Genomic DNA, 72,089 nt, shown 5'->3' on the forward strand with positions numbered 1-72,089 from the left:
ACCAAGATCCTTTGACATGAAAAGAAATGAGAGCATAAATCTACATAGTCTACAATCAATATTTTAAAAAATAGTCTTTGTTGATTCGTAAACACAGTACAATGCACTTATGCAGAAAACTATGTGGAGAGCTCATGACTTTGAATATGAATAAATAAATAGATAAATGCAGATATAAAAAAGTATCCTAGCATAGTATCATTATGATTCTTCCAAAGAAGTACAATTTCTCAGTGTTATGCCAATTTATGTAAGTTACCTTGTTCTAGAAAACACATTCTTATCATTCCACCCTTATACTGATATTTGGTAGTGTTTATTATAGAAAAGGTGTTTCCCTGGTGGCTCAGCTGGTAAAGAATCCTCCTGCAATGCAGGAGACCTGGGTTTGATCCCTGGGTTGGGAAGATCCCCTGGAGAAGGGAACGGCTGCTCACTCCAGTATTCTGGCCTGGAGAATTCCGTGGACTGTATAGTCCATAGAGTCACAAAGAGTTGGACATGACTGAGAAACTTTCACGTTAAAGGACACTCTGATGGCAGATCCCAGACAAATATTATACATGCAGATAAAAGATCATTAAAATTTAAAAAATCTCATTTAGAATATTTGAAGAATGTTTGATACTATGAAGTAAAAAACTTTTCTTTTTACTTATCATTGAGCTTTTGTATATACCATTTGTATGTATCATTGAGCTTTTATATACCACATTTGTATACAAAGAAAGCTTACCAAAGAGCTTTCTTTGTATACAAATGTGGTATACATCACAGAATTAAACTTAAATGGTTATAAAAATGAATTGTGCCACTTTATAATAATTATCAACTCTCAAAGCAAAGTTAAAATTAAATTATAGCATGAAAATTCATAAAAGTATGCATAAATGTTAACAAATGTAATTGATTTATAGAAATTATATGGTCTGATTTGAAGAGAAATTCTAAAATAATAATGATAATAAAGAACTTCTAGACCTTTCTTTGTTGGCTAGCACACCAAGAAATCCCCATTCAACAATGCAACACTTAATAAAATGTCCAAGATGGACACATGGCTTTATTTTTCCAGCTCTCTCAAAATGGCATTTGAAGTTTTCTATATTTTTTCCCGAAATGTTTAAGACGAAATCCCTTTTTAGTCCGCATCATTTCCTATTTTTTCCAACGACAGTAAAATCTGATTATTAGCAAAACAACAGAGTGCTTTCTGGCAACCAGCTGTCACAGAGTCATGCTGGGCACGCCACAACACAATTGAATTGTAACAAGTAAAGAGAATATCTTTAAAAACTTTTACTTTCATAATGACCTTAAGTGATATACAAAGCTAAATTTAGAAATACTACATGAACATTGATCTAGGATTGAAAAATCTCTGAAGAAAGGAATTGTTTGTTGGATTGAGTGAATAATAATAAAATGTTACTTTCAAATAACTATCCACTTCCTTTGCATGTGTATATTTTTTTCATATTGTTAAATAATCCATCCCTTGTTTTTAAATACTCTATAGTGCTGGAATAGGGCCCATCGTGCTGGAAACTGGGACAGCGAAAAATGAACTCAGCAGAAAGCTCACACGGCCCAGTCTCAGATTCCAGAAGACCTCTGGTTAAGAAACTTTGGACCACTGGACAAAACCCCAAGAGGGATTGTCAGAAGATCCTCTGACCAATCCTGAGGAAATCTGATACACTGATGGAAGCAACTTTGTCTTGGATGGAAAAAGAAGAACCGGGTATGCAGTAGTCTCCAATTTTGAGACCATAGAGGCTAAGCCTCTGCCACCAGGTCAACAAGCTACAACATGCAGTGCCAGTTCAACAAAGATATAAACTACAGCCGACCATGGAAAATATCATACACCCTTGGACACCGCTATAAAGACTCTGAGGCTTGAGACTAGCAATTGGGGGAGGCCCAATACCCCTCACTGTCCCAGTTCAGCAGGAAGTAGCCAGAAAGACCTTGATGCCCCTATTCCCAAAGAATTGGGCCTCCAATCTCTTGAGGGGGGAATGTTAGGTAGGTAGAATAGGGAAAAGGAGTCCAAAATGACGGTAGCTAAAAGACAAGGAAGGGAAAAGCCCGTGAAAATAGAATAAAAGAAGGTCCGAGGACCGGAGTGAGGACCTCAGGTAAAACAAACAAAACTCCTGGCTGGCCCAATTTATATAGGACAGGCCCAGGGAGAGATAAACATATAAATAGAAGAACCAAAGCCAGCTCTCTCTCTCTCTCTCTCCCGCGCACTGGGGCGCTCTTCTTGTGTCTTTGGATCGATGTGCCCTCACGCCTTGAAGATTGATTTTCCTGCTATCTTCTAAATAAAATAGAGCTGTAACATTGAGCTGTAACACTGATTTGTCTAAGAGCTATAACACGGTCCATTCGAGACCTGAGAGCTATAACATGGTCTATCCAAGACCTGAGAGCTGTGACACTCTGAGGGGGCTTTAATGTCCGTCACTCCAAATCTTTGTTGTGACAAGACAAAGAGCCGAGGAACATACACTCGCGTGACAGCTCTTTGCATCAGGTGAAAGTATTGCACCAGGGTAGTACATCCTAAAGTGTGCCTTGGTGGCATATTGATTATTTTGAATTAAAGTTACTTAAGAGGTAACCACGGAGAAGGCAATGGCAACCCACTCCAGTACTCTTGCCTGGAAAATCCCATGGACAAAGGAGCCTGGTAGGCTACAGTCCATGGGGTCGGACACGACTGAGCGACTTCACTTTCATAGTTATTTTCATGATTTAATATTAAAATATGGCTTCCAGAGATCTCTGTTTTGTCAAAATTGATCCTTAACTTCTGAAAAGAATTGCTTTTTTTTTTTTTTTGCAGTTATCCAATACAGGTTGTTGTACCTATATGAATTTCTCTTGGGTTGACCAAAAAGTTCATTCAGAATAATTTTTTGGTCAACCCAATATCTGTTGGGATTCTCTGTTGGATTTTTATATTGTTGCAAATGCAATCATTCTTAAAGGAAATGTTGGGATATCTTTGTAAGAATGCTTCTCTATGGTGACAAACTTGTTGATGTTTCCCTTTATTTCCAATCTGACTTTAAAGTCTCCAGCCTTATTAACCTCATGCTTTGGATGTTGTAATTGTTGTGAAAAAGACAGTAGAGGAAAAGACCACTATGCATAATTAAGGTAGATAATAATGGACAAATAAGTGCCTCCTATGAACTTTGAGTGTGCCAGCAAACATGTCATTCACCATTTAACTGATCCCTTATAGAACAAGATTCTAAAAGTGGAACTGATGTTAACTGAAAATGGGTGTTTAGATATAGATTTTGTGAAAATGATTCTTAAGCTCCAATTCTCTGCTAATTTCATGTTAATTCTTAGTATTTGTGCCAAACTGGGGATAATTTAAGTCTACCATTTATGAATGTTTGCCATAAAGCAAATACTAAGTAAGTTGGTCCAAACATTATGTATTGTGATTTTTTTTCATGATTCATTTTTTAAGGCTACTGTGCTATGTACACATATTTTGAATGAAATAACAAACATGGATAGGCATTTCATTTATACAGGCTGCCTTAATTCAAGATGTGATATCCATCCATGGTAAACATTTACATTGTTAAACAGGCCTTTCCCAACATTTGAGGGGCAAGGATAAGAATAAAATTGTATACTAGACATATACCATGTGTCTAAATATTTAAAAGGTATAAACTGAGGTATCAACTTTTTAATTTATTCAAACTTCATACTCTGTCAAATATACTTTTTTATCAAAAGAATTTCTGCAAAGCTATAATTTTTTATATGCTGAAAGTTGAGATATCAAAGAAAATTGAATTATTATTGCACATATTTGAATATTCTGTTTATGAACCAAGTATGTTTGATGGCTAATAATATAAATACATGTTATTTATTTTAGCACATTTCTGCTCTAATGATGTTGCTATTATCAACATTTTTACATTATTTTTGTGTATTGGCAGTCACTATCTAAAGCCTTAAAAGTATACCCATTGAAAACATTTTTATCAAGATGCAAATTAAATATAAAATATTAAAAGTAGTTTTTATGTTTTCAAGAAAGTATATTTTCCCAAAATATTAAATTTGTCTACTAACATAAAGGCAAGTGCAATTTTTCATTTTCATATATCAAATGTAATAAGTATTAAAATATTTAAATGTTTATTTTTTAAAATATATTTTAAAAACTGGTCTTTAAAAATTGAAATTTGTTAAATATTTTTGTTAAAACGTTCTAACATTCAGTGTTCATCTAGTTGTCCTTAAATAGTCCTGTAAATAGTCAGGACTATTAGGTACGTTACTTGACCACAGATACATAAATTTAAGGGTGATAGAAATTGTTTAATACTGCAAAAAGTTTATGATCATCATTGCAACTTTTGTGTATCCAAGGTAATCTCTGAGTGCCTTCAGAACCACAAACTGAAACACAAAGAGAATCCTAAAAATGGATGCTTTCAGTGCTACTGGAAAATCATCATGCAAAACTTACTGCTTTCATACTATGTGAGAGGAAGAATTTAGTTAATTCATTTTTCTACTTTCTCCATGTGTTGGCCTCCCAAATCACTTTGAAGCAGTGTCCATCTCCAGTGTTGGCAATGACACATCTCACAGATATTTAAGCACTGTGGACTTCCATTTTGAGGGTATAGGGCAAACGATGGGTTAAAGTGTTTCCCTGGCACTTAAATGGTGCTGGTCAGGAAGACAGTTGTTTAGGGTTCCAGGTATAGCTCAGGGGCTCCAACTGAGCTCTGCCTTCTGAGTGACATAGTCTCTTATGTTCCTTTTAATCTAAGTTTTTTTCTGTCTGTGATATGCAGAATTTTTTAAAGTATATCTCCCAAGGCAGGGCCTTTCCTGCCCAGTTTTCCAGAGCAGAATTTCATTTTTTCCCAAGTATGATGCAGAGGGCCTAAGAAATCAGCTTGGGAATTCAGCTAAAAGTCGTACCAATCAAGACATTTTAATGATGGAGAAGTTCAAACTCACCTCAACTTGGATTTATTAACATTTAAAGGAAGAAAAGATACTTTGCAGGGTACCTAGTCTATGATTTGCATTTATATAAAGTATAATTTGCATGTTTTGGAATTAAATGGGCTGTGTGTAGAACATGGCCATTTACAACTAATATTTGTAGTTCCATACTAGTCACCTTCCTGTTAGAGGTGACCTGACATGACCTTGAAAAAATTCTCCTGCAAGAATTCCATGTGCTTTGCAAACTATTTTGTAGACTCATGTTTTAAATTAATTATATATACTTAACATGATATTAATTACCTCTATGAATTATAATTCTGTCAAGGGCAACACATTTTTATATTTAAAACAAGTAAAAAGAGACAGAGATGCTATCTATCCAAATGGCAAAAGTCTGGCAACTGGTAACTTATAGTATGAACCTGCCAAATATGTCCTGCTGCGTTACCATGTGGCCACCTGCCAAATAGCTCTGCATTGCATCCTCAATAAGTTTAACAAGAGGAAGTGGAAAGGGACTCAACTATAGTGCTATGGTTCAATTAATAAGCATTTGTTCAGAAAATCTTAATGATTTAAATTGAATATCCTGTCCAGTAGAATGTGCAGGCTTACAGCTTGACAAGAACACAGCTAATTCTATTTAGATATTTTAAAATACCTATTTTAAGGACATCACTTATTTATTAATTACATGCTTAGGATTCATATTTTAGATAAAGGGCACATGAAGTACAAGTTATTGAGAGTTGAGTTAATAGGAAGTGGAGCATACGCATAAATTCCTCCTCTGTTCCATTATTTATGATTTGGGGTTTAAACAAAGTGAATTTCTCAGAAGTAATGCTTCCATCAGAGTCTAGTGCTCCCATTCTTAAGTCACTTACATGTAGGTATGTTTAAATGTCTGTAGTAAAACACATCACTCTTTTTGTTTTTCATATCCATAGGTTAAGAGAGTCCCTAAGTGAGGGGAATGAAAGCCTTATAGAATTGGGCATTTGGAGGAAAAAAAAAAAACAAGAGAAATCATATAAAATATCCAAGAGAAATACATAGGATGGGAGTGGGAGGGAGGCTTAAGAGGGAGGTGATTTATGTATGCTTGATTCATGTTGTTATGCAGCAGAAACTAACACAGCATTGTAAACTAATTATCTTTCAATTAGAAGTTAAAGAAAAATACATAGAACAATAGGAAAGTTTAACTTCGAATCATGGCATATTTATGGTGAAAGTTGCCTGGTTATTGTTCAGTTGCTAAGTTGTGTCCAACTCTTTGAGATCCCATGGACTGCAGTATGCCAGGCATCCCTGTCCTTCACTATCTCCCGAAGTTTGTTAAAACTCATGTTCACTGAGATGGTGATGCTATCCAACCATTTCATCCTCTGTTTCCCCCTTCTCCTTCTGTCCTCAATCTTTCCCAGCATCAGGGTCTTTTCCAATGAGCTGGCTCTTCAAGTCAGGTGACCAAAGTATTAGAGCTTCAACTTCAGCATAAGTGGCCAAGTACTTGAGTTTCAGCTTCAGCATCAGTCCTTTCAATAAAATATTCCGGACTGATTTCCTTTCAGATGTCTGGTTTGATCTCCTTGTTGTCCAAGGGACTGTCAAGAGTCTCCTCCAATACTACAGTTCAAAAGCATCAAAGGAGAAAAGGAAAGATACACCCTTTTGGAACTTTGAAAGCAGAGTTCCAAAAAATAGCAAAGAGAGATAAGAAAGCCTTCCTCAGTGATCAATGCAAAGAAATAGAGGAAAACAATAGAATGGGAAAGACTAGAAATCTCTTCAAGAAAATTAGAGATACCAAGGGAACATATAATGCAAAGATGGGCACAGTAAAGGACAGAATTGGTATGGTCCTAACAGAAGCAGAAGATATTAAGAAGTGGTGGCAAGAATACACAGAAGAACCATACAAAAAAGATCTTCATGACCCAGACAACCACAATGGTGTGATCTCTGGACTAAAGCCAGATATCCTGGAACATGAAGTCGAGTGGGCCTTAGGAAGCATCCCTACGAACAAAGCTAGTGGTGGTGATTGAATTCAATCACCAACTCCTGGAGCTTGCTCAAATTCATGTCCATTGTGTCAGTGATGCCATCCACCCATCTCATCCTCTGTCATCCCCTTCTCCTCCTCAGTCTTTCCCAGAACCAGGGTCTTTTCCAATGAGTCAGTTCTTTGCATCAGGTGGCCAAAGAATTGGTTTCAGCTTCAGCATTAGTCCTTCCGATGAATATTTAGGACTGATTTCCTTCAGGATGGACTGGTTGGATCTCCTTGCAGTCCAAGGGACTCTCAAAAGTTTTTCTCCAACACCACAGTTCAAAAGCATCAATTCTTCTGTGCTCAGCTTGCTTTATGGTCCAAATCTCCCATCCATACATGACTACTGGAAAAAACTAGCTTTGACTAGACAGACTTTCATCAGTAAAGTAATGTCTCTGCTTTTTAATATGTTGTCTAGGTTTGTCATAGCTTTTCTTCCAAGGAGCAAGCATCTTTTAATGTCACGGCTGCAGTCACCATCTGCAGTGATTCTGGATCCCAAGAAAATAAAGTCCATCACAGTTTCCATTGTCTCCCCATCTATTTGCCATGAAGTGATGGGACCAGATACCATGATCTTAGTTTTCTGAATGTTGAGTTTCAAGCCAGCTTTTTCACTCTCCTCTTTCACTTTCATCAAGAGGCTGTTCAGTTCCTTTTCACTTTCTGCCATAAAGGTGGTGTTATCTACATATCTGAAGCTACTGATATTTCTCCCAGCAATCCTGATTCCAACTTGTGTTTCATCCAGCCTGGCATTTCACATGATGTAGTCTGAATATAAATTAAATAAGCTAGTGACAATATACAGCCTTGAGGCACTCCTTTCCCAATTTGGAACCAGTCTGTTGTTCCATGTCTCGTTCTAACTGTTGCTTCCTGACCTGCATACAGATTTCTCAGGAGGTGGTCTGGTAGTCCCATCTTTTTCAGAATTTTCCAGTTTGTGGTAATCCACACAGTCAAAGGCTTTGGCATAGTCAGTAAAGCAGAAGTAGATGTTTTTCTGGAATTATCTTGCTTTTCGATGATTCAGTGGATGTTGGCATTTGATCTCTGGTTCCTCTGCCTTTTCTAAATCCAGCTTGAACATTTGGAAGTTCTCAGTTCATGTACTGTTGAAGCCTTACTTGGAGAATTTGAGCATTACTTTGGTAGCGTATGAGATTAGTGCAATTGTGTGGTGTTTTGAACAATTTTTGGCATTGCCTTTCTTTGGGATTGGAATGAAAACTATCCTCTTTCAGTCTTGTGGCTGCTACTAAGTATTACAAATTTGCTGGCATATTGAATGCAGCACTTTCAAGCATCATCTTTTAGGATTTGAAATAGCTCAGTTGGAATTTGTATTTGTATTGATGCTTCCTAAGGCCCACTTGACTTTGCATTCCAGGATGTCTGGCTCTTGGTGAGTGATCCCACCATCATGGTTTTCTGGGCCTTGAAGATCTTTTTTGTATAGTTCTTAAGTGTATTCTTGCCACCTCTTCTTTCATATCTTCTGCTTCTGTTAGGTCCATACCATTTATGTCCTTTATTGGGCCCATCTTTGTATGAAATGTTCCCTTGGTATCTCTAATGTTCTTGAAGAGATTTCTAGTCTTTCCCATTCCAATGTTTCCTCTATTCCTTTGCAATGATCACTTAGGAAGGCTTTCTTATCTCTCCTTGCTATTCTTTGGAACTCTGCATTCAGATGGATGTATCTTTCCTTTTCTCCTTTGCCTTTCACTTCTCTTCTTTTCTGAGCTATTTGTAAGGCCTCCTCATACAACCGTTTTGCCTTTTTGCATTTCTTTTTCTTGGGGATGATCTTGATCACTGCCTCCTACACAATGTCATGAATCTCTGTCCATAGTTCTTCAGGTACTTTGTCTATCAGATCTAATCCCTTGAATCTATTTGTCACTTCCACTGTATACTCATTAGGGATTTGATTTAGGTCATACCTGAATGGTCTGAACTTCCCTAATGGCTCAGACAGTAAAGCGTCTGTCTATAATGCGGGAGACCCAGGTTCAAGCCCTGGGATGGGAAGATCCCCTGGAGAAGGAAATGGCAATCCACTCCATACTATTGCCTGGAAAAGTGGTTTTCCTTACTTTTTTCAATTTAAGTCTGAATTTGGCAATTAGGAGTTCATGATCTGAGTCACAGTCAGCTCCCGGTCTTGTTTTTGCTGACTGTATAGAGCTTCTCCATCTTTGGCTGCAAAGAATATAATCAATCTGATTTCAGTGTTGACCATCTGGTGATGTCCATGTGTAGAGTTGTCTCTTGTGTTGCTGGAAGAGGGTGTTTGCTATGACCATTGCATTCTCTTGGCAAAATTCTGTTAGCCTTTGCTCTCCTTCATTTTGTACTCCAAGGCCAAACTTGCCTGTTATTCCAGGTATCTCTTGACTTCCTACTTTTGCATTCTAGTCCCCTATGATGAAAAGCACATTTTTTCTTGATGTTAGTTCGATAAGGTCTTGTAGGTCCTCATAGAACTGTTCAACTTCAATTTCTTCAGCATTATTGGTTGGGACATAGACTTGGGTTACTGTGATATTGAATAATTTGCTTTGGAAATGAACAGAGATCATTCTGTCATTTTTGAGAGTGCACCCAATACTGCATTTCAGACTCTTTTGGATTATGAGGGTTACTCTATTTCTTCTAAGGGATTCTTGCCCACTCTTGTAGATATAATTGTCATCTGAGTTAAATTTGCCCATTCCCATCCATTTTAGTTCACTGATTCCTAAAATGTTGATTTTCATGCTTGCCATCTCCTGTTTGACCACTTCCAATTTACCTTGATTCATGGACCTAATATTCCAGGTTTCTATGCAACATTATTCTTTACAATATTGAATTTTACTTCCACCACCAGTCACATATACACCTGGGCATTGTTTTCACTTTGGCTCAGCCTCTTCATTCTTTCTGGTACTTTTTCTCCAGTAGCATATTGGGCACCAACCTGGGGAGTTCACCTTTCAGTGGCATGTTTTTGCCTTTTCATACTATTCATGGGGTTCTCAAGCCAAGAATACTGAAGTGGTTTGCCATTCCCTTCTCCAGTGGACTATGTTTTGTTAGAACTCTCCACCATGATCCATCCGTCTTAGGAGGCCCTGCATGGCCTGGCTCATAGCTTCATTGAGTTAGTCAAGGCTGTAATCCAAGTGATCATTATGGTTAGTTTTTCTATGATTGAGGTTTCCATTCTGTCTGTCCTCAGGGAAGCCTCTTGATGGCAGGGACTGTCTGTGGGGGAATCTGGGTCTTGCTCTGATGGGCAGGGCCATACTCAGTAAATCTTTAATCCAATTTTCTAGTGGTTGGTGGGGCTGTGTTTCCTGCCTATATTTTGGCCTCAGGTAGGAGTAATGGCAGCCTTCAAAGACTTATGCCAGGACTGTTGTATTCAGTGCCCCGACCCCAAGGCCAGCCACTGTTGAGCCACACCTCTGCTGGAGACTCCTGGACCCTCACAGACACGTCTGGCTCAGTCTCTGGTCATGTCATTGCTCCTGTTTCCTGAGTTCTGGTGAACACAAGGTTTTGTTTGTGCCCTCCAAGAGTCTGTTTACCCAGTAGTGTGGAAGTTCTGTAATCACATCCCACTGGCCTTTAAAGTCAAATTCCCTGGGGGTTCTCAGTCCCTTTGTGGGATCCCCAGGTTGGGAAATCTGTTGTGGGCCCTAGAACTTGTGCAGCAGTGTGAGATCTTCTTGGTACAACTGCTCTCCAGTTTGTGGGTTGTCTGTTCAGTGACTCTGTGTTGGGGCTTACACGCCATAGCCCCCAGTTTGGCTGCAGCCAGAAGCCCTGCTCCTGGGGCATGCCACTGTTGACCGTGCCTCTGCAGGAGACACTCCGCTGCTCAAAGGCAGGTCTGGCTCAGTCTCTTGTGGAGTCCCTGGTTTCTGGTGCACACATGGTTTTGTCTGAGCCCTCTGAGTGTCTCTGGCGGGTACAGGGTTTTATTCTAAACATGATTTTGCCCCTCCAACCATCTTGTTGGGGCTTCTCCTTTTCCCTTGGATGTGGGGAATCTTTTTTTGGTGGGATCCACCATTCTCCTGTCAACGGTTGTTTAGTGGTTAGTTGCAATTTTTTTGGAGTTCTCACAGGAGAAGATGAGTGCATGCCCTTCTACTCTGCCAACTTGGGAAGCCATGAATAAATGTTTTCTAAGGGCAATTGAATTTACCCAGTGTATAGAAGTTGGAATTAAATTCAACAGACTGGTAAATTCTTTTGTTCCCAGACAATAGCCTTAGGGAGTAAATGGCTCAAATGGGAGAGAAGAGTAGGGCTTAGGAAGCACAGAGGAGTGGGTGTGCTGCCCCAGCTCTTTTTTTCTGCAGGCATTTACCCAGTTAAGGATATAGATAGAGGGATGAAGTCAATTTGGGCTCATCTTATGTATATTATCTCTAGCAAAATGTCACACACACGGCAGGCACCTGCATGGTGCTTCCATCTCTTTTAGTAGGAGCCTTAGGTGAATGTAGTTAATGGGGAGGTTTGGTATTAACTAAAACAACTTTTAGATTCATTTAAATATTTTCTGCTGTAATTTATTTATAACACCACATCTCTAGATTAGCAGCTAGAGATTGGTATTAACTTACTAGTATTTTTTGTAGGGTAACAGAGAGGGACAACAAGAGCAGCTATGTTTACATTTTCCTTTTTGTAAAAGTACTTCCATGATGAAATGATCAGATCTCAGTAAGTGCTCTTTCTATACTTGGATACCAACAAAAATTAATTCTTCATATGTGAAATATGAGCAATGATGTAGCCTCATAGGGTCTTGAGGGAATTAAACAAGACAGTATCTAATGTTAGCATAATTCCTGGCTCAAAGTTGCAGATTAATTAATGATTCATTATGGTTGCAATATATATATATGTCTTGTTAAGAATAAACAATAGCAAAAGCAATAGTGGGTACCCACATTCCTGTGATGCTTTATTGAGTTCTTTAGATAATGAAGGAAACATGCTTAGGATTCTCTATATGATCAACATTCTTAGGATTTTCAAATATGTGGGTAATTGAAATGTTTGTATTTGAACCAAACAAAGAATAGAACAAACAAGTATTGTGTATTTTAATAAAGTGTTATCTAATTGATTCCATACCAAAATAGTTGAAGACTAGATAATGGATTCAAATAGCCTAATCATATGATCATCTTGATAAATTTGCAGAAAGAGAAGTTGATAAAATTCACTGTCCATTTATGATAACAAAGTGGATATGGGGGAACATGTGTATGTGTGCTGCTCAATCATGTCCAACTCTTTGCAACCCCATGGACTATAGCTTGCCAGGCTCCTCTGTCCATGGATTTTTTTCAGGCAAGAATACTAGAGTGGCTTGTCGTTTCCTCCTCCAGGGGACCTTTCTGACCCAGGGATCAAACCCGTATCTCCTACATTGGCAAGTGGGTTATTTACCACTGTGCCACCTGGGAAGTCCACGGCAGTGGGGGGAGTATACCTCACGATAATAAAGGCCGCGTTTGACAATCTCACAACTAACATATTCAACCGTGAAAAGCTGAATACTTTACCTCTAAGATCAGGAACAAGGCAAGTATACCCATCCTTGCTATTTTCATTCAACATATTATTTGGAGCCCTAGCCACAGAAATCAGACAAGAAAAAGTGATAACAGACATCCAAATAGGGAAAGAAGTAAAACCATTGTCATTTATAGATGACATTATACTATATATATAAAACCTTAAAGACTCCACAAAAGAACTATTAGAGCTAATAAATGAGTTCAGTAAGTTGTAGGATATAAAATCAATAAATAGAAATCTGTTGCATTTATATACATGAAATATATATATGTATATATATATATATATATATATATATATATATATATATATAGTGGGATATTACTCAACAATGAAAAAGAAGGAAATCTTGTCATTTGTGACAGTGGGTAGACCTAGAGGGTATTATGCTAAGTGAACTAAGTCAGAAAGTAAAATACAGTATGATTTCATAGAATCTAAAAAACAAAGTAATGAACAAATAAAACAGAAAGAGACTCAAGTATAGAAAACAAGCTAGTGGTCACCAGACGGGTGAGAGTTGGTGGGTCTGGCAAATTGCTGAACGGGATTCAGAGGTACTCCAGTTACAAATAAGTCATAGGAATGTAATGTGCAGCATAGGAAATGTAAACAAAATATTGTAACAAACTTGCATGGTTACTGGACTTGTTATAGCAATCAATTCTTAATCTGCATAAGCATTAAACAGCTATGTGGTACTTGAAGCTAACAATATTATATGCCAACTATACCACAATAAACTTTTTTAAGAAAAAGAATTCAAAATGACTTTAAGGTGGAATTACATCTTTTTTTTTTACACTTTGGAATAAAAAAAAATTATTGAAATATAGTTGATTTGCAATGTTGTGTTAGTTTCAGGTATACAGCAAAGTGATTATTTTATATAAATATATGTATCTTCATTTTTAAATTCTCTTCCATTATAAGTTATTAGAAGATATTGAGTATAGTTCCCTGTTCTATATAGTGGATACTTATTGGTTATCTTGGTTATCTATTTCATTTTTAGTAGTCTGTATGTTTTAATCTCAAATTCTTAGTCTATCCCTCCCCCCATCTTTGGTAACCATAAGTTTGTTTTCTGTGTCTGTGGATCAATTTCTGTTTTGCAAATAAGTTTATTGGCGTCATTTTTCTTAGATTCCACTTACAGTCAATATTGTGTGTTTGTCTTTGTCTGGCTTCACTTAGTATGAAAGGTCCATCCATGTTGCTGAAAATGGCATTATTTCATTCTTTTCTATGGCTGAGTAGTATTGTATATATGTACCACGTCTTCTTTATCCATCTGTTGATGGACATTTAGGTTGCTTCCATATCTTGGCTTTTGTAAACAGTGCTGCTGTGGACATTGAGGTGCGTGTATCTTTATGGATTATGTTTTCCTCCTGATAAATGCCTAGGAGTGGGATGGTAGGATCACAAGGTAGCTCTATTTTTAATTTTTTTAAGGAAACTTCATACAGTGTTCTATAGTGGCAACATCGATTTACATTCCTCCCAACAGTATACAGGGGTTCCTTTAAAGTCACTGGTTGTTAGCTGAACCTGAAGTTCTTTAAAACATTTTCTACTTATCTTTGGAACTTGTAATATATAAATGATAATATATAAACTAGACATTTGAAATAAAAACTTAAATACAGTTAGTCTTTACTATGAACATGTACACAGAAAATCATTGCTGTGTAATTTCTGAAGCTAGGAAATTTTTGTATTGCATTTGCTATAGTGAGAAGGGCTCTGCGGTCAGCATCACAAGGCATGTATTGTCATGATCATTCTACATCTAATACGCTTACCAAACCTGGTTCATTTGCCCCAAGCACAGCAAGGCAAACCTGGAGGTTTATAGCAGATAAAGGAGTCATTCACAAGGCAGCTAAGCTAGGAGACCAAAAAACATCTCACATCTACCTCTCCAAAGGCCAGGGACTCAGGATGCTTATGGGATAAAGCTGGGGTGTAGGGAGCAAGACTGGCAAAAGGTAACTGGAGACAAGAAAAAAGGTGGGCAAGGAGACTTCTGTGTAGACCCGCAACTGAGCTCTGGCTCCTTCAAGGTACACTTGCTTGGAAAATGGCAGTGTTGGTGTGCTCTGAGGGTGGGCTTTTGGCCCTCTGAAGTCAAAAGTTCACCAAGTGGACAATTGCACGTGGACAGATGGAGGGCTCGTGGGCTTACCCAGTCTTAAACAGCTGGAGCTCCAGCAGGATGCTGCCAGCTCCAGGTTCTTAAAAAACAAGTTGGGCAAACGGCTTGGCACTTGGATAGTATGCCTGGAGAGCAAGTTTTTTATAAAAACAACCGAAGTGTGAGTGAGTGAAGGCAGGTTATAGGTGTAATGGATTTAACTGATGATTAACCTGGGCTTCAATACCAGGTAAGTTTCTTACTCTGAGACTCAGTATTCTTATGTTTAAAATGAAATCTGGTGCCTTTGTACTTTGCAGAATTAAATAAGATCATAGATGTGGAATGCTCTGAAAAAGGTGTCAAGTGTGGTAAAAAGGGGTTTACATGAGTGTTACTATGCTCTTGTTCAGCTCCTGCTATGCCAACTACTGTTGCAATGAAACCTAACTAGGCAGCATCATGGTTACCTAATTTTCAGGAACTGACTTCCCCAAACCTAACAAACATGACATGAAACACAATGCATATTGAGACCGTCTTGCTTTGCACCTCACTGAGAAGAGCATAATTTGGTCCACACACTAATTACTATCTTCCTCTTTACATATCAAAATTTGGCCCAGCCTATGAAGCCTGCGTGTTCCAACTGAAATTACCTCATTTTTCTCTGTTCTTTTCACAGGTGTTAGTGCAACTTGAGGACTAAATTATTTATCCTTTGCTTTGTATGCAAGCAAACTTCGGATCCTTAAGGGTAAAGTGTGTATTCAATGTATGATTTTACACCCAACAGAGTCTAGCAGAGTGCTTGGCCCCAAGTAGGCAGTGATGAGCAGGCATTTCTTTAATGGTGAGGATATGTTACAGGATTTGAAATCTCATCCAGCATACAATTTTTGTTAAGAGAGAGAGAAGCAAGGGAATGTTGGGGCAATTAGAAGATAGGAGATGAGCAAAAGATAAATTGAAAAAAATGGGTTTAACCAGTTTAAACAAGGACAGGGAACAATATTTTGTAATACCTATAAGGGAAAATAATCTGAAAAAAATGTATGTATGTAAAATTGAATCACTTTGCTGCATACCCAAAACTAACAGAGCATTGTAAATGAGGTATATGTCAATTAAAAAAAAGAGAGAGAAAAAACAAAACTAAATTTCAGATCAGAACAGTTGCTCAGTCATGTCTGACTCTTTGCGACCCCATGAACCGCAGCACGCCAGGCCTCCCTGTCCATCACCAACTCCTGGAGTTCACTCAGACTCATGTCCATCGAGTCAGTGATGCCATCCAGCCATCTCATCCTCTGTCGTCCCCTTCTCCTCCTGCCCCCAATCCCTCCCAGCATCAGAGTTTTTTCCAATAAGTCAACTCTTCGCATGAGGTGGCCAAAGTACTGGAGTTTCAGCTTTAGCATCATTCCTTCCAAAGAAATCCCAGGGCTGATCTCCTTCAGAATGGACTGGTTGGATCTCCTTGCAGTCCAAGGGACTCTCAAGAGTCTTCTCCAACACCACAGTTCAAAAGCATCAATTCTTCGGTGCTCAGCCTTCTTCACAGTCCAACTCTCACATCCATACATGACCACAGGAAAAACCATAGCCTTGACTAGATGGACCTTTGTTGGCTAAGTAATGTCTCCGCTTTTGAATATGCTATCTAGGTTGGTCATAACTTTCCTTCCAAGGAGTAAGCATCTTTTAATTTCATGGCTGCAGTCACCATCTACAATGATTTTGGAGCCCAGAAAAATAAAGTCTGACACTGTTTCTACTGTTTCCCCATCTATTTCCCATGAAGTGATGGGACCAGATGCCATGATCTTCGTTTTCTGAATGTTGAGTTTTAAGCCAATTTTTTCACTCTCCTCTTTCACCTTCATCAAGAGGCTTTTTAGTTTCTCTTCACTTTCTACCATAAGGGTGGTGTCATCTGCATATCTGAGGTTACTGATATTTCTCCTGGCAACCTTGATTCCAGCTTGTGTTTCTTCCAGCCCAGCGTTTCTCATGATGTACTCTGCATAGAAGTTAAATAAGCAGGGTGACAATATACAGCCTTGACATACTCCTTTTCCTATTTGGAACCAGTCTGTTGTTCCATGTCCAGTTGTAACTGTTGCTTCCTGACCTGCATACAAATTTCTCAAGAGGCAGAACAGGTGGTCTGGTATTCCCATCTCTTTCAGAATTTTCCACAGTTTATTGTGATCCACACAGTCAAAGGCTTTGGCATAGTCAATAAAGCAGAAATAGATGTTTTTCTGGAACTCTCTTGCTTTTTCCATGATCCAGTGGATGTTGGCAATTTGATCTCTGGTTCCTCTGCCTTTTCTAAAACCAGCTTGAACATCAGGAAGTTCTCGGTTCACATATTGCTGAAGCCTGGCTTGGAGAATTTTAAGCATTACTTTACTAGCGTGTGAGATGAGTGCAGTTGTGCAGTAGTTTGAGCATTCTTTGGCATTGCTTTTCTTTGGGATTGGAATGAAAACTGACCTTTTCCAGTCTTGTGGCCTCTGCTGAGTTTTCCAAATTTGCTGGCATATTGAGTGCAGCACTTTCACAGCATCACCTTTCAGGATTTGGAATAGCTCAACTGGAATTCTATCACCTCCACTAGCTTTGTTTGTAGTGATGCTTTCTAAGGCCCACTTGACTTCACATTCCAGGATGTCTGGCTCTGGGTCAGTGATCACACCATCATGGTTATCTGGGTCGTGAAGATCTTTTTTGTACAGTTCTTCTGTGTATTCTTGCCACCTCTTCTTAATATCTTCTGCTTCTCTTAGGTCCATGCCATTTCTGTCCTTTTTCGAACCCATCTTTGCATGAAATGTTACTTTGGTATCTCTGATTTCCTTGAAGAGATCTCTAGTCTTTCCCATTCTGTTGTTTTCCTCTATTTCTTTGCATTGATCGCTGAAGAAGGCTTTCTTATCTCTTCTTGCCATTCTTTTGAACTCTGCATTCAGATGTTTATATCTTTCCTTTTCTTCTTTGCTTTTCGTTTCTCTTCTTTTCACAACTATTTGTAAGGCCTCCGCAGACAGCCATTTTGCTTTTTTGCATTTGTTTTCCATGGGGATGGTCTTGATCCCTGTCTCCTGTACAATGCCACGAACCTCATTCCATAGTTCATCAGGCACTCTATCTATGAGATCTAGGCCCTTAAATCTATTTCTCACTTCCACTGTATAATCATAAGGGATTTGATTTAGGTCATACCTGAATGGTCTAGTGGTTTTCCCTACTTTCTTCAATTTAAGTCTGAATTTGGCCATAAGGAGTTCATGATCTGAGCCACAGTCAGCTCCTGGTCTTGTTTTGCTGACTGTATAGAGCTTCTCCATCTTTGGCTGCAAAGAATATAATCAATTTGATTTCAGTGTTGACCATCTGATGATATCCATGTATAGAGTCTTCTCTTGTGTTGTTGGAAGAGGGTGTTTGTTATGACCAGTGCATTTTCTTGGCAAAACTCTATTAGTCTTTGCCCTGCTTCATTCTGTACTCCAAGGCCAAATTTGCCTGTTACTCCAGGTGTTTCTTGACTTCCTACTTTTGCATTCCAGTCCCCTATAATGAAAAGGACATCTTTTTTGGGTGTTAGTTCTAAAAGGTCTTGTAGGTCTTCATAGAACCATTCAACTTCAGCTTCTTCAGCGTTACTGGTTGGGGCATACACTTAGATTACTGTGGTATTGAATGGTTTGCTTGGAAACGAACAGAGATCATTCTATTGTTTTTTGAGATTGCATCCAAGTACTGCATTTCGGACTCTTTTGTTGACCATGATGGCCACTCCATTTCTTCTAAGGGATTCCTGCCCTCAGTAGTAGATATAATGGTCATCAGAGTTAAATTCACCCATTCTAGTCCATTTGAGTTCGCTGATTCCTAGAATGTCGACATTCACTCTTGCCATCTCTTGTTTGACCACTTCCAATTTGCCTTGATTCATGGACCTGACATTCCAGGTTCCTATGCAGTATTGCTCTTTACAGCATCGGACCTTGTTTCTATCACAAGTCACATCCACAGCTGGGTATTGTTTTTGCTTTGGCTCCATGCCTTCATTCTTTCTGGAGTTATTTCTCCACTGATCTCCAGTAGCATATTGGGCACCTACTGACCTGGGGAGTTTCTCTTTCAGTATCCTATCACCTTTCCTTTTCATACTGTTTTTGGGGTTCTCAAGGCAAGAATACTGAAGTGGTTTGCCATTCCCTTCTCCAGTGGACCACATTCTGTCAGATCTCTCCACCATGACCCGCCCATCTTGGGTTGTCCCACAGGCATGGCTTAGTTTCATTGAGTTAGACAAGGCTGTGGTCCTAGTGTGATTAGATTGACTAGTTTTCTGTGAGTATGGTTTCAGTGTGTCTGCCCTCTGATGCCCTCTTGTAACACCTACCGTCTTACTTGGGTTTCTCTTACCTTGGGTGTGGGTATCTCTTCACAGCTGCTCCAGCAAAGCGCAGCCAATGCTCCTTACCTTGGACGAGGGGTATCTCCTCACCACCGCCCTTCCTGACCTTCAAGGTGGGAATGCTCCTCTAGGTCCTCCTGTGCCCTGCGCAGCCACAGCTAAACTAAGTTTAGACATGATGAATATGAGAGAACTGAAATGAAGGATTAATTCAAACCTGCAGGTCAAATTCAAAGATCTGTAACAGATTTTTTTTTTAAAACCAGGAAAGAACATATACTTTTATTAAACTACAATTTAAATCAGTTGTACAACAATCAAGTATCAAAGATGCAGTAAGATATGTGAAAAGAATGAAGAGAAGGGAACTATTATTTCACGTGCATATTATGTGTCAGCATCTGGAAAAATGCTTTATATAAACTCCAATTTAAGAGAAAGGATGTGGTTTTCCGTTAAGCTATAGATAATGCAAGGGTGAAAGCAACTCTAGGGATGATATTTGGATTAAGGAAGATGGTGCATTTCTGGGATTTAAAAGTTTTGTGGTGTTTTTCCTCCCTCCATATTAGGAGTTATAATACAGGACAAAATATCTGCCATTGCTTATTAAAAGAAAGCCTCAGAGTGCTGAAAAGAATAGCTAGTGACAGATACCAGGAAATATTTTCTATATTATTGTAAGATTTGCAAGGCATGTGCATGATCTCTGCAATTCATAAGCAAACAGAGAAATCATGCTGGGTTCTTTGACTTCTATCAAGCTCATCAAAGAAAGCAGAACAAAATGAATTGCAAAGACATATTTTTGAGGAGAGATGTTTGAACAATATATGAGATAACAAAATGAAAGGGAAGTTAATAGCCATGATTTTTTTTTTCCCCCCTAGGAGGGGGAAGTCAAATAAATAGTCTTTTGTTTTTTTTTTTTTCTAAGAGAAATGTGAATTCTAATGAATCTTAAACTACATATCACCTTTGGGGAGCTATTAGTTTTTGAATGGAGTGGTTGATAGAATGACATTTTCCTATTGAATCTAGATAAGAATAGGCCAACACTGTAATTGTTTTCAGAAGTTTGAAGTCATCAGAAACGTATTTCAGTAGAGAATGTAAAAGAAAAATTATGTTTAAACCGTGGGAAAAAATACAGAAGTGACATTTTGAAAGGGAATGGGGTGTCATTTAAAGTTATTTCAATGATAGAGGAAAATTCCACTGGCTTTGATTCTCATAGCAGATTCTCTTTCCTCTCCTAGTCTGTGTTATCTTTGGGTTGGTTGGTATGCAGGTAAATTCTTGCTGTTTTCATCCTTGACTTCCAATCAGTCTCAGGATTTGTTTTCACGTGTACTATCAATCAATACAGTAAAAGGCACACATTAATAAATAACTTGAACTTTCTTCTCCTCCTGGAGATTTAAGAAACGAACTAGCTTAAAAAATGCATAAGCCTGTCCATACTTGGTCGATATCTCTTTTATTTCCTTAAGTCAATTTTGTCAACTGCCAAACAAAAAAAATTATGAATTTATTAACACTTGAATGCATAATTTAGTCTCAGGCATGGAATGATCCAAAACAAACAAGCCAGTTTGTTTTTAGTTATATGAATTTTTGAATATACTACCTCATAAATCTAATACATTGCTGAACTTAAGAAAAAAAAGTGTTGACACTTAAGGGGTCCACCATTAATTATCTCCCACTGCAGACATCATGACCTCCCTTTTTTCTATAGGATTTTTTTCCTCCTTATGGTGCTGTAAATATTTTGTGTATTTTTTTCTCCTGTTAGGCCTGTGGTGCTCCTCAGTGGTTATGGTCTCAGTAACTTTTCTAGGATATTCTGCCATTTCTATAAAGATGTTTGCTGTTACTTGTTTTCTAATATAAATCTGTGGTTGGTATTAGTATATTCAACTCTGCTAATGAGGAAATAGAGCTTTAGGCAGGTTGATTTGTGGACATAGTCATCTGAATTCCCAGTGATGCACTTGTTTTGGGGGATTGGCTGTAAACCGTGTTCTTTGCCTCTGCTCGTTCCTTTGCTGCAGGCTCATCTAGTAGGAATGATGCCATTTTCTGTGACTTCTGCCTTCATGATGCCTTGCTTGACTCTCCAGTCTAAACTGGGACCTCTAAACTCTCTTTTTCACCTTATACGTTCTCCTCAACATTTATAACATTTTGGAGTTTTACATTTGTGTGGCTACTAATGTGTATGTGTCACAAACTCTCCTATAATCCACGAGGGAAGGAACTGTGTTTCTAGTACCCACCACAGAAACAGATGCAGAGAGGGTGCTCGGTAAATATTCTTGAAGGTATGAGTTAAGGTGAGATTCAAACCCAAGTCTGTAGTACTCTAGAGTCATGGATTTACCCATTAAGGAGTGGTTGCAGGGCTCCCATGGTCAGTCCTTGCATGTGGAGTTTTGAGGGCTGGTGGCTACCCTGTATGCTGTATCCTGAATTGTCGTATTGAGACTAGATTGGATGCTCATTGAGCTCATGCCCCATAGTTTACATTTATTGTAAGTAAAACATACAGTTGGTTGGTCTGCAGTAAATACTGAATGTCAAGAGCTGATCTTAAAGTGTAGGCTATCACAGAGCATTCTCTCTTTCATTAACAGTGTATTCCTACCACTGTTCCTTGGCATTCTAACTGATGATCATAATCATGATTGTGTCACCAGGCTGTGCATGGTGTTGTTTCCTTCTTTCTCCTTTATTTTAAGACATTTGGAGTGATCAAGCTTTCAAATCCTTGAAAAGGTGAACGTCACTGTCTATGGCAAGCTGCATATTTTATAATGTACCACACAACTTTGAAAGCAACACAGAAATTCAGAGTACTCAGATTGAAAAATGAACACTTTCTACGTTTAAAAGTGAATGAGTTTTACATATTTTTGGAGTTACACACATTTTTCTTCCCATTTATAAGAACCAGAACCCGTAGCTGGGCACAAAGCAGGAGATTTAATACTATTCTGCTTTGGGTCTTTGTTGATTTTTCTTCCCACCCCCACTCCATCCCATCTACTTCATTCCTTTTGTTCTTCACAGTTTCGTGCTAACTTTGGGGCTGCAGACATGTCAGAGATCACAGGGTTTTATATATGAGCTAAGAGCAAGAATGCTAAAATAATTTCTTTCTCAGGCCTTAAAGATAGATGGCAGGTCAAGACACTTGAGTTCATAGCCAAACATACTGAGGCACAGAGCAACATGGCAGTAATTTGAGTTGCAAGTGCCAAAACTGCTTGTTCAGCACTAACAAGAAATAGGAGAACAGGATCAGTATAATCTCATATTCTTATTAAATTAAAAAAAAAAAAAGCAGAGTAATGCCAAGGTTATGACATGAACTGACAAGACCAAAAAAAAAAAAAAAAAGAAACTCAGAAAACAAAACACACACAACTCAGAGTTTTTCAGATGCTTCATCTTCTATTTGCAGGCATGTGAAAGAATAAAAATAAGCCCCATGGCATGAGTTACAGATGAAGTATCTGCCTTTAGCTTGGAATTTCCTGGCATTTTTCAGCTTGTGACACAGACTTGATGTGATTAAACAAGGGCTTTTCTCCAAATGTAAAGTTTTTTTTCTTCTTGTTTCAAAGCTGAATCTAATATGCTCTAACTTTTTTAAATGGGAGCAGATGCCTCTGTTCTGTGAGCTGGCTACCAGACTCTCAGAAATAAGTGGCGAGTGGAGGCTTGTTCTGGTAGAGGTTAAGGAAACAGTCCTCCATATTTGTCTTTTAGAACTACACATTACCCTTGAGCTCCCAAGCAACAGGGCCCATGTCCCTCCGCAAGATGAGGCTGGGCAGGGGGTGGCTTCCATTGGATTGGATTTTCATTGGACTCCCTTGGAGAAGTCTCTGAAGAAGCACAGTCTTGGGGCCAAGCTCACCAGCGAGCAACAGCATCGCTGTCCCCAAGAGATGATAAGAAAGAGGGTCAGGGGTCACCTCTAGTTGGGGAGTACAAGATTGTCAAAATTACTGTTGTCATTTTCTTTTTCCTAAGCTGAAGGCATATTAAAAAGCAGAGACATTACTTTACCAACAAAGATCGATCTAGCCAAAGCTATGGTTTTTCCAATAGTCATGTATGGGTGTGAGAGTTGGACTATAAAGAAAGCTGAGAGATGGGCTCGATAAAGGACAGAAATGGTATGGACCTAACAGAAGCAGAAGATATTAAGAAGAGGTGGCAAGAATACACAGAAGAACTGTACAAAAAAGATCTTCACGACCCAGATAATCACGATGGTGTGATCACTGACCTAGAGCCAGACATCCTGGAATGTGAAGTCAAGTGGGCCTTAGAAAGCATCACTACGAACAAAGCTAGTGGAGGTGATAGAATCCCAGTTGAGCTATTCCAAATCCTGAAAGATGATGCTGTGAAAGTGCTGCACTCAATATGCCAGCAAATTTGGAAAACTCAGCAGTGGCCACAAGACTGGAAAAGGTCAGTTTTCATTCCAATCCCAAAGAAAGGCAATGCCAAAGAATGCTCAAACTACTGCACAATTGCACTCATCTTACATGCTAGTAAAGTAATGCTCAAAATTCTCCAAGCCAGGCTTCAGCAATATGTGAACCCTGAACTTCCTGATGTTCAAGCTGGTTTTAGAAAAGGCAGAGGAACCAGAGATCAAATTGCCAACATCCGCTGGATCATGGAAAAAGCAAGAGAATTCCAGAAAAACATCTATTTCTGCTTTATTGATTATGCCAAAGCCTTTGACTGTGTGGATCACAATAAACTGGAAAATTCTGAAAGAGATTGGAATACTAGACTACCTGACCTGCCTCTTGAGAAATTTGTATGCAGGTCAGGAAGCAACAGTTAGAACTGGACATGGAACAACAGACTGGTTCCAAATAGGAAAAGGAGTACGTCAAGGCTGTACCTGTCACCCTGCTTATTTAACTTCTATGCAGAGTACATCATGAGAAATGCTGGGCTGGAAGAAACACAAGCTGGAATCAAGATTGCCGGGAGAAATATCAATAGCCTCAGATATGCAGATGACACCACCCTTATGGCAGAAAGTGAAGAAGAACTAAAAAGCCTCTTGATGAAGGTGAAAGAGGAGAGTGAAAAAATTGGCTTAAAACTCAACATTCAGAAAACGAAGATCATGGCATCTGGTCCCATCACTTCATGGGAAATAGATGGGGAAACAGTAGAAACAGTGTCAGACTTTATTTTTCTGGGCTCCAAAATCACTGCAGATGGTGACTGCAGCCATGAAATTAAAAGATGCTTACTCCTTGGAAGGAAATTTATGAGCAACCTAGATAGCATATTGAAAAGCAGAGACATTACTTTGCCAACAAAGGTCCGTCTAGTCAAGGCTATGGTTTTTCCAGTGGCCAACTCAGACTCTTCCAAAAAATTGCAGAGGAAGGTAAACTTCCAAACTCATTCTATGAGGCCACCATCACCCTAATACCAAAACCTGACAAAGATCCCACAAAAAAAAGAAAACTACAGGCCAATATCACTGATGAACATAGATGCAAAAATCCTTAACAAAATTCTAGCAATCAGAATCCAACAACACATTAAAAAGATCATACACCATGATCAAGTGGGCTTTATCCCAGGGATGCAAGGATTCTTCAATATCCGCAAATCAATCAATGTAATACACCACATTAACAAATTGAAAATAAAAACCATATGATTATCTCAATAGATGCAGAGAAAGCCTTTGACAAAATTCAACATCCATTTATGATAAAACTCTCCAGAAAGCAGGAATAGAAGGAACATACCTCAACATAATAAAAGCTATATATGACAAACCCACAGCAAACATTATCCTCAATGGTGAAAAATTGAAAGCATTTCCTCTAAAGTCAGGAACAAGACAAGGGTGCCCACTTTCACCGTTACTATTCAACATAGTTTTGGAAGTTTTGGCCACAGCAATCAGAGCAGAAAAAGAAATAAAAGGAATCCAAATTGGAAAAGAAGAAGTAAAACTCTCACTATTTGATGACATGATCCTCTACATAGAAAAACCCTAAAGATTTCACCAGAAAATTACTAGAAATAATCAATGACTATAGTAAAGTTGCAGGATATAAAATCAACACACAGAAATCCCTTGCATTCCTATACACTAATAATGAGAAAACAGAAAGAGAAATTAAGGAAACAATTCCATTCACCATTGCAACGGAAAGAATAAAATACTTAGGAATATATCTACCTAAAGAAACTAAAGACCTATATACAGAAAACTATAAAACACTGGTGAAAGAAATCAAAGAGGACACTAGTAGATGGAGAAATATACCATGTTCATGGATTGGAAGAATCAATATAGTGAAAATGAGTATACTACCCAAAGCAATTTATAGATTCAACACAATCCCTATCAAGCTACCAACAGTATTCTTCACAGAGCTAGAACAAATAATTTCACAATTTGTATGGAAATACAAAAAACCTCGAATAGCCAAAGCGATCTTGAGAAAGAAGAATGGAACTGGAGGAATCAACCTACCAGACTTCAGGCTCTACTACAAAGCCACAGTTATCAAGACAGTATGGTACTGGCACAAAGACAGAAATATAGATCAATGGAATAAAATAGAAAGCCCAGAGATAAATCCACACACATATGGACACCTTATCTTTGACAAAGGAGGCAAGAATATACAATGGATTAAAGACAATCTCTTTAACAAGTTGTGCTGGGAAATCTGGTCAACCACTTGTAAAAGAATGAAACTAGACCACTTTCTAACACCATACACAAAAATAAACTCAAAATGGATTAAAGATCTAAACGTAAAACCAGAAACTATAAAACTCCTAGAGGAGAACATAGGCAAAATACTCTCTGACATACATCACAGCAGGATCCTCTATGACCCACCTCCCAGAATATTGGAAATAAAAGCAAAAATAAACAAATGGGACCTAATTAACCTTAAAAGCTTCTGCACATCAAAGGAAACTATTAGCAAGGTGAAAAGACAGCCTTCAGAATGGGAGAAAATAATAGCAAATGAAGCAACTGACAAACAACTAATCTCAAAAATATACAAGCAACTCCTATAGCTCAACTCCAGAAAAATAAACGACCCAATCAAAAAAATGGGCCAAAGAACTAAATAGACATTTCTCCAAAGAAGACATACAGATGGCTAACAAACACATGAAAACATGCTCAACATCACTCATTATCAGAGAAATGCAAATCAAAACCACTGTGAGGTACCATTTCACACCAGTCAGAATGGCTGCGATCCAAAAGTCTACAAATAATAAATGCTGGAGAGGGTGTGGAGAAAAGGGAACCCTCTTACACTGTTGGTGGGAATGCAAACTAATACAGCCACTATGGAGAACAGTGTGGAGATTCCTTAAAAACTGGAAATAGAACTGCCTTATGATCCAGCAATCCCACTGCTGGGCATACACACTGAGGAAACCAGAAGGGAAAGAGACACGTGTACCCCAATGTTCATCGCAGCACTGTTTATAATAGCCAGGACATGGAAGCAATCTAGATGTCCATCAGCAGATGAATGGATAAGCAATCTGTGGTACATATACACAATGGAGTATTACTCAGCCATTAAAAAGAATACATTTGAATCAGTTCTAATGAGGTGGATGAAACTGGAGCCTATTATACAGAGTGAAGTAAGCCAGAAGGAAAAACATAAATACAGTATACTAACGCATATATATGGAATTTAGAAAGATGGTAACAATAACCCTGTATACGAGACAGCAAAAGAGACACTGATGTATAGAACAGTCTTATGGACTCTGTGGGAGAGGGAGAGGGTGGGAAGATTTGGGAGAATGACATTGAAACATGTAAAATATCATGTAAGAAACGAGTTGCCAGTCCAGGTTCGATGCACGATACTGGATGCTTGGGGCTAGTGCACTGGGACGACCCAGAGGGATGGTATGGGGAGGGAGGAGGGAGGAGGGTTCAGGATGGGGAACACATGTATACCTGTGGCGGATTCATTTTGATATTTGGCAAAACTAATACAATTATGTAAAGTTTAAAAATAAAATTTAAAAAAAAAAAAAAAAAATTTACATATTAACAGAAAGCTGAAAAAAAAAAGAAAAAAAAAAAAAAAGAGAGTTGGACTGTGAAGAAGGCTGAGCACCGAAGAATTGATGCTTTTGAACTGTGGTGTTGGAGAAGACTCTTGAGAGTCCCTTGGACTGCAAGGAGATCCAACCAGTCCATTCTGAAGGAGATCAGCCCTGGGATTTCTTTGGAAGGAATGATGCTAAAGCTGAAACTCCAGTACTTTGGCCACCTCATGCCAAGAGTTGACTCATTGGAAAAGACTGATGCTGGGAGGGATTGGGGGCAGGAGGAGAAGGGGACGACAGAGGATGAGATGGCTGGATGGCATCACTGACTCGATGGACATGAGTCTGAGTGAACTCTAGGAGTTGGTGATGGACAGGGAGGCCTAGCGTGCTGTGATTCGTGGGGCTGCAAAGAGTCGGACATGACTGAGTGACTGAACTGAACTGAACTGAGCACCGAAGAATTGACACTTTTGAACTTGGTGTTGGAGAATAATCTTGAGAGTCCCTTGGACTGCAAGGAGATCCAACCAGTCCGTCCTAAAGAAAATCAGTTTTGAATATTCATTGAAAGGACTGATGCTGAAGCTGAAACTCCAATACTTTGGCCACCTGATGCGAAGAGCCTGATGCTGGGAAAGATCGAAGGTGGGAGAAGAAGGAGATGACGGAGGATGAGATGGTTGTATGGTATCACTGACGTGATGGACATGAGGTTGAGTAGGCTCGGAGAGTTGGTGATGGACAGGGAAGCCTGGCGTGCTGCAGTCCATGGCGTCGCAAAGAGTTGGACATGACTGAGCAACTGAACTGAACTGAAAGCTGAAGGGGTGCTAGAGAAAAGGGGAAAGTTAGGCTGAGTGAAGTGGTGAACAGTCTGGCAATCTCCTGGATATGCCTGGGTTTGTTCCTGGGGCAGGGGCAGCCAGGATTCTCTGCATCCTTGGTATTTTGTGGGATGAGTCATGTAGGGATGGGAAATAGGGCCAGCCCCTGGTAAGATCAGCCCCACCCCTGAGGTAGTGACTGTCATCATCACTGAGGAGCACGGACTGGACTAGGAAACTCCGTCCTGAGCAGCCAACAGAAAATCATGGGGGGATGCAGAATGGGACCAGAGACAAACCTTACACGAGTCCTTCCTTCTACAGGGAGAGTGAAGGGAGCTAAGGAATACTCCTTGCTTTCATTTCAGCTGCTGTGATCTTGAACATATGCAGTGAACGTAAATATGTGCTTGAAACCATCTGAAGAAGGTCCCCGGCCCCTAAACTGTTCCAATGTCAAATGTCACCACTTAGTGATATATTTGCAATCATAAATAATGCTTTCATAATATTAATAATAATTAAGTATTATACTTGAGTTCTCTTGGTTTAGGTTTTTGTGAATCTATTGTGTTTTTGATTTGTGGTTTCCCTGATTTTTTTAGGATGTTAACCCATTACTATATCTACTTGCTTTGGGAGTTATACAGATTCAAATACCATTCTTCTTTTTACCATCTTGATCTCTCTCTCCAATAATAATCAAGCAATAATTCAATTAATCTGGTGAGGGTTGGAGGGAAGGAATCTATATCTCAGGTTAGCTATAGATTGTTGTTTAATAAAATTTTCTCTACCTGTACATCAGCTCTATAAAGGAAAGTAAACTATTGATTGATGGAAGGATTGCAGATTTATTTGAGTGGTCTATGACTAGGATCTCGAAGAATTCTTATCCCACTAATGTGACCATGCACACATCACCAAGCTTCCTGGGGCTCAGATTTGTTGTCTGTGTAAGAGAAGTGTGGACATGGTGGCCAACTTGGATGGTTTCTAAGGTTCTTTCTGGGTCTGGGTCTGATATTCTATGGGGAAATGATTCTGAGAAGGAGGCAGGGGGCTTGAGAAGCACAGGACGTGGGGTCTGCAAGGAGATTCGAAGTGGTGCAGAGTGTTTCAGGTAAGTGGTTTTCTATTGATAAAGATTACATTTCTCTAAAAAAATTTGACTGGAATCTATACTTCTTTGTTTTCACGTTCTTTTGGGCTTACTCTTTACAAAGAAATACCATCCACAGTCCTGGATGGTGTGTGTGTGTGAAACAGAATAGTATAAATGTCATGCAGAAATGTGCTAAAATTGATTTAAGGCCATGCTCTAGTATATGACCTGTAAAAACATTTGAAACCCCTAAAATATGAAACCTGAAAGTCCACAGAAGCAGCTCAATCTAACAACACCTTCACAGACAATATTTATCTTGGTAAAATGTTGATAACATTAAGGAATTAGTCATGAAAACATCATTGCACTTTCCCTTAGAAGCTTTAAAAAATGATGGGCCTAGAAGAGTTAGACTCTGACACACAGGGACTGAGTGGGAAGGTAGAGAAATTTTCCAGAAGAGCGGAGTCACTTAAGCAGTAGGCTATCAAAGGTGACATACAGCAGAATTAGTCACTCCCTTTTAATGCTCCTGAAGTGTTTTCTTGGGGCCTGTTACAGCCATTACCAAATATCTCACCTGTAATACATTCAGCTGTGAACATGACTGTCTCTCCTATCCTCTGATGACTCCTCAAGGAAGGGAACATGGTCATTTATTTCTCTCCCCTCCAGAACTACTGTTCCAAAGACTAAAACTCAGACCACTGAAACCACTCATGCCTGTTAGTCTCTGAACTAGCTTGCCCAATTACCTGAAATTTTCACTCAGAAGTATAATTATCATCTCAGACTTGACGCTCTAAACAGAGCTCTTGCTTTCTACCTCAGCTTCTTCTGAATTGGCTGTGTCTCCATTTCAGTAGTTGGCATAACTCTCCACCTAGTCATTCAACCCTGGAGAAGGCAATGGCACCCCACTCCAGTACTCTTGCCTGGAAAATCCCATGGATGGAGGAACCTGGTAGGCTGCAGTCCATGGGGTTGCTAAGAGTCGGACACGACTGAGCGACTTCACTTTGACTTTTCAGTTTCATGCATTGGAGAAGGAAATGGCAACCCACTCCAGTGTTCTTGCCTTGAGAATCCCAGGGACGGGGGAGCCTGGTGGGCTGCAGTCTATGGGGTCGCACAGAGTCGGACACGACTGAAGTGAGTTAGCAATAGCAGCAGTCATTCAACCCAAACCCCCCAAACTATCCTTGATTCTTTTTGCCGTTTACAGCCTGACCTCTGATTCTTCAGCACCATCAGCAAAACTTATCCTGAAACCACCCACTCGTCTTCCCTTCTTATGACCACTTTAATTCAAGCCAAATTGAAGACTACTATGACAGCATGTTTCAGTTTCTATGCTCAGCCCAAACCATTCTCCATGTAGCAGCCAGAGTGATCTTTTGAGAAGTTAGACCTAAGTAGGTCACTTTGGTGTGCCCTGGATTCCTGTTGCATTTAGAATAAAATATGAAATTTGTCCCGGAGGTGTGCTCTGGCATGTCTTGCTGTGTGCCCTGGCGGTCTTAGTTCTTTGACTTCCTCTTGAGCTAGTCCACCCGTCACTCACTGTCCTTTATTCACACAGGCCATCTCTGGTTGTGAACATAGCACTCCGCCATTCACTTGTTTTCTTTAGCAGCAGATTCTCTGCTTCATGAACCTCAGGGGGCTGGCTCCTTCATATCAGTCTGCTGTCAGCCCAAACGTCTATTCTTTAGTGTGTTCTTAACTGACCATCCTGCCTAAATTAGCATCCACCCCTGATACCTCTTATCTCTATTACATCATCCTGCTTTGTTTTACTTGGAGCATTTATCACTAGTAAACATTATTATTTGTGCATTTTTTATGTGCTTACTTATTATTTTCAGCTGTGTCCCTCATGTGGAAGGCCTATATGAGCAGGAAACGTGCCTGTTTTGTTCTTCATTGAAGTCAGTCCTAGAACAGCACCTAGGTCATAATTGTTCAGTTGCCAAGTTGCGTCCAACTTTTTGTGACTCCAAAGACTGTAGACAGCCAGGCTTCCCTTTCTTTCACTGTCTCCCAGGATTTGCTCAAATTAATGTCCATTGAGTCAATGATGCTATCCACTGGAGGGGGTGCCATGCCCTCCTCCAGGGAAACTACCTGACCCAGGGATCAAATCACCGTCTCTTATGTTTCCTGCATTGGCAGGCAAATTCTTTATCACTAGAGCCACCTATGAAGACCTTAGGACATAGTAGTGCTCCATAAATAAATGACGACTGAATAAGTGAATCCATCCATATTTCTAGCTCCATTCCTGAACTCTGCCTTTAGTGAGAAGTGTATGATGACCCTTTTGATATGGAAATCAGTGAGGGTGGTGAGAGAAGACAAGAAAGGCATAAAACGTGGCCTTGCTTCCCTTACCTGTCTCACCCCTCCTCAAGACATCAGAGTGTGTGGGAGGTGAGCTACATGCTGTTGCTGGGAGGTCTGAGCAGCCCCTTCTATTCCCACTTTTGTTAGCGTCATAGTTTGATCAGTGAAATCAGAAGTGACACATTAGGAGTAGAAAAGGAAACAGGAAGTTTAAAGTTCATGTCCTGAGCTTCTCAGGAGTTATTTTACTGGGCTCACCATTCTTACTGGTTTAGACGAAACTGAGGGTGTTTTGGAAGGCTGATTTTGTTCTTGGGCCTCTGGATAAAGGGAAATGGCTTTGGTGCATTGAATTTCTCTGATCTACACACACATGCACATGCATATGTGCGCACGCGTGTGCACACACACACACACACACACACACACACACAGTATGAGGCCTTGACCTTCAGAGGGCACTCATATCTATGTAATTTGGGACATACCAGGACTCTCTCTCTGATATCTAAAAGCTTGAAATATATTTGGGAAGGTGACATATGCACAAGGAATATGAGATACTTATTTAAGGAAAAGACTTAAATACTACAAATTGTTACAATGTATGTGAACAGTGATGATTCAAAAAGCAAAGAGAAATAACTATGAGTAAAAATTATTAAGTCTTCATCCACATTTTCCCAAGCTATGTAAAACCATAGGGGATTCAGTGAGGCTGCAGAAAAAAGTTTTCTCAATACACTGGAATTAAATATTCACCAGGGTTTTTTTTGCAACTTGTTGCAAGATCTGAAGTTGAATCACATTCAATTAGTAACAGTTAACATAACCAATATGTCAATTAAATTTTAAAATAATGAACTAATGGATAGAGTGTTTTTACATTCTTAAATATTAAGATTTTTAGAACAAAAAAATGAGTATTTGTCTTTCTGCAGACATATTTATCTCTTTGCTTTTTAGAACTTATTTTCCAAATAGAGATCATATAATTCCTTTATTATTTTTCTCACATACCCTGCCTTTCTTTACCTTTTATCAACTCAGAAAGAAAGAGAAATCAACATACATTTATTTTCTTTTAAGTTCAGTGGCTCTAATGAAAATCTTGGAAGGAGAGAAATTTGAAACCAATTGTTTCATGGTAATTGTAGGTTTATCTGGTAACTTTCAGGGCTCTCCAGGTGGCTCAGTGGTAAAGAATCCACCTGCCAATGCAGGAGACACATGAGACACAGTTTTGATCCCTGGGTCACAAAGATCTCCTAGAGGAGGAAATGTCAACCCACTCTGGTACTCTTGCCAGGAAAATTCCAAGGAGAGAGGAGCCTGATGAGCTACAGTCCATGGGGTTGCAGAGAGTCAGACCAGACAGGCTCGTGCTGTGCTCTTGGTAACACGCAAGATCACTTTGCACATAAATGTACATAACTGTGGGTACATAATTGTGGATGAGATCCTGACTGGCTCTGGTTTATCAAACAAGCTTTTGCAATGTGCTATGCGCTGTTCTACACAGCTCTTCTGTAAGCTGACTGGCCCTCAAGAGCTTCCTTTCCAAGTTGCACAGGCTCTTTCGAATCATTACAGAACATTGTTAGTCTTGTATGGACTTTGCCTTCATGCTCTTTAGGACTTTATTGCTCTAATATGATCTATTTTTTAAAAGGAAAATCCCTGTGACTTGAGAAAATACAAAGTAAATGCAGGACAAAGTAACTTGGTTAATATAAGCTCTTCTCTGAAAAAGATGATGAAAACCTGCCATTTGATTATTTAGGCAAATTTGACGTATTTCAGCCTTCATTCATTTACACTTCTTCAATAGGTAATTTTTTATCAAAGACTACTAGGTCAAGAATTTCTAGGGTCATCCCTGCATAAGACATTTATGGGTTGAGTAGCTTTTATAACTGACTTCTTTATCAGAAAGACTTCATAGGCAGCTGCATATTTTATTGCCTTTCCCCATTCTAGTTAACAAGAGAGAATAATCCATTGAGAAATGCATAAATACATATTCAGCTTATACTGTGGCAATTTAAAAAGTGTTTCTGGAAATGCCATGAACATTTTATGGATTGTGAACTCTTTCAATTTCCAAATTTATAACATAACCGTAAAAGCTTTGAAGACCTTTAGGGGGGGAAATAAAAGCTCACTTCTTCCTTAAAACTTATGTCTGAAACTGATTAGTCTCATGAAATGCCCCTTTATGTAGGAGAAAACTTTAGAAAACCTAGGACTTACCATTGAGTCAAGACCATTTATATCTTAAGCTATGTTTGTTTATACCTGGCATAGTCACCCTGGCTTAGACATCTCTTTCATGATCCCTGGTTTTAAGTGGTTAGTGTACAGAGCTGCGTGTATAGGAGAGCATTCAGTGTTTATGTTTGTCCTGGCATGTCACTTCAGTGAATTCTCCCAGGGTAAGTGGGGAGAAGGACCTGAGGCCTTTACCTGATGTATAACTAACCTGATCCCAGAGCAGACAGGGCGCCTTTTAAGGCAACTGCTGAGATGTATCCTATCAACTCTTACCACAGCTCAGTACTGCTTGTTAGTTTCCAGTATTATTCATTTGATATAATGCAATGATATTCCTATTTTACTGCTTCCTGGAGCTATTCCAAGCAATAGCTTAATTTGCATAACAAGTATACTGTTTCATCTTTATGTGACTTTTCTTTCCCTTTGTGAGGTCCTTCACATACATAGTGTGCTTGAAGATTAAAAATCTCTTGGCACAGCAAAGCCATTGCTGTCTATTTACTTTAAACAGAAGCTCAAGAAAAATATTGATTAACTACAGTGGGACTGTCTTCCTATTTTAGCATGACTACTAATATGACTATTAATGTTAATAGAGAGTTCCAGAAAAACATCTACTTCTGTTTTACTGACTATGCCAAAGCCTTTGACTGTGTGGATCGCAACAAACTGGAAAATTCTTAAAGAGATGAGAATACCAGACCACCTTATCTACCTCCTGAGAAATCTGTATGCAGGTAAAGAAACAACAGTTAGAATTGGACATGGAACAACAGACTGGTTCCAAATCAGGAAAGGAGTACATCAAGGCTGTATATTGTCACCCTTCTTATTTAACTTATATGCAGAGTACAACATGTAAAATGCCAGGCTGGATGAAGCACAAGCTGGAATAAAGATTGCCAGGAGAAATATCAATAACCTCAGATATGCAGATGATACCACCTTTATGGCAGAAAGCATAGAAGAACTAAAGAGCCTCTTGATGAAAGTGAAAGAGGAGAGTGAAAAAGTTGGCTTAAAACTCAACATTCAGAAAACTAAGATCATGGCATCTGGTCCCATCACTTCATGGCAAATAGATGGAGAAACAATGGAAACAGTGACAGATTTTATTTTTGGGGGCTCCAAAATCACTGCAGATGATGACTGCAGCCATGAAATTAAAAGATGCTTGGTCCTTGGAAGAAAACTTATGACCATCCTAGATAGCATATTACAAAGCAGAGACATTACTTTACCAGCAAAGGTCTGTCTAGTCAAAGCTATGGTTTTCCAGTAGTCATGTATGGATGGGAGACTTGGACCATAAAGAAAGCTGAGCTCCAAAGAATTGATTATTTTGAACTGTGGTGTTGGAGAAAACTCTCGAGAGTCCCTTGGACTTCAAGGAGATCAAACCAGTCCATCCTAAAGGAAATTAGTCCTGACTATTCATTGGAAGGACTGATGCTGAAGCTGAAACTCCAATACTTTGGCACCTGATGCGAAGAACTGACTCATCAGAAAAGACCCTGATGCTGGGAAAGATTGAAGGCAGGAGGAGAAGGGGATGGCAGGAGGAGAAGGGGATGACAGGATGAGATGGTTGGATAGCATGACTGACTTGATGGACATGAGTTTGAGCAGGCTCCAGGAGTTGGTGATGGACAGGAAAGCCTGACGTGCTGCAGTCCACAGGGTTGCAAAGAGTCAGACACGACTGAGTGACTGAACTGAACTGAGTCTGACTACAAATGTATGTGTGTAAGTTTTTTCTTTCTTCCTCTATCCTATAGTAGTAAAAATAATGTAGACTTCAGAATACAGAAAGAAATCCTTGGTAATTTAAATCTTGCTCATCTTAAATTGACTTTGCTTGCTAGTTTTAAATTGGTATATGTAATTGTTAAAGTGCAGGATCATTATATAGCTCCAATCCATGAAAAACATGAGTTCCCGTCAGAAACAAGTGAAAGATAAAGAGAAGGAACTGTTTGATAGAGGACAGCTGATGTGACCAGTCTTAATATTTCTATATTTCAAAATCCTAAGAGATCTTTGGTTCAAGGGTTCCTGCATGGTGGCAGGCTTATGTTTCAGGCAGGGTGGCACTCTTTGTATTATTTCTATAATGAAAGGTGTTGTAGTTCCCAACTTTCCTTATCCTTTGTGAGTGAAAAGAAATGGGACTTCTATTTTACACATTTATTCATTCCCATTATGTTTCTAATGTTTTTGTTAACTGTTAGACAATGTAGTCAGTCATAAGGTACACATAATTTCTATTTCTATTGCAGAAACTGGGGTTCAAAGAAGATAAGCAAATGTTCATGGGCACAGTTATTAAGAAAAAACTGGAATTTACATGTAGGTCTCTGACTATAAAATCCAGATTCTTTCTTTTGTGGGATGCTGTCAGTGAACCCAGGGTCTTTTGCCTTCTTTCAGTATTCTTCGTGCTTTAAATATTTAATCATCCTTTAACATTTTTCTGAATGCACTCCCAAGTTTTCTAAGTTCCATTACGGGTGAGACCCAGGTCTGTCGGAGCCCTCTAATAAAGGAAAAATTCATCTCTGAAAGAAGGTCCTACCTGGGGCAGAGAACACCATATAACATAGTTCTCCAAACATTTTCAGTGAAGCAGAGTTAATATAAGTGCCGAGGTCAGGCTTAAAGTGGAGCAGCAAGGGAATGAATGTCCGCATTGGCCATCTGCGGCCCAAGGAAAGTGGGCAATTTGGCTTTAGCCATTGTGTTTGTAACTGTATATAGAGTCAGAGGATCTGACCTGAGGAAACTCAAGGAAACTGAGACTTAACTGGATTTAAACTGAATTTATCTGATGAGTTTGGGGAATCAATGTGCCCAGTTTGATTTGCCTGTAGGTTTATTTAGCTTCAGGGGTGGGTGACAGTGTTAGTGCTAGAGCCTTTGTGTGGTGGAAATTTCCCTGAACTTACCTGCTGTACAGGGTGCACAGAATGAGGGGCTGCAGCAAAACTGAAGAAGCTGGAAGATCTCAGCGAGCTCGTGAGAGGGAGGGGTAACAGGGTTTGCAGTGACTCCGTGTGGCATGGTGTGGGGGTAGAATGGCCTCCCATGTCTGTGGGGAGTGTAGCACGCTCTGGCATATGCAGCTGGCAGTGCCAGGGGCATCAGGGCCTCTTTCCAGGAGCATTGAAGGTACTGTCAGCAACGGTGGAGGCCTGGCATGTTGGTAAGGGATAGAGGAGCATTAGGAAGGAATGCCCTGGGGCCTATAGTCCATTTGAGTGGCATATCTGAGATGGCTTCTGGAACCCCCAGAAATATTTGGAGGAGATGTTGCAGGGACATCATCACCCTGTGTGTGCAGGTGGGTCAGGTTTGGCTTATTACTTTTATCTCCTAACCTGACCACAGCTGCATCCATGATACAGTGAGCCAGAGGAACATTTGGGTCGTAATTAATGGAGAGTGTTAAGAATTCAAGGAAACCAGAGGGTAATAGGTCTTCACATTGCAAGGGCCGGACCCACTGTTTTCTGACCATGGTTTGATGCTGGTGATACAGCACAGTGACGTGTCACATGGCTTCTAGGACTCTACCCTGAAAGCCTTAGTCAGCTCCAGGTTTCCTTCAGAAGGGAAAGAGTTTGTATTATTTCTTTTGTATTTTTAAGACACTCAAACCAAAGTCTTTTCTGTTTTCTGTCTTGTGCTTTATGTAACCAGAAATTACTACTGTGTCAGAATACATTAATGAAGAGAATACCTTTAAGTCTGCAGTTTTTGCTGTTGATTGATTTTGTGTGTGTGTGCCTCAATTCAGAATTCCTCCTGTGCAGGTTCTATGTAGAAGAGTTTTTTTTTTTTTTTGTATGTTTTTTTCCTTTTTTAAAATCATCTGTTCTGTACCTTAAATGTTGAATACAGTGTAGCTTCAATCATCTCATCAGAAATTCTGTTAAAAAAAAAAAAGAGAAATTCTGTTGATTGTTGGGGAAGAGTTAGTCCAGCTTATACCTTGTTGACCTACGATCAGGACATCAACTACCTTTGCAAAAGGTCCAGTATAATTACAGATTCAATAGAAAACCTAAAATAAAGAAGAAGAGGAAAAGTTGGAACAGGGCAGAATGTGTGTATGTGGAGACATAAGTTGTATATCTCCCTTCTCAGTTCCAGATGGCAACTAGAATCCTCAGTCACATTTTTTAACATGCATCCCTCCAAAATGGATTAAAAGAAATGATGTATAGTTAGAGTATCTAAGACCAGAGCTTTAGAAATATGAGTGAGAAACCCGCGGTTAGACAATGGCAAATGACTCTAGGATGAAAATATGACTGTTTATTTCAGTTATACTTCATGTAGGAAAAAAACAAAACAAAACTGTCTCTCTTATTTTGGTAAGGCAAAATATTTAACCCAGCACTTTCCAAAATATGTTCTGAGAAGTATCAATCTGGCCAGATGCCAACCAGAAACCAGTTTTTCAGAGTTTTATGGCTTCATAAGTTTGGGAGGTACTGTTACAAAAAGCAAATCACATTTAGGAACTCTTAGAATTTGCAACGGAGAAGGCAATGGCACCCCACTCCAGTACTCTTGCCTGGAAAATCCCATGCATGGACGGAGGAGCCTGGTGGGTTACAGTCCCTTGGGTCACTAACAGTCGGACACGACTGAGTGACTTCACTTTCACTTTTCACTTTCATTCATTGGAGAAGGAAATGGGAACCCATTCCAGTGTTCTTGCCTTGAGACTCCCAGGGGCGGGGGAGCCTGGTGGGCTGCCATCTATGGGGTCACACACAACTGAAGTGACTTAGCAGCAGCAGAAGCAGCAGCACAATTTGCAAGACTTTAATAAACCAATATATTCTATAACCCCCAGTCAGGGGAAATAGCTCACACACACTGTGCTTTTCTCTGAGGTCATTTTTTAGGGGAGTGAAACCACTTTGAGAAATGTGGGTTTACTCACTGAGAAGGAGTAACTCAACCAGGCAAATTAAGGATCAAGACAACTAACAGAAAAACTACCTTTCCCATTGAAATCATTAGCAAATTAAACAGTGATAGGATTCTTCATGGCTGCGTATTTTCGTCTGAGTTAGTTTCCAAAAAGTTACCGAGAACAAGTGCCTCTTAAATATAAGATACTGGTTTTGGTGCTCATAAAAACTTCCTAGAAAATCAAGCTTTTACACTAAAACTATACAATTGACCTGAAGAAGTTACTGTTCCCTCCTTAAAATGAAAGTTAGTCACTTAGTCGTGTCCTACTCTTTGTGATCCCATGGACTGTAGCCTGCCCAGCGCCTCTGTCCATGAAAATCTCCAGACAAGAGTACTGGAGTCAGTTGACACTTCATTCTCCAGGGAATCTTCCTGATCCAGGCATAGAACCCTGGTCTCCTGTATTGCAGGGAGATTCTTTACCACCTGAGCCTCCTTAGGAGATCTAAGAAACAAAGAAAATGGCTGAGGATGTTTCTAGCTGATAAGAGAATTAGCAGGTGTTGTGTGAGTGCTGACATTATCTCTTGATTGCTGAGATGTCTATTTCAGAGACATCCACCTCAAATAAACATATTGCCAGCTATATGACACAGTGACCGATAAAACAACTAGGAAGAAACAAGGTTGCCCCACTCATTAAGTTCCCCTTTTAGAAAGCCCTGTATAACTTAGATAGCTATCTACTTGAGTGACCCTGCTTATCCCTTCTTGCATTCTAGGTACCCCCCACCTTTTTTTAAATCTGCTGATAAAGAATGAACCTATGACACCCTGAAAGAAAATGAAAGTTGTTCATTTGTGTCCGACTTTTTGTGACCCCATGGACTATACAGTCCATGGAATTCTCCAGGCCAGAATACCAGAGTGGGTAGCTGTTCCTGTCTCCAGGGGATCTTTCCAACCCAGAGATTGAACCCAGGTCTCCCATATTGCAGGTGGATTCTTTACCAGCTGAGTCACCAGGAAAGCCCAAGAATACTGGAGTGGGTAGCCTATCCCTTCCACAGGGGATCTTCCCAACCCAGGAATCGAACCAGGGTCCACCTGCATTGCAAGCAGGTTCTTTACTAGCTGAGCTCCCTGGGAAGCCCTTGTGAAATCCTAGGTGCCCCATTCTCCAACCCCAGTAAAAGGCAGAGACTTAAGTTTCCACTGCCTCAGTTTCTCTCTGTGACCTCACTGGCTCGTGGATGTTCTAGGTACTCCTCTGAATAATCTTGTTCTTCAGTTTCCTAATGATTTTTTTGTGTGGGTGTGTCTTATAGTCATAATGATCTCAGCGACTGGCCCAGCCACAACATTGGGAAAAACTGTGGGAAATGTCTGTTGGAGGCTTGCCCCAACATGTATGGTCCAAGGGATACCCCACGATTTCTAGTTGATAGCATTGCTATCAATAGGCTGAAACTTCCCCTGTGGCTCAGCAGTAAAGAATCCACCTGCAATACAGGAGACGCTGGTTCAGTCCTTGCGTTGGGAAGATCACCTGGAGGAGGACATAGCAACCCACTCCAGTATTCTTGTCTAGAGAATCTCATGGACAGAGGAAGTTGGCAGTTTATGGTCCATGGGGTTGCAAAGATTCGGACACAACTGAAGCGATTGAGCATGCACAATGATGGTAAGTAACGTGACTTAGGAATTCTCTGTCTACATAGGAGTCAGTCCCTCCCAACATTTTCAACCCCTCATATTGGGGCACATCCTTCAGAGCTGAGAACACGGAATTTCCAGGTTCTGCTTAGTGCTTGTCTAGACAGACTGCCACAGGTGCTGAATGCCAGGCTGGGTTCAAGATTTGTCTTCTGGGGAATCTGTAAACATTGCTCTATGTACCAAAAAAACAGAACTTGATAATGTCCAAAGACAGCTGAAGTAGAAGTTTATTTAAAAAATCCATTATGCAAGAAATTCTAACTCAAAAGCAATAACTAAGAAACATTTAGAAAATCAGGCAAATGTGCTCTGTAAGACAATGCAATAGTAGAGGCATCTTCATCCCCTGGTTATGGGGATGGGACTTTGAAAGGTGTGAACATTGCCTAATTTGGAGAAAGTGTGGCAGTCCAAGCTAGGAGCACAAATAGAGGCTATGGAGCCCTCCCCTGGGCCTTAAAGCAGGAAGCAGTGGAGACAGACCATGTTCTCCATCATTTCAAAGGCCCCGAGTTCACCCTCAGAAACTCACTGGAGGAAAAGCCAGGAAAATGCCTACGTCTTCACCCTCTCTAGTTTCTCATTATAGTTTTCTATTTTTTCCTCTCTCAGGTCATAAAATATAATGTAAAACCAAGATGGATTGTAACAGAGGATGATCCAGATATGTAACTAATTCCTGCAACTTAAGATCTTTAGACTTCCTAGAAATAAGTTTTCCACTTTATTATATGAAAAATTAAGGTAATGTAAAATTTATGCTTTACAGACAATTCATAATTAGCTGAAATTGTGACCTTTTCTAATACTCACATGTGAATGACATCATTCTTAAAACTACTTAGGGTTTGTCTTAATGTTTTTCTAGAGGTTAGTGGTATAAAGCATTGTAGGTCATGCGGAATTTTAATTTTGAATCATGAGAAAAAATATTTTGCCTATAATAGGATCATTACTTTTTTTCTTTCCTTTGAATATGAGCTACAAGGAGAATAAGAGAAAAAAAAACATGTTCAATGTTCTGTTAGTGAAAATAATTTTGATAAACATTATAGCTAAAGATTAGAATTCTGTTTAATACCTTTAATACAAATTGAGGGTACTTTAATACTTTTGCATATCATTATTCATTGATATTTCTAAATGTAATTACGTGAAAGCCTGTTGCCATCTAAGAATAAATAATGCAAGTATGTTTGAATTTCTGTACATTTCACACTTTACCAAGTGAGTATATTTCAAATGACAACAACTCTGTCCTAGAATAAGGAATACTCAGATTGATGGAAATTTGATTTTAATTGTAAGCATAACATCAAGGAATACGGACACATTTTATAATTGTTTTTATATCACTCAGGAAGTCCTGAATGAGTCTCTGGGAAAGTGTGCAAGAGACAAAGGAAGACAAGATTAATAGTGTTTTTCAAGAATCTTATGGCTCAGTTGGAAGAAGAAAAAAGTGTGTGGAAAGCTAAATGATTAACAAGAAGAGTAAAAGGTAAGATGAATAATAAAGACATGACTTATTAATGGAGTTCAGAAGAGGGAGAAAGAGGACCACATGAGAGTGAAAGTGTTTGAACCTGACAAAAAGGATAGGAAAGATTGTATAAGAGAGGACCACTTCCAGTCTTTGCATGTGTGAGAGAGTGAGACTATGGAAAGATTGTAGCAGCAACAGGACACTCTGATTTTAATGCAGGGGCTAGTGAATAATACAGTTTCTTTGGAGTCAAGAATGTTTAGAGGTGGAGAGCTATATTTCTGAAAAGGAAAATGAGGTTGGATTATGGAGAATCTTGAGTGCCAGACCAAATTTAAACTTTGTAATATAATGTGAGAGCACGGGAATACAATGACATCAGTTGATTTTAGGAAGAGTGACTAATGTGTGGGAGAAGAAGGGAAAACTAGAGGCAAGGGATATAGCTATTTGTCTGCTGGTGTTGGCCGACCAACCGCTGGACCACTGAGTTAGATGGTGGTCATGGAAGAATGGGAGGGAAGCTGAGACTGCATGATTGTAATTGAAAGTGGGAAATAGAGGAATCAGTGATAACTGTTTCTGAGGACACCATGAACTGGCTCTCTTTAAGTACCATAGAAATGAAAGTTGCAGTGCATTTTGACCATGAGTGGACACATTAACTGGCTCTTAGGGGTAAAAGTGAGATCAAGTAACTTTGGTCAAGTCTTCTGTTTTTAGTGAAGTTTGTGTATCCCTAATTTATGGACATGGTCATTCAAAATCAAGGAGACTGAGGAGTCACATTGGCAGCAACTCGTTGTCTGGGCTCTGAAAGCATGGCCCTGGGCCCTGCCATATTGCCTTTCCCCAGAAGAGGCGTTATTACAGGTGGGAGCAAAGATCTTAGGATGATATTTTAAGTGTGTGGATATCAATATCTGGAATTTTATTGCAATAACTTAAAATATAAAATGAAAATTGCAGCATGCTCAGCTGCATATTTCCAGTCGAATGCAATGCTTTTGCATACCCAAAGGATTTGAGGACAGTTTTCTATTTCAAAAACATATTTTCTTAGCAATTTCATGAAAACTTAGTGTAGCGATGTCTGTCTGTCTATCTCTCTCCCTAAAAAATATCCTGATCATTTCTGAGTGAATTGTTTCTGAGAATGTAAAGCAGCTCAATCTTGTTTATGAAAAGAATGTGAGAGAAGTTCTAAATTTCTCCAAGGGTTCTGCACAGCACTGTTGTATTATTACAACCTCAATATCCTGTGTTAGCAACACTTACTGAACTCGTCACATTTTAGTTTTATGGGAGAGCAATGAATGTAAAAGGCACATAAAACCCACAGCCAAATGGTTGACATCTGACCTTTAATCATCTCCTAGACTCTCCCTTAGTAACATACGCCTCCTCTTCTCTCCATACACAGTGGGTATATTAACTGCTTCTTAACTTATTAAGCATCATGGTGTTGTTTAAAAAAAGAAATCACTGGCTTTCTTGATCCTGGGGCCTTCTGCACCCCTCTTTTTTGTTTTTTACCACTTCACTTATTTTCTGATGTTTGGCCCTTCAAATTGCCACTTCCTTTGTGATTAAAATTAAGATTTGGAACCTCAAGCAAAGGTATTAAAAATAACATATTGAACACTCACAAGATCAAGAAGAAAGTGAGTAGTTTGTCTTGAATTTTGAAACTCTGTCACCAATTATATAGTTCTTAATTTTTACTAATATATGAATAATTATATAACTTGAAATTAAGAAGTATATATATATATGTGGCAGAAAATTTAAGAATTCAAGATGGCATTTGTAGGAAGGGACCTCAGAAAAGCCTGTCCATCCATCACTTGACAGGGATGAAGGTTGAGAAGTTTGGAGGTTGTCACTAATGTCATATGGCTACTTATGGTTGAGCTGGGACCAGAACCCTCTTGAGCCCAAAACTGCTCCCATACAACTTTGCCCTCAGATATGACATCTCTGTCAGATAGACAATGCTGTGCCTTAACTATACAAAGCTTGAACAGGAGTGCCACACTCTGCAGAGTAAACCTGGAACTAGATCCCATCTATGAAGCAAATCTCTTGTTTGCTGTCTCAGTTTCATGAATGTGCATGAAGTATGGCTCGCAGACACTCCCACCTGCCTTGGTTTTGCCTCCATGGGATGAGAAGGGGTATAAAAGTCTGGAAACCTGACCCACCTCAGTCCATAAAAAGGCTTTTGTCTGGGAACCTAACCACAAGTGATTCATTAATAGGCGATTGAAAGATTTTTTTTTTTTTGGTCAGGAACTCTCCTTTTCCCCCCTTTTATAGAAATGAACAATTTGAAACACAACCAAAGTATAAGATTGTATCAACCCCCACTTCAAAATAGTTCTATCTGCTATACATAAAGATATTTATTTCTTATGATGAAATATTTGTTAGCTCTTCCATAAGTATCCCCTTAATTAAATATACCATTTGCTTTGTCAAAAGTGCAGTACAAAAAGTTCTTTACAAAATATTTTTGTGCATCCAAAAATAGTAGTTCAGTTAGTTAAAAAAATTTTTTTAACTCTAATTCTGTGTTTCTAGTAGATGAATAATTATATGCTTCAGGTCAGATGGTGTTGTGATTTCATTTATTGATGTTCAAAATAAATTAGTAACTCAACTTGGGATTTTTGTCATTTATTCTTTAATGCTTACTAAAGATAAATACTAGCATTTTTTAAAAAGTGCTTCCTTATGTGTGGGTTACGTTTCACTTCTATAGCATTCTTCCCAAGGATCATATGTTATGTTTGACCTTTTAATAACTGACTTCAATTCAAATAAGAAAAAGTAATGGCATTAAACTACAATCAACATTTATTAATATAGCATTTAAACTCAAGGAAAATGCCAGACTCCAACATTCTGACAATGAAAATTCATCCTAATCAGCCTTTGTCTCTACCCTTTGTAAGAAAAGCAAGAAACTGGGACACGTTCTATGTTACTCTGAATCACAGCAAGTACCACCCGCTTGTGAAGTTAAAAGTCTTTTCATCATATTTACTTTGTATTTAAAAAACAGGTATAGGTTCTCTCCAATTGCCTCTCCAAGTTGTGGCGTGAAAGAATCAATAGACAAAAACATGAATCATCACCAAGGGCTTGATCCCATTCACAAGGAAATATAAGATAGATTATATTTAGTGGTGGTGGTGATATTTATAACTGCCTCAAAGTCACTCAGGTAGAATCCCCACAAACATTTTAATATTAAATTTCAACTCTCTTTATAATTGCTTATATGCCTTTAAGACTCTACCTCACTTGGTAAACACAAGACTTAAGCCTTCAACCTTCTCAAAGTAGCCTGGGCAAGCGATTCAGATGAAGGTCTTGATTAACACACTCTCTCTCCAGGTCTGCTCTAACAAAAAAAGCATTTCCTGGAAACCCGCCCACAGATTGTGGGACTATTTTTAGTAGCTCACCTCCCAGTAAAGGCAGCTATTAGATATCCTGCCCCTTTCAGGTGCAGTAAAATAGAACATAAAAGAGTGTAATTGAATGATTACAGCTAAGGACTGTAACCAGGAGCCTAGGGTCTCTCTCCTGCTGGGCACTCTGGGACATGCCTCTGAGAGCCTTCCTCCACCCACTGCCAGGTGAAACCTACACAAGGCACCGCCTGTGCCCTGCAGAAGTGATGCCACCTCAAAAAAGGCACTGCTGGGCTTGTTCTCTGTTCACACACATAGCATGGAAAAGAAAGGAAGGGGAATTTGTTTCTTTAGAGAGATCCTGTGCATTCCTGTAATTATCTTAACAGTCTCAGGAGGTAGCTGGGTAGTATCATTCTCTCTACCACGCACAGAGCTCATCCATCAGTGGTTTGTGTACTGCTGAAGGACACATGGCTAACACGCAGCAAAGCTGAGTTTAAGCCCAATCCATGTTATTCCTCTCTACTTTTGCAGAGGAAACTGACAAACAAGCCCTAGAACAAGGTGATTGAATCATTTATTGTCCAAAGCAGAACGGGAGGTGACATAGGAAAGAAAAATTTTCCCATGAAAAGCCTCATCCTCTAGGAGGAAAAAGAAGGTGGGACTTCCAGGGAAATATGTAGCTGAGTAGGAGGTAGTGAGTGTCCAAACATTGACTCAGAGCTGATGCTGATCATTTCTGTTTCCCCCGACTGTGGGCTAGTTTGGACTTTAGTCACTGGAGCAGAGAGCTGTGATGGAAAATGAACTTTCAAGGGCTGTTTATCTCATTAAGCAATGTTTCTTCTGCCTCCTCATACTCTAAATGTTTTGTTTATTTTAGGGGAGAATTTTTTTTTTAATTCAAGCTGAAAAAATTTGGCTTGCAAACCTTTGCATGTTTATGAAGGGCAAAGACTATATACATTTTGAATCCCTGTAGCCTCTATGACATAAAAATAGTTAACCAAGTATGAGATGATCTCCCCAGTCACAATGCAGGGAAAGCATTGTGGATACCTAGTAACTAGCCAACATTAGCAGTTAGTCGGAGAAGGCAATGGCACCCCACTCCAGTACTCTTGCCTGGAAAATCCCATGGACGGAGGAGCCTGGTGGGCTGCAGTCCATGGTGTCGCTGAGAGTCGGACACGACTGAGCGACTTCACTTTGACTTTTCACTTTCATGCACTGGAGAAGGAAATGGCAACCCACTCCAGTGTTCTTGCCTGGAGAATCCCAGGGACAGGGGAGCCTGGTGGGCTGCCGGCTATGGGGTCCCACAGAGTCGGACACGACTCAAGTGACTTAGCAGCAGCAGCAGCAATTAGTAGCAATTAAGGCGTGGTGGCATCAAGTTAAGGCTTTAAGCATTTGGAATCAGTCTGGTGCTGGTACTCATAGGCCCTCAGATCTCTGAAGAGAAGGAACAGCTACTTTGTGGTTACTTCCTGGAATGGAATCATTTTAGAACCAAAGATTTGTTGAACATTTTGCACATAGTTTTTTGTTTGTTTGCTTTTATACCAGTTTGTGTCTTGTTGCAATTGCTTCACCCATGCAGAAGACACCCTTTTATTTAAACCATGAAATCTGACTGTAGTTTTGAAAGTGAGTGAAAATAATCTGCTAGCAGAAAAGAATTCTCAACAAAATCGATGCTTGTTTTTGTTTTGGCCAGAGCCCTTTTCAGGATGCACTGTGTATGATAAGGCAGAGGTTAATGGAAGCCTGTGCTTTAAAGGAGACATTTAGAGATAACAGAACGGGAAGGAATCAAGAAAATGTACCCGCCTAGGACCAAAGAAAAATGGATATCCACTTGTTAAGGACTGTTGAGGGCCTCAGTGTGGTTGGAGTCTAGATCAGTCAACATGGGCTACCTTATGCCATGATGCCCAAATATTCGAGAACCTCAGTGCGTGAACAGGAAAACTTGACTGATCAGTCATATTGCCCGTTATTATTGACTGGGCTTTACTCTGCAGAATCCTAGTCATTCCAGGCAGAGCAGCCTCTACCTGGAAACATGCTAGTGACCACAGCAGAGGGGAAAAGTGTGGTTCTGCGTGGGAGTGACCATGTTGCTTCTGGTTGCTATTGACTTTTGTAAATCGTACGTCAAGCCTCATTTCCAAGGAGCCAGGAAGCATAACCCTTTCCCAGGGAGGGAAAGCGAGCCTCAGTAACTGATGATACAATCTATCACAGAGTCCAGTAAATAATTGATGCTTAGAGTTAAGCAGTCTGAGTAATGAAGAAGTTAAATGAGTCTCTATACACTTCATTCAACAAATATATATTAGATTCTTTAAATATTAGGCAGTGTACTGAGTACTATTTTATAAGGCAGGTAGATGATAATATGTGTTCATCAAGCATTTGCACTTAAAGGAATACATTTTATCTATCTAAGAAGAAAGTTTGTGTGGGTTAGCTCATTTCCCTGAGACAAAGCAAAGACATAATACGAACTGTTTTAGTTCTGTAGTGAGGCATTGCAGATTACTATAGGTTATAAAAACTCAAGTTGCTTATAAAACTCAAGGTTGTTACGTCACAGTTTCTGTAGGTCAGTGTCTTAACACGGTGTGACTGGCTTCTCCGCTCAGTGTCCCATCAGGCTGAAACAAGGTGTCAGCTGAGGTGCTCATTTGGCGCTTGGGGTCCTCACTGTGGTTAGCAGAAGCCATTTCCTGTGGTTGTAGAATTCAGGTTCTGGTTTTCCTGCTGGTCATTGTCTGGGCCCCTTTCAGTCCTAGGGCCCACCCTGGGCTCCCTACCCTGTGGCCTCCACAGGCCATTCACATTTGTTTACTTTCTGCCAGGCCAGCCGAAGTTCGTATCCCTGACTTCTTCCGGTTTGACCAACTGGAGAAAAGGTTCTGCTTTTAAAGTGCTGTGTGACTGGTTCAGATCCACCTAGGTAACCTCACTATTTTAAGGAGAGCTGATTTGGGATCTTAATGACATCTGCAGAAACCCTTCATGGATTAACCCTTCACTAGATGAGTATTTGATTGAATTATTGGGATCTATGTTATGTGAACACTAGACTCTGGGCATTAGGGCGCCTGGTCCCAGGGCAGGGACGTGGGGGTTAGTGTGACTTGCGTGGGGCAGGACAGATGAAAGGCCTGCTCTAGTGTCATGTGGTTCTCCTGAGTGAGAACTAGACTTATTTAGATTGATATCTAATTCAGGGCATTTTGTGATTAGTAAAAGCCTGGCTCTGCGCTTCTGATGTGGTTTCTCTAAGAGTTGCACTGAATGTAATCCCTTAAATGCTAAGAGGGTTAGCATCTGGAAAGGGTAGCAACTGAAGTAGTCAAGAGTTCTGGCAGGAAACAGACAGTGTTCTCAAACTTGGTAATTGGGGAAAGTTTAATGAAAAAGGCTTCCCCCGCCCCCGTTCTTCCTTCCTTCCCTCTCTCAGCTGTAGGCAGAGTTTAGGAATCAACAAGCTATAGTACAGTACCTCCCCGGGGCCAGAAGGGAGAAGGAGGAGGTGTGGGACCAGAAATCTGGAGTGGTGAGACAGGTGGAGAGGGACACCTGACTGGAACTGTGGCCTTTCGTGGAACGATCCAACCAATCCATGGAAATTGAGCAGGGTCTTGGTGGGGAGTAAGTAACTTGACTGCATTCTCCTCTCACCCTCTTATATTTAGCCAAGAGGGCAAAAGAGGCTGTTGGTTCAGTCCTCAGAGCCCAGCCTCCTGGGGCAAGAACATGGTGGGGAAGGGAGCAGATCTAGAAGGACGAACAAGAAATATGCAGCCCAGTTACCAAAGAATGTTTCTTGGCTGTGATCAGGGTCACGGGCTCTGTTGTGACTTGCAGCTGTAGGGTTTCTTCATCTGTGTTTCATAGAATGCTTTGGTGAGCTTGATTATAACTCACATCCCATTAAGCTCACTCATTCGTATGTATGGGTGTCTTTCTGCTATCTTGAACTTACTGAGTGCAAGGGTCATATCATATTCATCTTTTTACCTACAGTACCTGTGTGCTTGGCTCAGAGGCGGTGATTAACAAATGCTTGTGGAATTATATGAAACCAGTGGTAAATTATTATCAAAGACCTACAAATCGATTTGATATTAGAGGTCTAAACAAATATATACTGTTTCAATTGCTCTCTAAGATGTTCTAGTCCATGTGAGCTGAGAGAGAAGGTGCGCTTATCATTGTTGCAACAAGTCTTACCCTATGACAAGTTGATGTTCCACTTCATTCTCTTCTTAAAGGTCAGCAATTCCAGACTATCCTACATACACATATTCCATTCAATAAGTATTAAAATCGATCAACACAGAAGGACAAGAAAAGGTAGGGTAAATGAGATAGCTTGGAGCTACTTGTAATCAAATGGCAGCTGGCTGTCTATCTCTTGATGGCCTTAGAATGAGAGGGTTGATGTCCTGTCTTCCTGCCATTATCACATGTGATTCTGGCTGCCAGCAGGGAGGGGCTATGCTTAGTCTATGGAAAAACTGTTTTCTCCTGCTTTATTTTTTAACATTTTTTCAAAGCTAGGTAAACATAAATGTGGTCAATTTGATTTATGATCATTGTTTTGATTCCTATAGAATCACATGCTGAAGAATCTCAGGGACTGAGAGTCTGGAGAAAAATGTAAATGTCATAATTTTGTTAATTGTTTTAGCATGTGTTTCTTCCACATGTCTAAAAGCAACTGTAATTGAGGATTGTGGTTTCTGGGGCACAGCCAAAATTACAATGTGACTAACAACTGAGGAGAATATTGTGGGATGTCATGTGCTATTGGATCTTTTGTCTTTTTTTTTTTAAATTAACCTCTGCCAAAGTGAGTATTTTCCAGTATTTAAGTATGTTACTGGAGTATGAAAAGAAGAATTGTATGAAATTCTTTTGTCTGAAAATACAAATTGAATTCTTAGATTGGTGTTTTTCATCAGATAAAAAAATAACATATAAAACTCACTTTTAAATTCTGTGGCTATTCCATCCTGGAGTTTCCTATTTCAAAAATTGGATTTGTGGAAAAAAACCCAGCTCTCATTAAACATTTCAATGATAAGAGTCTTTCTCAAGGAAACAAATATCAGGAAATTCAAATACAGGTAAGAAACCATAATCTGCCCTCACCTTCTTGCCCCAAAGCGTAATAACTCTATTGAGAATGCCTGAAACCAGTGGGTGATCTGACCCTGAGGCTTCATATACAATTTCTTATTTTTATGACAGGAATTTCACAACTTCAAGGCAAAGTTGAAAAACAGTCTATTTCTCCACTTAAGCAAGTGATCAGGTTGCTGCAGGAACAAAGCAAAGGGCTGAGCTCACATGCTCAGCCAGGAGCTCTCTTGCAAGCTTCCTGGTTTGGGATAGACTGCAAATGCTATTAGTATATTTCCTGGTATTTCAGCCTTCTGCGAATTGCACAGTAACTAGATCTTTGAACAACGAGCATCTGGTAGCCAGAATCCCACAAAAACGTTCCCATATTTTTCAGAACTGTCTGCTTGTTTGGGGGCTGTTGTCTCATTGTTTTATACTATTCCTTCTGTTTCTCTCCCCACATGTCTGTAATTCACAAATATTTTTGTCACATTTAAAACTGACTCTAAATAAGTGACTAAGCTGATTGTTGGTGCGTCCAGCAGGTCATAGGAAGCTGTTGCTGACATGGTCTCTTCATTTTCCTGACACACTCACACCCCCTCCTTTATCCAGGCCGACTTGCCCCACAGCTGCTGTGAGCTGCAGAAGCAAATGGAAAGTCTATCCTGTCAGTGGCTGGAGAAAAGGTTCCAAAGTATCATCTGGAGTAAAATCAGATAGAAAATCAAAGTGCAGAGAGCAGAGGAAGAAAGGACAGCTAAGATAAGGGTTCTAGTGTCTTCATGGAACTGTGTAAGGGCTTTGAAGAGCTTGAATTGTTATGTAAAAATCTGCCAGATGATCATGTACAATGTTTTTTTTTTTTTCTAAAAAGAGTTTACATTATATGCTCAAGGAGTTTGGTTAATATTAAATTTTATAATCAAGAGAGAAGGAAGATTAAAGATCAGTAAGAAATAATAAAAGTAGGCTACATAGAAGGAAATAAGGACAATCAGTTCAGTTCAGTTCAGTTGCTCAGTCGTGTCCAACTCTTTGCGACCTCATGAATCGCAGCACGCCAGGCCTCCCTGTCCATCACCGACTCCGGGAGTTCACTCAGACTCACGTCCATCAAGTCAGTGATGCCATCCAGCCATCTCATCCTCTGTCGTCCCCTTCTCCTCCTGCCCCCAATCCCTCCCAGCATCAGAGTCTTTTCCAATGAGTCAACTCTTCGCATGAGGTGGCCAAAGTACTGGAGTTTCAGCTTTAGCATCATTCCTTCCAAAGAAATCCCAGGGCTGATCTCCATTAGAATGGACTGGTTGGATCTCCTTGCAGTCCAAGGGACTCTCAAGAGTCTTCTCCAACACCACAGTTCAAAAGCATCAATTCTTCGGTGCTCAGCTTTCTTCACAGTTCAACTCTCACGTCCATACATGACCCCTGGAAAAACCATAGCCTTGACTAGATGGACCTTTGTTGGCAAAGTAATGTCTCTGCTTTTGAATATGCTGTCTAGGTTGGTCATAACTTTCCTTCCAAGGAGTAAACGTCTTTTAATTTCATGGCTGCAGTCACCATCTGCAGTGATTTTGGAGCCCAGAAAAATAAAGTCTGACACTGTTTCTGCTGTTTCCCCATCTATTTCCCATGAAGGATAGCCCTTTACTCTTCTCATCAGTTACTTTAGACTTGACCTTGTGAGCTGGCATGTAAGGATACCATTTATACAGCAAACACACATCTAATTTAGAGATGAGAAAATGAAGGTATAGAGAGGTTAACAATGTGTGTGCAAGCTCAGTCACTTAGCTAATAAGTATCAACCATAGGCTCTGGGGGCTGCTCTTAATCACTAGTTTAAACCAAGAGGCTTTCTCTTTTTTTCTCTTGATATGTGTTATAGCATTTTTTTTTTTATAATCTGGAGGATAAAGTTATACACCAAACTGTTATTCTGGGTGTCGCAATTATGGGTGATTTAAAATTTTATCCTTACCTGCATTTTATATAAAATTATTTTCTTATTTCTAAGAAATTAAAGTTCAAGATTGTTAATCCCTCATCAACAAAGGGCACCAAGACTATAAACAAGAAAGAAGAGTTTGGTATTAATCTATAATGACTACCATTATAGTGAAATGTGACTTGTTCATAGTAATTAGTAAGATGCTTAATGAAATCAGTGAATTATAAACATCCCAACAAAGAGTAATTTTAATGTAAATTCACAGTACTGGACTAAATAAATACCTTTTATTTCTGTAACATGTACACTGATGCCTCATGACCATGTGTCTTGGTTGTATCTTCATAGGCACCAAGAAATGGGGACCTGGGCTAGTTATGTGATAATTTCTGCTTTGAAAAATTTCCAGGTAAAACCCATCTTGGTGGAGATCTTAAGGAGCTGATTCATCCATTACTTATTTGCTACAACAGACTAAACTTCTGTTTAGGGACTTCTCTGATGGTCCAGTGTTTACAACTTCATCTCCAGTGCAGAGGGTGTGGGTTTGATTCCTGGTTAGAGAGGTGAGATCCCACATTCCTCATGGCCAAAAATCCAAAACATAAGACAGAAGCAGTGTTGTAAAAAAGTTCAATAAAGACTTTAAAAATGATCCACATCAAAAAAAATCTCAAAAAAAAAAAAAAAGACTTAAAGAAAATCTGCACTTTTCTATCAATTATCTTTTCAGTGGAGGCAGTTGAACAGTTCTTTGAGGCAGGGATCCTGGTTAGGCTTATTTCCACAAAAGGATCTAAAACTAAATAATTACCCCTTCCCAAATCCTGACGTGTAGGCTGCTCCTTCAACCAATCCACTCAGGATGTGGACCTTCTACTCTCCATTCAGACTTTGACTCTCCACAGAGAATGAAACTGGATGGCCTCCAGCCCCTTTCTCCAAAGCCCTGCTGAGGAAGTGACCCTTCGGAGGGTGGTTTGAAGATGATTCCCTGGGCCCTCAAATTTCTCTGCATGCATCAGGCCAGACCACTGAAGAGCAAGCAGTATCACTCAGACCACATTGTCTTACCCCATTCAGAATTATTATTCCCTAAGCTTTCGTGGCATGTCCTATGAAACTATCAGCCACCTGACTATGTTTCCAGATGTCATCTACTACTTAGGCAAGAGTACACTTCTAAAATATTACTTGAAAAATTGTTCAGATTTAGTACTAGGAATTTTTTTTTTCTTTGATGAAGTGATTTGTTTCTTTCTAACAATAAGAATATTTGTGGAGGGGGAGGCCTGGAGAATCCCAGGAATGGGGGAGCCTGGTGGGCTGCTGTCTATGGGGTCACACAGAGTCGGACATGACTGAAGTGACTTAGCAGCAGCAGCAGCAGAATGAGGTTGAGTGTCTCTGGGAGAAGCCAAGATGACTTTCTACTGAAATTCTCACTGAGTTGTCAGTGCTCCAGGTTTGATCAGACTCAGTGAAGCCAATTCACTCTGCTCAAACTTCTAGAAGTCAGAATCCTAATGTGGAATGCCATTGTCCTTCATCTGAGGTCTTTTCCTGCCATCTTTAAGTTTGCTGAAAAAACACAAGAAGCAGAACCAAGAGAGATGGACAATTTTAAGAGAAATTCTTTTGGGCTTAGGGTCTAGTGCATTGTCCTGGCCAATAAAACATTCATTTCTCCGTAATTCAAGGCCAAATTTTTTCTCCTTCCAGGGTGATGCTGGATAATCCTGTACCATCTTCTGTGTCATTAGCTTTCTCTTGAGTTGGTACAGGAGGAACATCCCCTTTCTAGTCATACAGTGGTTTTCCCAGGTGAACAAAATATATTGTTAGGATTCCTCTTAATATAGCCTATACCATCATAGATTTGCCTTGTTATGTTAAATTTTAGTTTAACCTTAGTTTGGATATTTCAAAGTCTTGTGTGTGTGTATTTATATCTATGTAAATGTAAAATTTATATAAATGTATCTCTCACAGCTGACAGATCACACTGATGGTTGTGAATTTTACTGAGCACACTCAGAGGGCAAACTTCTTTCAAAATCGGGGTGTTGAGGTGTGCACATCAGTATTTTCTTCATTACTACCAAAAAGATTATGTAACTCATTTTATCTCCTGTTGTTTCTACTCAAAAAAAAAAAAAAAAAAAGAAAAACCAACTTACAAGGAGTTAAGTTTAGATCATGTAGAAATTTATAAGCCCTTAGAACCCTTGTGATATTTATTGAAGTTTGGCCTTAAATAATCTATTCTCAGTTATATTTACTTTCATCTTTTTATTGTTTTGATTTTTGTAAGTCTATTCACAGTCATCTGTAAACAGAAGTGAGGCAAAGAACATAACAGACAAACGAAGGAACAAATCACCTGTTTACTCAGCCCCTCTATTTAGGATGTGGCAGTCTTCTATATTCTGTTGGGTAAAATCAGAAATCCTCACTAATATACAAATTTTCCATTGGTGAAATGAGAAATACTATAAACTTTTATAGTAAAATATAATTTAAATATGAATAAAAATATTAGAAGTCAAATTCTGCTCTTTAAAATGATCAGTTTATGGAGTATTCTAGTAATTAAATACATTATCTAAGAGTTATCTTTAATTTTAGGCATAAATTGTACGTATGTACCTATATGTGTATGTGTATATATATATATATATATATATATAAATAAAGAGAGAGAGCGAGAGAGAGAGGGGGTATATATAATGTCAGTAGTATGGGTGTGTATTCATATATAATAGAAGTAGATTTTATACTAAGATCTGTTCAGACTTTTTGCAGTTACTCTAAGCAATCAAGTATCATTGGTGAGAACTGCGAGGGAACTAATCCTCTGAACTTTTATATTCTTGTTTCAATTCTAGATAATGAGAGGTTGAAAACTTTAAGAACAGATGCATACCATGTACTATGTTCTGTGCAAAAGTAGACAAAAGTTACTGCGTGTGTCTACAGAGATAGAAATCGTACACCCCATTTTGTTGCTAATTAGACATGAGAGTAGATGGCTTTCATACAAACATCAAGTTCTTCTTGTTGCTTCCATCTCCGTCAGTGTCAAATTTCTGATTATTTCTAAGAGCTTCTTGAAGAAGGCATTAGGAACAGACAATTCATCACGTTCCCAGTATTAATCTGTGAAACAGTGATGGGACTGATGATCTAATACAGTTAGCAAAAACACCACCGTGCATTTTATCTTTTTTTCCCCCCCATCACAGGAAATGGGGAAGGGACTCTTTTTCCAGTAGTGAAGAACAAAGGCAGTTTCGGGGGGTGGGTTGGATTTCATATATTACCCTCTGCAAGGTTTTTTTTCCCTAGAAGACTGTAGTCAACACACAAAAATGCACAATGGGTATAATAGTTGAGCAAATTTATGTCTTTAATTATATATTTCAATAGAGTTTACTTTTAGGAATAGTTTTGTGAATGCTATAAATAAATTATAAATGGAAGAATTACACTGAGAATGAAAAGAACTTTGAAAATAAATATTGGCATAATCCAGCTATTATGAAAAAGGAATGGATCCAATTAAAAAATGGTGGCAGGTCTCATCTTGATATCCTATTCTTTTCTAAATTATATTTAATTCATAATGTGTTAGTTTCAAGTGTACAACAAAATAATTGTTACGCATATGTGTTTTCAGATTCTTTTACATTATAGATGATCACAGGATACTGAAATCAGTTCCCTGTGCTATAAGTAGGGCCTTGTAGTTTACCTCTTTTATATGTGTGTGTGTGTTAGTCGCTCAGTTATGTCTGACTCTTTGTGACCCCACGAACTGTAGCCTGCCAGGCTCCTCTGTCCATGGAATTCTCCAGACAAGGATACTGGAGTGCGTTGCCATTTCTTCCCCAGGGGATCTTCCCAACCCAGAGATTGACCCTGGGTCTCTTGCATTGCAGGCAGATTCTTTGCCATCTGAGCCACCAGGGTGATACCCTTATATAGAGTAGTACATATGTGTTAATCCCAAATTCCTTATTTATCTCTCCTCACACCAATTCCCTTTGGTAACTGAAAGTTTGTTTCTGTCTGTGAGTCTATTTCTGTTTTTAAAATAAGTTCATTTGTATCATTTTTTTATATTCCACATATAAATGATAGATATGATATTGATCTTTTTCTGTCTGACTTCACTTATGATACTTCACTTAATATAATAATCTCTAGGTCCATCCATGTTGCTGCAAATGGCATGATTTCATTCTTATGACTAGTATTTTATATATGTGTATATACACACACACACATGTGTATATGTATTTATACACCACATCTTCCATTCATCTGTTGACTGACATTTAGGTCCATTAAATCAGTGAGTACCAGAGAACATTGATCCAGTGTCTAGGGATGATGCCTGACCCATTTTCCTAAAAAATTTATCCCATAATTTGACAATTAATAGACCAATAATAGCAATGAAGAACATTGCATTTCTTCCTTTCCTCATAGCTAAGACTAGTGGGTATAGCCATGTAGAGGATTTTCAGGGCTGATGACTATCTTTAGAAATTTGGGGCCCATTCATGTCCTTTGTGCTTTCTCCACTGACAAAGTGAAAGTGAAAGTGAAGTAGCTCAGTCGTGTCCAACTCTTTGTGACCCCATGGACTGTAACCTACCAGGCTCCTCTGTCCATGGGATTTTCCAGGCAATAGTACTGGAGTGGATTGCCCATTTCCTTCTCCAGGGGATCTTCCCGACCCAGGGATCGAACCCAGGTCTCCCACGTTGCAGACAGACGCTTTACCGTCTGAGCCACCAGGGAAGTCCACTGACAAAGTACATACTTTTACATCTGACCAACAAGGGAAGCCTTTTGCAGGAAAAGGATGGCAGAGTGTGAGGACACTGGGAAAAGAGTGTTATGTGTGGCCAGCACGACCAAAGTTATCCATCTCTAAAATCAGATTGGTGTTCCAAGCTCTGCCAGTCCTAAACTGTGTGATTTCAAAAAGACTTTTTTAAAGTGATGTTTTTTTCCCTAACTAAGCTTCAGACATTTTGAAAATCAGAAAGAAGTATTTCTTTCTTCTGAATCATTGACCAACTACTCCCAACTGATTCAGCATGCAGAATGTGCTTGCTGTTTACTTGATCTGCTGCAGAAAAGCTCCCCTGGAAGGCTAGCCCCTTAACTGAAACTGGCTAGGAAACTATCACTAATCAAAGGAACTCAAGAAGTTATTACCATACTGTCATCATCCGTGCATTAAGGGGTCTATTAGCAATTGCTAAGGCATCTGTCTTTCCAGATTCAACACAAGCCACTCTGGCACTGGAAGAAATAGAAAACACCTGGATAACCAAGAGGGCATCGAGCAGTGCAAGTACCTATCTCCCTGAGACAGCGCCATTTGTATATTACTTTAGATAACTTTAGATAGCCACAATAACATAACCAATGGTTTGTGGTCATCACCACTTATGAGAAAGCAACAGTTCATTAAGGATTCAAGCAAACTGCCATATTGACTCAGGGATCAAGATGTGACAAAAAGTATACTTTCCTTCCCAAAAAAGCAATGAAGGATAATTTCTTTCAGTTGAAAAAACTGAGTATTTATTATGTTCAAAATACTATGTTAGATCATCGGGACTTACAGAATTCTGCAAAACAATTCTTTTTTTCACAACTTAACTGGTAGTTGTGAGAGTCCTAAATAATTTTAATTCCAAGTAAAGTGAAAGTAAGCATTACTGACTGGTTAGACGTTCAAAGGGAAGGCTGATCTCTTGGATTACTCTCATGAGTGTGGGGAACCTTGAAGAAGTGATGTTTGAACCAGGCCTTGAAAGATAAAATTTGGGAGGAGGAATGGAAGAGAGAATAAAAGAGTGAACTTGTTCTTAGATGGAGGGACCAGTGTAAACAAAGGCAGAGGGGCAAGGAAATTTAAGAAATGATAAGGTTAGTTTTCTGAAACAGGAGAGTTATAAAATGGGATTGAAAAAGAAAGCTAAATAAGTGGATTGTTTTGAGAGCATATGGAGCCTTGGATATTAGACTAATGAGTTTGTGATTTAGTAAGGAATTGTCTGTAATAGGGAAATGTTGAGAGGTTTTAAACTGTGGGAAGATGTGATAGCAACCCGTGTTGTAGTATTTGCAATTAGAGAGAGGCATATGTCAGTGTTCATCAGCTTTTTCTTCATTATCACCCTGATAAGGAGCATTTGTAGACATCAGCCTGATATTTCACAGGTTTCCCATACAGTCATGTTCATTGAGAGCAGATCTATTGCATCTTGTTTCCATCAATGGCCAGGATATTCTTTTTTTCTTATCTTTTTAAATTTCCTTTAGTGTGTTTGAGCCTTGAGTAGCTGTTGAGATAGAGCAATCTAACATCATTAGGTACTTGGTGAGTGTCATAGGAGTAAAATTGCAAAAATGAGACTTCCCTAGTTTTGAACCCAATGAAAAGCTGTGTAATGTTTGAATCAGATTTTTTAAAAAGAAGTTACCATTGTTATAAAAACATCATAACAAACAGCAGGTTGCAAGCATATTTAGATCATTCTTACTGAAGAAAATAAACATTTATTGCCAACTGTGTAAGGGCAGATTTGATGACTGATGGAAAAATCACAGTGCTTTGTCAGTTCACATAAATAAAAATTCATCAAAAGAACATGTGTTGATGAGTGCAGTCTGGTTTGAATTGAAACCGCAGTGCATTCTTGGGCAACAGCTAAAGTACCTGAGCCTCATTAAAAAATCTCCAGCACATTATCTAACCATATAAACAATCCTTCCTAAGCTGTGTAATGAATCTCATCAGAAATGCTCAGGGATGACTAAGGTGGCCTCTATTTACCTTGAGAAAAACATATCTGGGTGCCCAAGAAAGTCTGATGAGTACTTAAGAAATATGATCTGAGTTCACTTTTGCAATAGATGCTCAACAAATTGATCTGGGACCAGATGAGTGTGTACCAGACCCTAAGGAAAACAACAACCATTGGCTGCTCAGCTTTCTCTGATAATCATTGTTCAGTGAAAAAGGATAGAATGTGATATTTTCTCTGGTGAGGATTCCACCCTTGGGCCACCCCAATCTAAATGCCCTCTGTGCTGTCGATGAACTGATGAGATTTGGCAAGCTGGCGTGTGAATCTGGTGGCCAGGTGTCTTGGTGTGGTTGAGACAGGAGCTAACAGATTCGACATGCAGGAATATTGCTCCCAGATGCTCCCCCAAGGGAAAGAACAACTTTCTTTCAGTGACCTGTCCTTTCAAGATGAGTCCTATGGTGCAGGCGCTGCAATTAATTAGCTTTGTGAGAGGAAGCAATGCATCATGGGTGCCTTTCTGCCAGAAAAAATAAGCAGTTCCAGAGGGTGCTGCCGGTTTCTTAGTAAAATCCAATGGTCTGTGTCTGGAGGTTGTCCAAGGTAAATCAAATAAAGAAATCTTCAGATATTGAGGCGATAAGGAAGAAAGAACACAGTAAGGAGAGTGGTGCTGATTTTGAACTGAAGAGAAACCCAACAGGCAAAGCCATGTCACAGATAGTCATAGCCCTTGCTGCCAAAGTCTGCGGAAAAATACAACCATAATTCGATGCCCCTGATGTCAGTGCTGTGATGTCCAGAGCCCCATAGCCTGTCAGTTCTCAAATACTATTGTATCACTTGGAAACAAATATCTGTCTGACAGTATTTTGACATTTATATGTTTAAGAGACTTTGTTACTCAATATGAATTACATTAGCAAAGCTTTTTCAGCTTGTCATTTCAGCAGAGTTCTCAGCGTTCTTCCTGTCTTCCAAACTCTAGAATGAAATGCCTATCTTGTCAACCGCTTTCATGATTCCAGATTACACATCCTGAAAAATGAAACCATCTCTATGCAGAACTGGATTGACAACATCTGAATCCATGTCGGTAATGAAAGTTTAGGCAAAGTAACACAGATACTGGGCAGGCATGGGTTATGTTGCCCAGATTTCAGGGAAACGAACCCAAGTCATGACTCTCTCATCCTCTAAGGGTTTCTGTCCTATACCCAGTGTCTAAGAGGAAAGTTTGACTGGTCCCTTCTTGGAATATAAATGTATTTTATTCATTCATTCTATTACGTGGAAGTATTATTGTTTACTTCCCAAAAATTAGATTTCTGTGTTTCTATTTCTCATTGTTCATTTTTAGCCTTCTATATCATCTCTTCGGAGAAGGCAATGGCACCCCACTCCAGTACTCTTGCCTGGAAAATCCATGGACAGAGGAGCCTGGTAGGCTGCAGTCCATGGGGTTGCTAAGAGTCGGGCACAACTGAGTGACTTCACTTTCACTTTTCTCTTTCATGCATTGAGAAGGAAATGGCAACCCACTCCAGTATTCTTGCCTGGAGAATCCCAGGGACGGGGGAGCCTGGTGGGCTGCTGTCTATGGGGTCGCACAGAGTTGGACATGACTGAAGCGACTTAGCATAGCATAGCATAGCATAGCATATCATCTCTTGGAGCTTCCCAGGTGGCTCGGTGGTTAACACTCACCTGCCAAAGCAGGGGACAGAGTTCAATCCTTGGGTTGGGAACATGCCCTGGAGGAGAAAACGGCAACCCAGTGTTCTTGCCTGGAGAATTCCATGGACAGTGGAGCCTGGTGGGCTACAGTCCATGGGGCTGCAAAAGAGTTGGAAATGACTGAGCGACTGAGCCTGCACACATACATCATCTCTTTATTACTCTGAAAAGCAGTAAAGAAGTAACTCTGCTGTGTGAAAAATATGTCCTATTGCAGGTTCTGGTTAGGGTCATCTGGGACAATTCTGATAATATTTCAAATATTCCATACTCCTCATTTCAGGTTACATAAACCTTCCTTTTTATTAGATTTCAAAGAGAAAAAAGAAAAAGTAATGTGTTTAACTCCTGGGATTTAAAAACCTGTAATTGATTTGAACCAAGCTGTATTACTTTTTGCAAGGCTCTCTTTTAAAATTTTTGTTGGTTTATTAAAAAAAAATAAAAAAGACTTTTACAGTTTTCTTTTAGAAATAGTATGGATTAACTGGCCTTAGTACTTCTGTGGGGCTTCCCTGGTGGCTCAGATGGTAAAGAATTTGCTTGCAGTGTGGGAGACCTGGGTTCAGTGCCTGGGTTGGGAAGATCCCCTGGAGAAGAGAATGGCAGTCCATTTCAGTATTCTTGCTGAATACTGAATACTTGCTGAATACATGGAGAATCCCCATGGATAGAGGAGCCTGGTGGGCTATAGTCCATAGGGTCACAAAGAGTCAGACATGACTGAGTGACTAAGCACAGTACTTCTTTATTATATTAATTTTATATTATACTGTATATAAATTTCCATTCTTTAATTTTGCTTTGAAGCTTGTGTCAGTGATAATTTTATTGTGTTTCAGCTCTGAATCCACCCTTCTCTGCCCTGCTTTGGGAAAATGAACTGGACCCTGTAAACATTTTTCCTTTGCTGCTGGTGTGATGCTCAACTTTGCCAATAGAGGGCACTAGAGGGATACTACAAGTTGATAATGCCAGGTTGATACTTCCCTCCCGGTTCCAGGCTTCCATTTGTTATTCAGCGTGGAAGTCTGGAAGTTCCAGCTACATTCTCAGGGTACACTTTCATCAACCAGGGGCTGCTTCTGAGTACCTCTTATAGACCATATCTGTGGTAGCTTTGATTGAACTCTCAGACCACACCCTCTTTGAAGAAATCTGCATTTCAGTTTGGGGTCCCTTTCCCTCAGCTAAGAGGTAGTAGCTGCCTTTTTGCACAGCGAAACTCCAGACTGCTTAGAGTTCTCTTTTAGTCCTTTTAGTAGTTCACCTCCTTTTATGAATTAATAATTACTTATATTACTTTATTTTCTATTCAAACTACTGATCTGATTTCTGTCTCCTGACAGGACCCTTACTGATGCAAGTTGTTTACAGATATTCTTAATATATACATATCTAATCCATCTAAATAGTTTTTAAATTTTCCAAGAGAGGGGGAGACCCTTGCTTCTGTATTTGTAATTTTTTTATTCCTTTCAAAATTTTGTATAATATTCCATATTAATTGGGCTTCCCTGGTAGGTCAGTTGGTAAAGAATCTACCTGCAATGCAGGAGAGCCCAGTTCAATTCCTGGATCAGGAAGATCTTCTGGAGAAGAGATAGACTACCCACTCCAGTATTCTGGTCTGGAGAATCCCCATGGACAGAGGAGCCTGGTGGGCTGCAGTCCACAGGGTCGCAAAGAGTCGGACATGACTGTCTTTCACTTTTACACACTGACTTTCACTTTTGCCACATTAATTAGACTTCTGACCAACAATGATGAATAAGACATGGACGTCAAGAATCTCATTGTCCAGTAGGAGAGAGACACAAACAAACTAGTAACTTTAGAATGTGATAGATACGCCAGAGAAGAATGTGCCCGGTGTGGTGACCCCACCCTGGGGATGGGATGGACCTCACTGAGCAGTTCTCACTGAGCTGAGTTTTTGAGATTGAAAAGAGGGGTGGTCCCATAGATTAGGGAGGAAAGGGCAATACAGACAGAGGGAAGATGTCAAGTAGTACACTATTGTAACCTAAGGGAAGTGTGTGAGTGTATGTTTGCGGAACTATAATGTGAGTAGGGGAGGAGGCGGCATTGAGAGTGGTGGGAAAATGAGGCTGAGAGAGAGGAGTGGGTTAGCTCCAGACCAGACTGGACTTTGCATGTCCTGCTAAAAAGTTTGGATTTTATCATGGACAACTACAAGCTTAAAGAACTCAAGGAATATAAAGAATATAGAGACAAAGTTATTAGTTTTTTGCACCAAGTATATTTAATCCTTTACAATGTCGAATACATTTTTGAAGGATTCAAAGAAATTCAAATGTTTAGCCTCACCTTGGAGTTAAAAGAGGGAGATTTAAGTGTTAGGAAGGAATAAGAAGCACTAAATTGACAGCTAAAGAGCAAAGTGTGCCCTGGGGTGCCTTGAGGCAGGAGAAACTGGGTAATTAAGAAGTAGAACTGTCTGGTAGGGCCCTTGGGCACCTAACTTTCTTCCTCTGTCTCCATTGTCCTTTTCTCTACATCTGTAGGGACTGTTCCTCTCATCTTTGAAAACTCAGCTCAGTGACAACTGTTCTGTGAAGTGTATTCGATCCCCATCCCAGCCCCACCCGATATGGGGCCCCACCACAAACATATCAAGTACATTCTTCTATGGTGGTATCTTCGTACTTGAATAGTAAAAGGTTGCTTGTTGGTATGCAGAGTTACTTGCTTGTAGATATGTAGAGGGACTGCATTGTAGGGAAAGAACAACCTTTTAGTAAAGGGAAGCATGATCTCAGAGTGATTTTGGTAGCAGGAGAGAACTTTTGAAGCTGAAGCTCCACCTGATGCCGACTTATTGGAAATGATCCTGATGCTGGGAAAGAGTGAGAGCTGGAGGAGAAGGTGGCAGCAGAGGATAAGATGGTTAGATAGCCTCACTGACTCAGTGGACATGAATTTGAGCAAACTCTGGGAGATAGTAAAGGACAGGGAAGCTTGGTGTGCTGCAGTCCATGGGGTTGCACAACTTAGCAACTGAATAACAACAAGGTGGATTTTTACTGGTAGATTGCTGATTATAAAGATTTTTCTATGTTGTTAGCAACAATGAATGGAAGGGAAGAAACCAAAGATGAAAACCAGATGCTGTTGAAATGTTCTTTTGTATCGATTTGCAAAGTATATTTCAAGTGTTGAGATGCTACATGTTTTGGTTGTTGGTTGGAAAGATGTAAAGAGTATTTGTATTTAATTTTCATGGATGCTCTCTCCTTGGTAGCTCAGTTGGTAAAGAATCTGCCTGTAAGGTGGGAGGCCTGGGTTCGATTCCTGGGTTGGGAAGATCCACTGCAGAAGGGGTAGGCTACCCACTCCAGTATTCTTGGGCTTCCCTGGTGGCTCAGCTGGTAAAGAATCTGCCTGCAATGTGGGATACCTGGGTTCGATCCCTGGATTGGGAAGATCCCCTGGAGAAGGGAACAGCTACCCACTCCAGTATTTTGGCCTATAGAATTCCATGGACTGTATAGTCCATGGGGTTGCAAAGAGTTGGACATGACTGAGCAACTTTCACTTCACTATCTCCAAAAGAAACAAGCCACAACACACCAAATGTCATAAATCAGAATGTCATGCTGAAAAGTGTTTCACATTTCCATTTCTCCCTTAGGAAATGGTTGACCTCAGAATAGGAATTCAGAAATCTCCCTGCCTGCTTCTTTGCCACTAAGAAAACCGACACTGGTTCCCCAAACCCCTGATTAAGAAAGAAGCTGGAAGAACAAGCAGGAGTGTTTTGAGACTGCGAGTACCCCTGCCAAAACCCAGTGGGAGTGTCTCTGGAGAAATGAAGGTCATAGAAGTTTAAAAGTTTGATTATTTTTCAAAGTTTTTGCTACCTTCCCAGTAAATAGTACCTTCCATTCTTCATTCTTACTACCCAATTTTCATTTATCACCCAATAATTCTTTTATGAAGACCTAGAGGATTATTATTTTCAAGGATGGGTGAATTTAATTGCCTTGCTGTCTCCCACAACTTTGCCAAAGTATCTCAGGGGTCAAAGTTCTTCTCATCTCCCACCTCCCAGAATATATTCTCTTTTATTATGAAGCATGAAACCTGGACTACCTTGAATCAAATGTATGAGAGGAGAAAAATGCATCAGGGCAAAGTGATCACTCAGTTCTAGGCTTGTTTCTGTGAAGGCCTCACCAGTTCTGACCATTGGAAAGTTATTTAATCTCTCTGTCTTGTCTTTTTAATTAGTAACTGTGGATATTAACATTTTTCTCTGACTCCTTATAAGATTTTTGTCCAGATGAAATGAAATAATAGCCATTGAGAGTCATTTTGAAAAACTACGGTGTTACCAAAATGTAAGAAATCCTTCTGTTATCCTGGTTACAGTAACCCTCATGATTAAGAAGTGTAGATGGTAGAGTTTAGAAAGATTTGCTGGGTATGATGAGATGGGGCCTCACAACATACACAGGGGCCTGTGTGTTTTGCTTCTCTTTGTGCGTGTACAGTGACCTACCGGCTAGTGGACCAGTGATCTCCTGCGTGGCTGCATCTTCATCTTTCCTCATTCATTAACAACTATTTATTAAATGCCTATCGTGTACAAGAAGGACTTCCCTGGTGGCTCAGGTGGCAAAGAATCCACCTGCAATGCCGGAGATCTGGGTTTGATCCCTGGGTTGGGAAGATCCCCTGAAGGAGGGCATGGCCACCCATTCTAGTATTCTTGCCTGAGAATTCCATGAATGGAGGAGACTGGTGGACTTCTAGTCCATGGGGTCCACACAGAGTCAGATATGACTGAGCAACTAAGCACAGCTCAGTACAACATGTAACAGGAAAGGTTTCTAGATACTGGACATACTGCTTAAAGGAAAGAGACAATGCAGCTTATACCCTAATTAGAGGAGACATAAAATAAACAAGTGAATACACTGTATGGCAGATGGCATTAAGTGCTATGGAGGTAAATAAAGCAGGAAAGCAGAATGTTAGACAGGGTGTGGGGCATTACGGCCGACTAGCCAAATCTTGCCCATGGCTTTGTTTTGCAAATACTAACCATGCCCATTCATTTATATCTTGTCTGCTGCTGCCTTGAGTAAGTAGTTGAGATGGAGAGCAGTTTTTTGTTTTTTTTTTTTTTACCATGAAGCAAACAATATTTACTCTTTGGCTTTGTGCACAAACTGTTTGAAGCTCCTGGTATAGGCCTTTGTAGGCCATCTCGAAGACTTGGATTTTTACCCTGAGTGAAATGGGATACCCATGGAGGGTTTGTGGAGTAACATCATCCAGATTATGTTTTAGAAAAGTTTGTCCTGGTGCCTCTTATGAGACTAGATTCTGGGGGCAGGAATGGAAGCACAGAGACCAGTTAGATGGCAGTTGCAGTGATGTAAGGAGAGTGACTCGCTCCAGGGTAGAAAGCATAAGAAGGGGGCATGAGTATAAAGTTGGTTTCCAGATGAAATTTTAAGGTAATACAGTGATGGGTTTTGGCCTGAACAACTGGAATGGTGGAATTGCCATCAGCAGAAATGCAGAAGCTGCCAGAGGAGCAGGTCTGGGGATAGAAGTGAGGTTTGGTTTGTACATAGTGAGTTTGCACTATTGCACAGCCCTCGAAATAGTTGTGCCAGTGAGGCAGGCGACTGGATAGTGCTGGAATTCTGAGGAGAGGGCAGTGTTGGGGATAAAACAGTCTCACAGTTATCACTGTATAGTGGTTGATCAGTGCCATAGGACAAAGCAAAATCACTTCCTTGGCTTTACTGCTCTGCTGTGCTTTGGCCATTAGTACCCAGACAGACTCTGTATTTGCTGGAAAGATAAGGGAAAACTGTTTGGGTACAGAGTGTGGTGCCTGTGTATTTCTTGATAGCTCTACAAGTCATTGTCCTCAAGCTACATTTAGCTTAAAGGAAGTAGGAAAGGGAAACATGCAAAATTTTAAAATGATACATTGAGCTTAGCTTTGAAAAGCAAAAATCCTGCAAGATGTATGTCTGCTTCCAGCGTGCATGATGCTCAGTTTCTCGGTTGTGTCCAACTCTTTGTGACGCCATGGACTATAGCCCACTAGTCTCCTCTGTCCTTGGGATTTTCTGGGCAAGAATACTGGCGTGTGTTGCCATTCCCCTCTCCAAGAGGGTAGGATAATTTGTCCCAGGTGCACTTTTTCTCAGAATAGGTAAACAAGAGTAGGAGAAGTTCCATTTAGTTAAAACCTACTGGATTCCAGGAGTTTTACAAACAATAATTCATTCCACAGCTCTCCTGTTGAATTTTGAAAAATTGGGCTGGAGTTATTCCAATATATCTATCATTTTATTCCTCCAGATGGATATTCAGTGAAGATAATTTCTGGCTCTTACCATTTCACTCTCTCTTCTAACAGAGAGAAATTGAAAAAAAAGTCCCAAATTAGTGCAAACACATTCCTGACTTTCAAAAAGGTTCACTTTTAGGTCACTTCTAAATTAACTTTCTATTTAATTAGAACAGGTTGGTCCAGCCCACTAACTGCTGTTCTAGTTCCAAGGCTAAATATAGTTCCGTAAAGCATCAACTTAAAAAGTATCTGCAGTGTAAATTCCCTGATACTGTAATGATTATTTTTATTTAAAATAGGCACATTTGTAACCATGGTCTGTGTAAGATGAGGGGACAGAGTGTACATTGTTCAGTTCTCTAGGTTAAAGTGCATAGCATAGATATCTACTACACATGGCTGAGGACAGAAGAGAGGCAATCTGCTGACTGAGTCACTGATCTGGAATTGCTCCCTATTACCTAGAACCGGGTTTCTCAACCATGGCACTACTGACATTTTGGGCCAGGTAGTTCTTTGCTTGGATGGTGGGCTGTGCTCCATAGAATACTGAGCAACATCTCTGACCTCTACCCTCTTGCTACTGATTGCAGCCATTCGTTTTCTAGTTGTGATAACCAAGTGTCTCTAGAGATTGCCAAATGCTTCTGGGGGGCAGTGGGTGTTGAGAACCACTTACACAGAGGGTAAGTTCTGTTTCCTTAGTTTGGCATTGGAAATTTTCTGCGATTTACCTTCAAGTGTTTTCAAGCTTTCCCTCCATAAATCTACCTTAAAATGCCCGGTCTACTTATCATTCTCCTTAAAAGTCTTTTTCGTTTTGGAGTTGGTGCCTCTGTAAATGCTCACCCACTTCTTAGCACTATGGAATTCTATCCCTTTCTTCTAGCCAAATACTATCAATGCGTATAAACATGATGTAGTCCTTTGTGTTTCATGAAACGATAGCATCAAGTCATAGAAACTGAAGGAGGGTAGCCCAGTTATTTTGCAGGTGAGGACAATGAAGTCAGGGAAGCCACTGTTGACTGAGGTCACGGGGGCTCCATGGGGAGCAGGCAGTACACGCAGAACCCTTCCTCTAAGTCTGCTGTGCCTGCCATCCCACCAGCTTCCTGGATGTCTCTGGTCCCATTTTACTTTCACCCTGAAACTCTTAGAGATTTTGTTCTTATGATTCACTTTCGTAATCAGAGTCCTTTCACACTGAAACATAAACATGCCGTTTAATACATGAATGAGATACAAGGTTACACACATAGACATGATAGAAAGAAACAATTTCATAGATTTACCATAATTCAGTAGTAGAAATTATATTTTTGGAGATTTTTTTTTAAATAAATAAATTTATTATTATTTTTAATTGTCCCACAGGACTCTGAGGCTCTATTCCTTTCTTTCTTCTGTAACTTAAACTTTGTATTTGGTATTGGAGTACAGCCAATTCACAATGTTGTGGTAGTTTCAGGTGAACAGTGAAAGGACTCCCATGCATATCCATGTATCCATTCTTCCCCCAAACCCCTGGAGGGGAATTTTTTTAAACTCAATATTTTATTAAAAGTTCCTCACATTAGCACTGTCCAATAAAAATATGAGACAGATATGTAAAAGTAATAGTTTCTTGTAGTCACATTTAAAAAAAGTAAAAGGAAACAGGAATATAATTTCATTAAAATTTATTTTAATTAACCCCATTATGTCCAAAATGGCAAATAGATGGGGAAACAGTGGAAACAGTGGCTGACTTTATTTTCCTGGGCTCCAAAATCACTGCAGATGGTGATTGCAGCCATGAAATTGAAAGACACTTACTCTTTGGAAGGAAAGTTATGACCAACCTAGACAGCATATTGAAAAGCAGAGACATTACTTTGCCAACAAAGGTCCGTCTAGTCAAGGCTATGGTTTTTCCAGTGGTCATGTATGGATGTGAGAGTTGGACTGTGAAGAAAGCTGAGCACCGAAGAATTGATGCTTTTGAACTGTGGTGTTGGAGAAGACTCTTGAGAGTCCCCTGGACTGGAAGGAGATCCAACCAGTCCATTCTGAAGGAGATCAGTCCTGGGTGTTCATTGGTGGGACTGATGCTGAGGCTGAAACTCCCATACTTTGGCCACCTCATGCGAAGAATTGACTAATTTGAGAAGACCCTGATGCTGGGAAAGATTGAGGGCAGGAGGAAAAGGGGATGACAGAGGATGAGACGGTTGGATGGCATCACTGACTCAATGCACATGGGTTTGTATGGACTCTGGGAGTTGGTGATAGACAGGGAGGCCTGTTGTGCTGCAGTTCATGGGGTTGCAAAGAGTCAGACACGACTGAGTGACTGAACTGAACTGAATGTCCAAAATATTATTTCACCATGTAATCATCATAAAAATTGTTAATGAACTATTTTACATTCTTTTCTCTGTGTAAAGTCTTTGAAATCTGGTGTGTATTTTATAGTTACTCATACGTCAGTCAGAGAAGGACATGGCACCCCACTCCAGTACTCTTACCTGGAAAATCCCACGGACGGAGGGGCCTGGTAGGCTACAGTCCATGGGGTCACAAAGAGTAGGACACAACTGAATGACTTCACTTTCACTTTTCCCTTGCATGCATTGGAGAAGGAAATGGCAACCCACTCCAGTGTTCTTGCCTGGAAAATCCCAGGGACGGCAGAGCCTGGTGGGTTGCCATCTATGGGGTCGCACAGAGTCGGACACGACTGACTCGACTCAGCGGCAGCAGCAGCAGCCATCAGTACAGAGTAGATGCATTGAAATGCTCAGTGTGCTAGTGGCCTGTAGCATCCCGCAGTGTGCATTACACTCACATGGCTCTCCTCACCTCACGGATACTCTTGTGTATGAACTACTTGATTATCAGACCAAATGCAGTCTTTCCCCCATATACCTGCTCCTCAGAACTCTCTATCTGGACTAGTATCAGCCACCTTCATCTGAGCCGGACACCTCTGTACCATCGTGGCTCACGGTCCCCATCTTGAGCCTTTTTTTTTTAAACACTGTCATCTGATGGATCTCCAGCTGCTGTCAGTGTTGACACAAAAGCTTCTCAACTCACTCTCTCTCTGGTTTCCACCCTACCTGAGGTTATAAATGGCTTCCTAGTCCATTTCCATTTGTGTAGCCTCTCACCCTGTCCACCGGTCTCTACACTTATGTGATATGTAATCATTGATCTGACTATTTTCTTCCCCACATTTCCCATAGATTTAAGGATTCAGTCCCAGGATTCAGTGAAGCAAGCAAGCACCATGCAGTCAGCCTTCTCGTCCCCGGCTGCCCATGTGGACCTTGTTCCAGCACCGCAGGTCCCCCTCTGTTCCCTGACGACACTGTGCACTTGACTCACTTTTGCTTGCGACTTTGTTGCTCTGTCCTAGGCAGCCTTTACCGTCTTTACCTTGACTTTGATTGTGGAGACCTTAACTTGTGTAACTAAAGTCAAATGTACCTTAAATATAAAAAGCTTCCAAACTGCCTGAGAACACGCCATCACAGATAAAAGCATGTCCATTTCTTTTCTTATAATTACATGTATGTATGTCTGCTTTTGCTGGTAGGTTATAAACACCAGAAGGCTGATTTTGTTTTATTCATCTATATTTCATAAGATGTAGAATCTGAAAGTGGGATTGTCTCACAGTAGGAAGTCCCCCAGTTTCTTTTCAGTTGAGATGACTATTTCTGTCTTGTAAGATTCAAAACGAGTCATGGGTCATGGTCCAAGGGCCTCCTCTTCATCCTTGAGTCTGTAGTATGTTGCCCATCCTACACACCCACTCGCACCTGCATAGGGACAGACACCAGGACAAGACTCAGGCGCTTTCTCATGTGCGTGGACATAGATGACAGCAACTCGTTAGAAACGAAACCCACCTTAACCAACCCCGTGGAACTCTGGCTAGGAAGAAACTACTCAGCTGCCCAATGCTTGGTTTTAGCTAGTGTTGTAAAATCAAATCTTTTGAACAAAGTTATTGACAATTTGAAATATTGAGTCTTTAGGGTCTCACCGTTTCTAAATTGCCAGGCCTAAATTTTGGTGCTAGCCCATGGGCAGAAAAAAAACCCAAAAAGTTCATCAAAAAATAGGGAGAGGGAAGTTGTTGAAAAATATCACACGGAATCATAAATACCTATTTAATATTAAATTTTAGTAGTTATGTCTGTATTCCAGTAGAAATGATATTTTATTATTTAATTAAATGTAATACTATTTTTAGGCATTGGTTTGGGAGCTGGAAGTGTCAGGTGGTATATATTTAAGGAGTAATAGGGTTAAGTGCGGAGAAGGCGATGGCACCCCACTCCAGTACTCTTGCCTGGAAAATCCCATGGACGAAGGAGCCTGGTAGGCTGCAGTCCATGGGGTTGCGAAGAGTCGGACACGACTGAGCGACTTCACTTTCACTTTTCACTTTCATGCATTGGAGAAGAAAATGGCAACCACTCCAGTGTTCTTGCCTGGAGAATCCCAGGGACCGGGGGAGCCTGATGGGCTGCCGTCTATGGGGTCACACAGAGTCAGACACGACTGAAGTGAGTTAGCAGTAGCAGCAGGGTTA

The sequence above is a fragment of the Bos mutus genome, chromosome 9, assembly GCF_027580195.1.
Source record: "Bos mutus isolate GX-2022 chromosome 9, NWIPB_WYAK_1.1, whole genome shotgun sequence".
In the NCBI taxonomy this organism is placed as follows: domain Eukaryota; kingdom Metazoa; phylum Chordata; class Mammalia; order Artiodactyla; family Bovidae; genus Bos; species Bos mutus.